Source organism: Salmo salar, chromosome 01 (genome assembly GCF_965601325.2).
Source record: "Salmo salar chromosome 01, fSalSal1, whole genome shotgun sequence".
In the NCBI taxonomy this organism is placed as follows: domain Eukaryota; kingdom Metazoa; phylum Chordata; class Actinopteri; order Salmoniformes; family Salmonidae; genus Salmo; species Salmo salar.
The window spans coordinates 62947615-63019703 of record NC_138291.1 but is presented as its reverse complement, the minus strand read 5'-3'; the positions used below and the strand labels follow the sequence as shown (position 1 = coordinate 63019703).

The window sequence follows — 72089 nt, the reverse complement described above, 5'->3', positions numbered from 1 at the left end:
GTGAAAGAGAGACCGCTGTTGTTACCACTCAACAAGGAGAAAACTGTCTGATGGATTTGTCATGGTTCAGGTGGGACAAACATGTTATGGCTTCTGAGCTTGCTACTTCTCTACAATCAAGCCAAGAGATCTTGTATCTTTGATATAATTTTGTAGTGTTGGCTGTGTAGTAGCCACGTGCCCTTGCATTGATTCTTGGACAGTCAGCTGTTTATGTAGACAGCATCAGCGAATTTGTGGTTAAGTTAATCACATGCCACGTTGTCAGAAGAACAAACCATTTTGTTAACAGATCTCATGGTAATGTGTTTCTTTTGAAGATGATCTGATGGCCTATTTTATCTACTTCTGTTGCTATTTTATTTTAGGTGAGAGACTTCAGAACGAGAATACTGCTTCCACCAGATCATCAACTTAACCTATCTGAGTACAAGTCTCCTTCATTCTATTTTGTGTGTGTCAGAGAGAGACAGACACAACAAGGAATGGTCTGTCAGTGTCAGTCCCTCCTGTCTGTCTGTCTTTGTTTGTCTGTCTCTGTCTCTATCTCTGACAGACTGGCGCAGAGGAATGGTGGTGTCAAACTTAATGATACATGTTGCTTGTCTTCGTTGGTACCCTGAATGAATTATATTGTACTCTAGTCCCCTGGATCAAATGGAATCAATGATTTATTACATATCATTCTGCATTGTAGGCTTCAATGCTGCTGGCAGCTGAAATAGGTATTGCGTGGATATGTGCACATAGTAAAATAGGTAAGACAAACAGGGCAATCTACACTAACACTTTAACTAGTTGACTGTACATTGCTGTGTTTGACTTGCTTGTTTAAAAAAGTAGTTTCCACTGCTTAATTAACATTGCCTTAGAAATGTCCCTATTTGTTATGTGGTCCCCTCTTGGTTGTTGGGATTAGATTGATATTTCACCCTGGGCTGTAAAGTTCATTATGTTCACAGGCTTTAAGCTATTATTAATTATTAAACCTAGTGACAGGCTCCATTAATCAAAACCTTGGCCTTGATTTAAACGGCTCCTTCAAGTTGGTTTGAAAGAAGACACTACAGTATCACTTAATTTTCTAGCTATTTAGGGATGTCTCTTTTCTCATTGTTTTTGTCTTTTCACAGAGATGACATCACTAAGCCTCATTTTGACTTGTTTTAAGGACATTACATCAAAGTTGGATCAGCCTATAGTGTGGTTTTCCACTTTCATTTTGAGTGTGACTCCAAATCCAGACCTCCATGGGTTGATAAATTGGATTTCCATTGATTATTTTTGTGTGATTTTGTTGTCAGCACATTCAACTATGTAAAGATAAAAGTATTTAATAAGATTATTTAATTCATTCAGATCTAGGATGTGTTATTTTAGTGTTCCCTTTATTTTTTTGAGCAGCGTACATACAGTACTGAAATGCTGGTGATTGAATGTAAACAGGAAGTGTTCTATTTTCCAGGAAGTGGCCCTGAAGAGCAGGCTGGAGTGTCACTCCATACCCCCTCCACAGTACTACTCTCAGCTCATCACTGAGATGGAGGACCTAGGGTTGGGATAAGTATGTACTGGAGCAAGTAGGACTAGGGACAGGAGTTTTTCTTTACTACGTGACCTGACCAGGAACAACTCTGGTCGCTAGTCACAGAGTCTACAACTATGACCTGGAGTATTTCCTAGTGAGGTCTATTAGACCAGCCAGTGACAAATTATTACCTTACAGCTACCCTACCCTACCCTACCCTACCCTACCATCAGAATAAAGAAAGGCTTTGGACAATATTGTACTGTATTAAAAACTGACTCAGGGTTTGCATAAGGTGCTTTTGAGGTGCTTAAAGTACTTGAATTTGGCACTCTAAAATTCAAGTACTGGAATACCTTGAAAATCAGACATTTTCTCAAGTTGGTCCTTGAAAAGAGGAGAACAGAAAATGATCAAATATGTTAAAATTAAAAATGTATGTCTTACAAATACATTTCCATACTTATCCCATTTCCAGGCAGACTACCGAGGTTTCATTTCCTCACGTGTTTTGCGCTCTGGTTGCCAGGTGAGCTCGCTCATTCCACCCACACTGCCACTCAGCCAGGCAGGTACAGAACTGACTGATTAGGCACCGCCAAACATCACATCGATAGCTAAAATGCCGGGCAAATGTAGATTCAATCCTTGATGGTTATGAAGGGGTTTTGCCAGACCCATCCTGGGATGTAGTGGAGGGTAAACACACTGAAACGCAATTTACGCACCTTTTTATTTGTGAAATAGTATTTACTCACCTTTTTATTTTGTTAATGATCTTTTACCTACTTATTATTGCGTACCCAGCATTGATCAAAGCTTAGAAGACTTATTTATCTGACTTCTAATTGTGCCTACCTCTGAACGAGTGGAATCATGAATGATTAATTTATAATCGTTATGTTCGCCTGCTCCCCTGGATTTGCCATGTTAGTCGTGCATTCATTCACCACTATGCCCAACAGGAAACTCTGCCGACGAGCTCCCACCCTCATCAGACCGTGAGGCTGTCTGAGACTCTGTCCCATTCATCATCCATGGCCGGACCTCCTCAGCCATTGCACCAGCTGCCATCATCTGCAGTTCTATCTATAAGAAACATCTTGGTTCCCATGGTAAAAACCCTGTGCTATCCTGGAGCATGAGTACAAGACACCACAAGGCTGCTTCCGACCATTCTACATCAGCTACTGGAAACTGACACTGTCGAAGACCATGTGAGATCAAACGACATCAGGGGGGCTAGCTCGGAACTTCTGAAAATTAATTTAAAGAACTGATTCTAGCACTGAAAGATTCCAAAAAGTGGGCAATTATCTAAGGTCCGGTACCATCATTGGGCCGAAGGTGTGAAAGGAACAGCAGGCCACTGGCATTATACAGCTGGCTAAAATATTACTTTAGCTCTGTTGGAATCACTTGTATAGATAACTTCGACACCTTCTGGAAACCGAACATGCTCCACAGGAATGACAGAGTCCATCCAAATCATTTTGGCTCCTGGACTCCTGTTCATGCATTTCAAGGCTGCTTTGAGACATTGACTTATCAATGACCCAAGACCAGCTCAGTTAATCCCTACCATTGTGTCACTGAGTTGTCATAATGCTGAGCAAATGTATATTATCCCAAGGACGTTGGCAGACACAATTTAAGTAACTTAATGTATTTCCCCCTAACTGCCCTGAATGCCTCTGTTGATCCTACAGCCATTGTATGCAGTAAACGTGTGCCTATGAACCAGAGTTATACTGCTAGCACTGAGGCGGTGTTCTCTGTGTGTAGCTCACCCTACTCTATCAGCTCAAATATAAATAACATGAGCATGTCTACTTCTGATAAGCTTCCCAGTAAAGCAATAAAAATAATCAAGCATCCCAGAAAAGTGATAAAAATAGCCCACATTAACATATGTAGCCTAAGAAACAAGGTTCGTGAAATCAATAACTTACTAGTTACAGATGACATTCATATTCTGACTATCTCTGAAACTCACTTAGATAATACATTTGATGATACAGTTGTAGCAATACATGGTTATAAGATCTACAGAAAATGCAGAAATGTCAATGGGGGCAATGTGGCAGTCTATATTCAGAACCACATTCCTGTAATGCTTAAAGAGAATCTCATGTTAAATACTGTTGAAGTAATATGGCTACAGGTTCATCTGCCCCACCTAAAGCCCATTCTTTTGGGAAGCTGCTATAGACCACCAAGTGCTAACAGTCAGTATCTGGATAACAATGCTTGATAATGTATGTGATCTCAAGAGATATATATTTTCTGGGTGACCTAAATATTGACTGGCTTTCATCAAGCTGCCCACTCAAGAAAAAGCTTCAAACGGTAACCAGTGTCTGCAACCTGGTTCAGGTTGTCAGTCAACCTACCAGGGCAATTACAAACAGCATAGGTATTGATCACATCTTTAATAATGCTTCAGAATTTTGCTTTAAAGAAGTATCCATATCCATCGGATGTGGTGATCACAATATAGTAGCCATATCTAGGAAAACCAAAGATCCAAAGGCTGGGCCTAATATAAGAGGTCATACAATATGTTTGTAGAGATTCTTATGTTTATGATTTATGAAATTGCTTATTGCAGCTACTAATAAGCATGCACCCATTAAGAACATGACTGTACAAATGGTTAAATCCCCTTTGGATTGATGAGACATTTTTAAATTGCATGGTTGAGAGGGCAAACGTACTGCAAATTGAGAAATCATGTGACTAAACTGAATAAAATAAATAAGAAACTATACTGTGAAATAAAGATAAATTATATAAAGAATGATGGTAAAAAGCATTGGAGCACCTTAAATGAGATTTTGGGAAAAATAGCTATCTCAGCTCCATCATTCATTGATTCAGATGGCTCATTCATCTCAAAACCCACTGATATTACCAACTACTTTAATTATTTTTTCATTGGCAAGATTATCAAACTTAGGCAGGACAGTACACATCCAAGTTTAACTGACAAAATTATGCAAATTTGAATTCCATAAAGTGAGTGTGGAAAAGGTGAAAAATGATTGTTGTCTATCAACAATGACAAGCCACTGGTGTTTGACAACTTTGATGGAAAATCACTGAGGATAATAGCGGACGATATTGCCACTCTTATTTGCCATATCTTCAGTCTAAGCCTACTAGAAAGTGTGTGACCTCAGGTCTGGAGGGAAGCAAAAGTTGTTCCGCTACCAAAAAATACTAAAGCACCCTTTGCTGGCTCAAACAGTCGACCAATCAACCTATTACCAAACCTTACTAAACGTATGGAAAAACATTTTTTGGGGACCAGATACAATACTATTTTACAGTAAACAAATTGACAACAGACTTTCAGCACACTTATAGGGAATGACATTCAACAAGCACAGCGCTTACACAAATGAATGATGAATAGCTGAGGGAAATTGATGATAAAAAAGATTGTGGGGGCTGTTTCGTTAGACTTCAGACTGCTGGAAAAATGTATGTGTTCTGGCTTTACACCCCCTGCTATTTTGTGGATAAAGATTTACCTGTCTAACAGAACACAGAGGGTGTTTTTTAACCTCTTGACGGTCGCCTAGGATAGGGGGCGCCACAGCGCATTTTGAAAAAAATTGGTACCCATTTTAAACGGCCTCCTACTCAAACTCAGAAGCTAGGATATGCATATAATTAATACTTGTGGATAGCAAACACCCTAACGTTTCTAAAGCTGTTTGAATGGTGTCTGTGAGTATAACAGAACTGATATGGCAGTCAAAACCCCGAGACAGATCGAAACAGGAAGTGGAATTCTGAATTGCGAACTCAAATTCATCACGTTGCCTATTAATCACACTGTGAGCTATGGTTCATGGAGCACTTCCTATTGCTTCCACTAGATGTCCCCAGTCTTTACAAAGTGGTTTGAGTCTCCTACTGTTAAAACTGAATGAATGAGACGCTGTGGAACGTGGTCACACGGAGAGGGCCATCACCATTATGACGCCGGCGCCCCTGGTTACCCTCCCCTTTCGAAACATTTTGAAACACAATGCAATCGTCCCCCTCGAATCTTATTGGCTCTCTTGTTGAAAAACGCCCTGAAGATTTATGTTATACAACGTTTGACATGTTTGAACGAACCTAAATGGGAAAAAAAAGCATTTTCTCGAAATGGCTGTCCCGCGGCCGACGGAGCATTTTGATCAGCCTTCAGACGCGCTAACAAGAACAAGCTCTTGGAACATAAAGGAGTAATTTTTTCGAACTAAAATACATTTTTTGTGGACCTGGGATTCCTGGAAGTGCTTTCTTATGAAGACAACCAAAGGTAAGGGATTATTGACAATAGTATACAAGACTAGATGTGATATGCGATTGTTCCAAGATGGCGCTGACCTGTAACGTTAGCCTATTTTTCAGAGTATCGCATCCCCTTTCATCGCAAAGTATGATTACCCAGTAAAGTTAATTTTAAATCTGGCATTACAGGTGCTTTCAAGAGATATTCATCTATAAATCTTAGAATGACAATATTACATTTTAAAATGTTTTTGAATAGTAATTTAGTAAATTGTAGCTCTGTTTCATCGGATGCATTTGAGGGAAAATAGTTAGTCAACGTTACGCACCGATGTAAAATGCTGTTTTTATATATAAATATGAACTTTATCGAACAAAAGAATGTATGTATTGTGTAACATGATGTCCTAGGTGTGTCATCTGATGAAGATTGTCAAAGGTTAGTGCTGCATTTAGCTGTTTTTTGGTTATTTGTGATGCATGTGGTTGGTCGGAAAATGGCTATGTGGCTACTTTTACGATATACTCCTCTAACATAATCTAATGTTTTGCTTTTGCTGTAAAGCCTTTTTGAAATCGGACAACGTGGTTCGGTTCAGGAGAGGTGTATCTATAAAACGATATAATTAAAAAAATATATATATAAAAAAAAAATATTACATTTTGTTATGCTAATGGCGATATGATTTTTCGCTGGATGTCCGTCCCGCATATGGGACGGAGGCCGCACAGGGGTTAATGGAATCCTCTCCAACATAATCCAGGTATAATCAGGAATTCCGCAGGGCAGCTGTCTAGGCCCCTTATGTTTTTCAAATTTTACTAACGACATGCCACTGGCTTTGAGTAAAGCTAATGTGTCTATGTATGCCGATGACTCAACACTATACATGTCAGCTACTACATCGACTGAAAGGACTACAACACTTAACATTGAGCTGCGGTTAGTTTCAGAATGAGTGGCAAGGAATAAGGTAGTCCTAAATATTTCAAAAACTAAAAGCATTTAATTTGGGACAAATTATTCACTAAACCTTAAACCTCAACTAAATGTTGCAATGAATAATATGGAAATTGAGCAAGTTGAGGTGACTAAACTGCTTGGAGTAACCCTGGTTTGTAAACTGTAATGGTCAAAACATGTTGATACAACAGTAGCTAAGAAAAGGAAAAGCCTGTCTATAATAAAGCGTTGCTCTGCCTTCTTAACAACACTAGCAATAAGGAAGGTCTTACTAGCTTTGTCACACCTGTACTATTGTTCAGTCGTGTGGGCAGATGCCGCAAAGAGGGACTTAGGATAATTATAATTGTTTCAGAACAGGGTAGCATGGCTGGACCTTAAATGTGCATGGAGAACTAACATTAATAATGCAATTAATAATGTATTATCAATATCTTATGGTTCAAAGTGGAGGAGAGATTGACTTCAGCACTACTTGTTTTTGTAAGAAAGACCTATGTGGACCAACAATTTTGAGAAACACAGTATAAAGACAATTTAAAAATTAAAGCAATATAATATTATGTACAGTAAAGACAAAATATAAATGCAACATGCAACAATTTCAAAGATTTTACCTAGTTACAGTTCATATAAGGAAATCAGTCAACATCATCAGTCCTAACTTATGTATGTAGTAAATAAGTAGTGAAACACACATTATTGAGTAGAACTTTTAAGGTTGTGATGAATAGTAAGTTCGATTTTTTATGAGGTTGTGGCGGTGTACTGCCATCTGTTGACGAGTAAAAACAATTGCATAATAGGAACTATTACAAATTGATGGTCCTTGGAAATAAATATTAGAGCTTTAAAAAGTAAGTCCTTCAATTTGACTTGCAACTGTCTATACGAACCCTGCTGACTGTAATAATGTCCTTATTTTTAGTTATTGAGTAATAGTTAACCTGTTAGGGCTAGGGGGCAGCATTTGCACGTCTGGATAAAAAAATGTACCCGATTTAATCTGGTTACTAATCCTACCCAGTAACTAGAATATGCATATACTTATTATATATGGATAGAAAACACTCTAAAGTTTCTAAAACTGTTTGAATGGTGTCTGTGAGTATAACAGAACTCATTTGGCAGGCAAAACCCTGAGACATTTTCTGACAGGAAGTGGATACCTGATGTGTTGTATTGACTTTAAACCTATCCCATTGAAAAACACAGGGGCTGAGGAATATTTTGGCACTTCCTATTGCTTCCACTAGATGTCACCAGCCTTTACAAAGTGTTTTGAGTCTTCTGGAGGGAGATCTGACCGAACAAGAGCCATGGAACGATGATGTCCCATTAGACACCTGGCGCGCGAGTTCATGTTGGGTACCCTCGTTCCAATACGTTATAAAAGAGTATGCATTCGTCCACCTTGAATATTATTCATGTTCTGGTTAAAAAAGGCCCTAATGATTTATGCTATACAACGTTTGACATGTTTGAACGAACGTAAATATATTTTTTCCCCTCGTTCATGACGAGAAGTCCGGCTGGCTTAGATCATGTGCTAACAAGACGGAGATTTTTGGACATAAATGATGAGCTTTTTTGAACAAAACTACATTCGTTATGGACCTGTGATACCTGGAAGTGACATCTGATGAAGAGAATCAAAGGTAATGGATTATTTACATAGTATTTTCGATTTTAGATCTCCCCAACATGACGTCTAGTCTGTATCGCAACGCGTATTTTTCTGGGCGCAGTGCTCAGATTATTGCAAAGTGTGATTTCCCAGTAAGGTTATTTTTAAATCTGGCAAGTTGATTGCGTTCAAGAGATGTAAATCTATAATTCTTTAAATGACAATATAATATTTTACCAATGTTTTCTAATTTTAATTATTTAATTTGTGACGCTGACTTGACTGCCGGTTATTGGAGGGAAACGATTTCCTCAACATCAATGCCATAGTAAAACGCTGTTTTTGGATATAAATATGAACTTGATAGAACTAAAAATGCATGCATTGTCTAACATAATGTCCTAGGAGTGTCATCTGATGGAGATTGTAAAAGGTTAGTGCATCATTTTAGCTGGTTTTATGGTTTTGGTGACCCTGTCTTTGACTTGACAAAACATTACACACAACTCTTGTAAATGTACTGTCCTAACATACTCTAAATTTATGCTTTCGCCGTAAAACCTTTTTGAAATCGTAAAACGTGGTTAGATTAAGGAGATGTTTATCTTTCAAATGGTGTAAAATAGTTGTATTTTTGAAAAATTTGAATTTTGACATTTATTTGGATTCAAATTTGCCGCTCTTGAAATGCACCTGCTGTTGATGGAGTGCACCACGGGTGGCACGCTAGCGTCCCACCTAGCCCATAGAGGTTAAAGCCAGATCCCATTTAATAACTCTGCCTTACTGAGTGACAGACAGAGCTAATACCATCTTCCCTTTGTCACTGATGATGTATCTCCAGCTACTCATTTTCCACTTTTCCTATTAACCTCTTGGGGCTAGGTGGGACGCTAGCGTGCCACCTGTGGTGCACTCCATCAACAGCAGGTGCATTTCAAGAGCGGCAAATTTGAATCCAAATAAATGTCAAAATTCAAATTTTTCAAAAATACAACTATGTTACACCATTTGAAAGATAAACATCTCCTTAATCTAACCACGTTTTACGATTTCAAAAAGGTTTTACGGCGAAAGCATAAATTTAGAGTATGTTAGGACAGTACATTTACAAGAGTTGTGTGTAATGTTTTGTCAAGTCAAAGACAGGGTCACCAAAACCATAAAACCAGCTAAAATGATACACTAACCTTTTACAATCTCCATCAGATGACACTCCTAGGACATTATGTTAGACAATGCATGCATTTTTAGTTCTATCAAGTTCATATTTATATACAAAAACAGCGTTTTACTATGGCATTGATGTTGAGGAAATCGTTTCCCTCCAATAACCGGCAGTCAAGTCAGCGTCACAAATTAAATAATTAAAATTAGAAAACATTGGTAAAATATTATATTGTCATTTAAAGAATTATAGATTTACATCTTTTGAACGCAATCAACTTGCCAGATTTAAAAATAACCTTACTGGGAAATCACACTTTGCAATAATCTGAGCACTGTGCCCAGAAAAATACGCGTTGCGATACAGACTAGACGTCATGTTGGGGAGATCTAAAATCGAAAATACTATGTAAATAATCCATTACCTTTGATTCTCTTCATCAGATGTCACTTCCAGGTATCACAGGTCCATAACGAATGTAGTTTTGTTCAAAAAAGCTCATCATTTATGTCCAAAAATCTCCGTCTCGTTAGCACATGATGTAAGCCAGCCGGACTTCTCGTCATGAACGAGGGGAAAAAATATATTTCCGTTCGTTCAAACATGTCAAACGTTGTATAGCATAAATCATTAGGGCCTTTTTTAACCAGAACATGAATAATATTCAAGGTGGACGAATGCATAGCCTTTTATAACGTATTGGAACGAGGGTACCCAACATGAAGTAGCGCGCCAGGTGTCTAATGGGACATCACCGTTCCATGGCTCTTGTTCGGTCAGATCTCCCTCCAGAAGACTCAAAACACTTTGTAAAGGCTGGTGACATCTAGTGGAAGCAATAGGAAGTGCCAAAATATTCCTAAACCCCTGTGTTTTTCAATGGGATAGGTTTAAAGTCAATACAACACATCAGGTATCCACTTCCTGTCAGAAAATGTCTCAGGGTTTTGCCTGCCAAATGAGTTCTGTTATACTCACAGACACCATTCAAACAGTTTTGGAAACTTTAGAGTGTTTTCTATCCATATATAATAAGTATATGCATATTCTAGTTACTGGGTAGGATTAGTAACCAGATTAAATCGGGTACATTTTTTTTATCCAGACGTGCAAATGCTGCCCCCTAGACCCAACAGGTTAATGACCATAGCTACAATTATAATATTAGCAAATGCAAATTGGTTAGATTGAAGACCTTTCTCTTAGGATTAATCGGGGGAAGGGAGGGGGGTGAAGTTATGTGTAAACGAGGTTAACGTAATTTCAATGTTGTATTACCGTTAGAAGCAATGGGCAATAGAAGCAGCGAACGTATCTCTAAGCACTTGAGATTTGTTTAGTGTCTTAACTGGCAGCAGCGTTAATAGCCCAGAGTTTTCACTAGCTCTGTCCGCTGATTGGTGCAGGTAAGAGAGGCTTTCTATGTGCCTGGTTATTTGAATGGGCTTGAGGTTTTTGTTTTGTCTTGAGAACCTGGGCTCGAAGACAGGGACCCTTGCACACATCAACAACTGACACCCCACGAAGCATTGTTACCCATCGCGCCACAAAAGCCACGGCCCTTGCAACGCAAGGGGAAACCCTACTTCAAGTCTCAGAGCGAGTGACGTCACTGATTGAAACGCTATTAGCGCGCACCACTGCGAACTAACTAGCCATTTCACATCGGTTACATGAGCAACCGGGCAAGAAGGACCTTGGTCAAGGAGATGACAAAGAACCCAGTGACCACTCTGACAGAACTACAAAGTTCCTCGGCTGAGATGGGAGAATCTGCCAGAAGGACAACAGTCTCTACAGCAACTCACCAATCTGGTCTTTATGGGAGACGAAAGCCACTCCTGAGAAAAGGCACATGACAGCACGTCTGGAGTAATAGTTCTTGTGGTCTGATGAGACAAAAATGTAACACTTTGGCCTGAATGCAAAGCGATATGTCTGGAAAAAAACAAGCACAGCTCATCACCTGTCTAACACCATCCCTACCTTGAAGCATGGTGGTGGCAGGATCATGCTATGAGGATGATTTTCAGCATCAGTGACTGGGAGATGGTAAGGATAGAGGGAGCCAAATACTGTCAAATCCTTGATGAGAACCTGCTTCAGAGTGCAAAAGACCATAGACTGGGGGCAAAGATTTACACTCCAACAGCACAATAACCCCAAGCATACAGCCAAAGCAACACTGGAATGATTTCAGAACAAGAATATGAATGTCCTTGAGTGGCCCAGCCAAAGCCCAGACTTGAATCCCATTGAAAATCTGTGGAAAGACTAGTTTGATATTTTCCACCACTCACCATCTAGTGCTTGAGAAAATCTGCAAGGAATAATTGGCGAAAATCCCCAAATCCAGATGTTAAAAGCTGATACAGACATACCCAAGACAACTCAAAGCTGTAATTGCCGCCAAAGATGCTTCTACAAAGTATTGAATCAGGGGCGTGAATACTTATGTGAATGAGATATTTCTGTATTTCATTTTCCAAAAAATGTGCTACATTTTTTTTTACATGTTTTCACTTTGTCGTTATGGGGTATTGTGTGTACATATGGGTCAGAATTTTTTTTAATCCATTTTGAATTCAGGTTGTAACACAACTAAATGTGGAATAAGTCAAGGGGTATGAAAACTACTATGAAGTCTTTCAGAGCTTTCCACAACTGGATTGTGCAACATTTACCCATTATTTCGGTCTTGCCATATATTTTCAAATAGATTTAAGTGAAAACTGTAACTCGGCCCCCAGGAACATTCCTTGTTTTCTTGGTAAGCCACTCCAGTGTAGATTTGGCCTTGTGTTTTAGGTTATTGTCCTGCTGAAAGGTGAATTCATCTGCCAGTGTCTGGTGGAAAGCAGACTGAACCAGGTTTTCCTCTAGGATTTTGCCTGTGCTTAGCTCCATTCCATTTCTTTTTTTATCCTGAAAAAATCCTCAGTTCTTAACAATTACAAGTGTACCCATAATATAATGCAGCTACCACTTTGCTTGAAAATATGGAGAGTGGTACTCAGTAATATGTTGTATTGGATTTGCCCCAAACATAACACTTTGTTTTCAGGACAAAAGTTAATTGCTTTTCCACAATTGCAGTATTAGTTTGGTGCCTTGTTGCAAACAGGATGCATGTTTTGGAATATTCTGTATAGGCTTCCTTCTTTTCAGTCTGTCAATTCGGTTAATATTGTGGAGTAAATATAATTTTGTTGATCCATCCTCAGTTTTCGCCTATCACAGCCATTTAAATCTCTAACTATTTTAAAGTCACCATTGGCCTCATGATAAAATCTCTGAGTAGTTTACTTCCTCTCCAGCAACTGAGGTTAGGAAGGACACCTGTAATTGTAATGACTGGGTGTATTGATACACCGTCCATAGTGTAATAACTTCACCATGCTCAAAGGGATATTCAGTGTCAGATTTTTTTTTTTAACCCATCTACCAATAGGTGTCATTCTTTGCGAGGCATTGGAAAACCTCCCTGGTCTTATTGACTCAAGACATTTCAGCTTTTCATTTTAAATTAATTTTAAAATGTAAGAATTTAGAAAAACATAATTCCTCTTTGACAATATGTGGTATTATGTGTAGGCCAGTGACAAAGCATCTCAATTTACTCCATTTTAAATTCCGGCTGTAACACAACAACATGTGGAGAAAGTAAGGGGGTGTGATGAATACTTTCTGAATGCACTGTACCTCCCGGTTGAATACCCCTGCCCTAAACACAGCTTTTATAACTGTTGGGCATCATTAAATAGACATAACTTGATTCCATATTCACCAGTTTTCATGGCAAATAAATGTTTCTTGTGTGTGTCATTGTTGAAATAAGAGATGTGTGTTTGTGTGCACCTTTGTGCATTGCTCTTCAATCTGTCTTTATGTTTCCCTAAAACCGTATACATTGCCTTTACCCCAAATGGTCATACATCATTGTTCTTCAATCTGTCTTTAGGTTTCCCTAAAACCGTACAGAATGCCTTTACCCCAAATGGTCATACATCTATTTGGCTTTTATGGTAATTGGTATAGGTTGTCACACCTTCCTAAGGTATGAGGAGTTTTTTATGGCTTCACTTAATCTCAAGCCTCCCTCCAGGATAAGTACAACAGAGACATGTTCTATACATTTGATAGTTTATCCAAACATGAAGTACTTGCTGGTGAAATAGTATGTGAATGAACTCACATGTGAGTAGAATTGACTGTCTATGGCTTTCTACATAGATGTCAAATACTTTTGAATTGCAGCTGGAGCACCTCAGTTCTCATCATTACTGTAACAAATGGCAATTTCACCACTGTTTAAAGCTAGCTCCATCCATATACTGCTCACTTAGATACACGTGTCATCTGTTCCTGTTTTTGAAGCAGCTCTGCTCCTGTTGTTTTTGATTGATGTGATTTAAGTGTCATATTTTACATATGCTCGCCTCTCATCAGTCTTCACAGAGGGGCATCGCACTGTCACGTGATGTCCATCACGCCAAGTGCCAGCCAGCCCCTGCTAATGTGGGGCGGGAGGCCCCATGTGAATGCAGAGTAGAGATGGGACTGTGATGCAACAATGGAGCTGTGATATTGATATGCAGATTTTTTTTTATATAGATTACCACTAATAAAATAGAAGGAGGAAAGGGGAGATGAATTGATTGAGAGGGACATGAAGAGTGAGTTAATAAATTCTGTGCGTATATTACTAGGTTAAAGGAGAGTGAAGTGCTGTGTTGGATCGCGGTGTGTGTGTCTGTATGTTGCCACTGATTTCTATATTTGAGTACAGTACGTGTCAGTGTACGTGTATGTGGCAGTTTTTAAGCATCATAGTTGCGTCAGTCAGAAACAGTGCCATTACTGCACTGTAAATATAAAACAAACTAGTCCCCAGAGTCTAGACACTGGTCATAGGTCAGTTTGACGTTACCTCCGCTAATGGTTAAGGTTAGAATTAGGGAAAGGTAAGCTGGTCCTAGATCTGTACCTACAGGGGATTTCTACATGGTGCACTAAATCAGGGGAGATCTGAGGCAGAACAGGGACAGCGCTAATGTAGATGTTCCACTCCCTCTCTCGGGGAGTGATTAATAGGCTATGATGGGAGCAATGTGCATTCCCTCTACTAAACTAAACCCCTCTGACTCGGCCTGTGTGTGAGAATGCGTCACCTCTGTATGCAGTATGTGTCTGACCAACTGAGTGACGGATATCTGTGTGTTCCCACGCTGGTGTTCATTGACACTGAGACTTAGGGCTGAGAACTCCACAGGATGACAGCATGTCGTCACCGTCAAATTGAAGCCCAAGGTAAGAGAACACACGTACATTGTGTACAAAACACTAGGAACACCTGCCCTTTCCATGGCATAGACTGACCAGGTGAATCAATCAATCAGATTCCAAACTCTCCACCATGGCCAAGACCAAAGAGCTCTCCAAGGACATCAGGGACAAGATTGTAGACCTACACAAGGCTGGAATGGGCTACAAGACCATCGCCAAGCAGCTTGGTGAGAAGGTGACAACACTTGGTGCGATTATTCGCAAATGGAAGAAACACAAAAGAACTGTCAATCTCCCTCAGCCTGGGGCTCCATGCAAGATCTCACCTCGTGGAGTTGCAATGATCATGAGAACGGTGAGGAATCAGCCCAGAACTACACGGGAGGATCTTGTCAATGATCTCAAGGCAGCTGGGACCATAGTCACCAAGAAAACAATTGGTAACACACTACGCCGTGAATGACTGAAATCCTGCAGCGCCCGCAAGGTCCCCCTGCTCAAGAAAGCACATATACATGCCCATCTGAAGTTTGCCAATGAACATCTGAATGATTCAGAGGACAACTGGGTGAAAGTGTTGTGGTCAGATGAGACCAAAATGGAGCTCTTTGGCATCAACTCAACTCGCCGTGTTTGGAGGAGGATGAATGCTGCCTATGACCCCAAGAACACCATCCCCACCGTCAAGCATAGAGGTGGAAACATTATGCTTTGGGGGTGTTTTTCTGCTAAGGGGACAGGACAACTTCACCACATCAAAGGGACAATGGACGGGGCCATGTACCGTCAATTCTTGGGTGAGAACCTCCTTCCCTCCGCCAGGGCATTGAAAATGTGTATTCCAGCATGACAATGGCCCAAAACACACGGCCAAGGCAACAAAGGAGTGGCTCAAGAAGAGGCACATTAAAGTCCTGGAGTGGCCTAGCCAGTCTTCAGACCTTAGTCCCATAGAAAATCTGTGGAGGGAGCTGAAGGTTCGAGTTGCCAAACGTCAGCCTCGATACCTTAATGACTTGGAGAAGATCTGCAAAGAGGAGTGGGACAAAATCCCTCCTGAGATGTGTTTAAACCTGGTGGCCAACTACAAGTAATGTCTTACCTCTGTGATTGCCAACAAGGGTTTTGCCACCAAGTACTAAGTCATGTTTTGGGGTCAAATACTTATTTCCCTCATTAAAATGCAAATAATTGTATAACATTTTTGACATGCGTTTTTCTGGATTTTTTTGTTGTTATTCTGTCTCTCACTGTTCAAATAAACCTACCATTAAAATTATAGACTCATCATTTCTTTGTCAGTGGGCAAATGTACAAAATCAGCAGGGGATCAAATACTTTTTTCCTTCACTGTAGAGAAATGCCTGTGTTCCTAGCTCCAACAGTGAAGTAGTATCTAACAAATTCACAACGCACACAAATTTCAAAGTTGCACCCCCTTTGAACAGGGCCTTTGAACGTGGTATGGTAGTAGCTGCCAGGCGCACCGATTTGAGTGTGTCAAGAACTGCAACGCTGCTAGGTTTTTCACGCTCACAAGTTTCCCGTGTGTATCGAGAATTTTCCACCCCCCCAAGGGCATCCAGCCAACTTGACACAACTGTGATAAGCATTGGATTCAACATGGGCCAGCATCCCTGTGTAACGCTTTTGACACCTTGAAGAGTCCTTGTCCCAACAAATTGAGGCTGTTCTGAGGGCAAAAAGGGAGGGTGCAACTCAATATTAGGAAGTTGTTCCTATTGTTTTGTACACTCATTGTATGCTATGATAGTCTATTCTCACACACATGTACACTTACAGTTAAACTAACTAAAGCCTGAATTGAGAAAACACACACAGTTAACAGTTAATAAGTTAACAGTCAATATAAAAAAACAAGACATACTCTTACACATTACAGTCAAATATCCATGTATTAAAATAAAGTACTTGTGTTAAAAGACATATCTAGGGCAAACATACTTTGGGGAAGTCTGTGTGAGAGGTGCCAACACGCTGTGAGATGGGAGTGTAGAGATATCCACTTTAGACACTCAGTGGTATGATACAACCCTCCAAAACCAGAGGAGAGGAGTGAGATAAGACCATGTGGGCATATCTAGTAGAAATACATCTCTGTGGTCCTCTTAAAATGATTAAGAAGGGCATGGAGGAGGTACAACATCTAGATCACTTTGAGCACATCTTGGTTGGCGATAGCGGCTATATGCTTGGTATAGCAGGCTGGGTTAGAGAGTGCTGAGACAGATGGCATCATCGCAGCTTGGTGGTAGCTGGCCCTGATGATATCCAGAGGAGGTGGTTGGTTTCACCCTGTGCCCAAATACCCGCGTGCCCACCAGCCAGCCCCCATCTCTGAGTAAAAATTCCCCCTGTGGCCCAGCTTCCTCGCCCGCCTCTCTCCCCTATCCAAGTCACCCTACACAGGGCCACAGTCAGAGGATAGAAGGTAGGGGTTGGCATGCAGAGATGTGGGTGGGGTGGGGTCGGGGGGTGGGGGGGCAGGCAGGCTGGCTGGGAAAGGATGATATGGAGAGAAATTAAGAAAGAGATGTTTAACCTCTTGGGGCTAGGTGGGACGCTAGCGTGCCACCCGTGGTGCACTCCATCAACAGCAGGTGCATTTCAAGAGCGGCAAATTTGAATCCAAATAAATGTCAAAATTCAAATTTTTCAAAAATACAACTATGTTACACCATTTGAAAGATAAACATCTCCTTAATCTAACCACGTTTTACGATTTCAAAAAGGTTTTACGGCGAAAGCATAAATTTAGAGTATGTTAGGACAGTACATTTACAAGAGTTGTGTGTAATGTTTTGTCAAGTCAAAGACAGGGTCACCAAAACCATAAAACCAGCTAAAATGATGCACTAACCTTTTACAATCTCCATCAGATGACACTCCTAGGACATTATGTTAGACAATGCATGCATTTTTAGTTCTATCAAGTTCATATTTATATACAAAAACAGCGTTTTACTGTGGCATTGATGTTGAGGAAATCGTTTCCCTCCAATAACCGGCAGTCAAGTCAGCGTCAGAAATTAAATAATTAAAATTAGAAAACATTGGTAAAATATTATATTGTCATTTAAAGAATTATAGATTTACATCTCTTGAACGCAATCAACTTGCCAGATTTAAAAATAACCTTACTGGGAAATCACACTTTGCAATAATCTGAGCACTGCGCCCAGAAAAATACGCGTTGCGATACAGACTAGACGTCATGTTGGGGAGATCTAAAATCGAAAATACTATGTAAATAATCCATTACCTTTGATTCTCTTCATCAGATGTCACTTCCAGGTATCACAGGTCCATAACGAATGTAGTTTTGTTCAAAAAAGCTCATCATTTATGTCCAAAAATCTCCGTCTCGTTAGCACATGATGTAAGCCAGCCGGACTTCTCGTCATGAACTAGGGGAAAAAATATATTTCCGTTCGTTCAAACATGTCAAACGTTGTATAGCATAAATCATTAGGGCCTTTTTTAACCAGAACATGAATAATATTCAAGGTGGACGAATGCATACTCTTTTATAACGTATTGGAACGAGGGTACCCAACATGAACTAGCGCGCCAGGTGTCTAATGGGACATCACCGTTCCATGGCTCTTGTTCGGTCAGATCTCCCTCCAGATGACTCAAAACACTTTGTAAAGGCTGGTGACATCTAGTGGAAGCAATAGGAAGTGCCAAAATATTCCTAAACCCCTGTGTTTTTCAATGGGATAGGTTTAAAGTCAATACAACACATCAGGTATCCACTTCCTGTCAGAAAATGTCTCAGGGTTTTGCCTGCCAAATGAGTTCTGTTATACTCACAGACACCATTCAAACAGTTTTGGAAACTTTAGAGTGTTTTCTATCCATATATAATAAGTATATGCATATTCTAGTTACTGGGTAGGATTAGTAACCAGATTAAATCGGGTACATTTTTTTTATCCAGACGTGCAAATGCTGCCCCCTAGACCCAACAGGTTAAGGACAGGGCATGGTTTAACTTCTGACAAATGGTCATGAGAAAGCAACAGGAAAAATAGCAAAAAAGAACTATACCAGTAGGCTATATTTAGAGTGTACTGTACAGTATTGCTAACAGGTACCCAGGGAGGGGTGTTAAGGCATGTTTCCCTCCAATTCACAGCACTATGTAGAGGCCCCAGAGTGCTTCGCAGAGCTAACTGTTCCACCGGCAATGACCTGGACACCACAGGTACAACACACACACACATTCTCAGTCAGACAGTACTATTGAGCCTTAGACACTGACAGCTGTTCTTGTTCTCTGTGCTGTATGTGAGCCTCTACACGTGTGTGTGGGTGTGTGTATTTTATTGATGTGTGTATGATACATGGCAAGCCATACAGAGACGACCAGCTCAGTACAGCTCTGCCGTATGGAGCCTGTCTGCCTGCTGGGCAGCTGATGGATCACTCCTGTGCTGCGAAAAGAGTATCTGGTGTGTGTGTGTTGTGGGGGAAGGGCTTGTCTGTCTTCTGTCCTGACATGTTCATTTAAATGAGTAATTATTGCCTGCTCTGTTGCAGGGCCAAGATGTGCCACACTGCGTGTTTGTGCGAAAGAATGAGGGACAGAAAGACTCTGTAGTTTGTGTGCACATTATAGAGAGAACAAGAGACAGACAATGCATGTGAATACGTACATACTACATACCTGTTTTGTGTCTTTTCAAAACAGTGTGTGGTGATTGTTGTCTGTATCAGACTACGGGTGGGCAGGACCATCGATGGGCACCAGACCCACCACTGCAGGTGTGGCACAGCATGAACAACCTTTGCCAGCAGTCTGTGTGTGTGAGTCCGTGCGTGTACACACGGACCTACCAGTCATAAAGGATTAGAGTACAGGGTTAGAATCATACCTGTCGTCAGCCAGGAGAAGAAAACCCAGGCACATACGTCACTGTTCCCTCAATGTCTACACAAGCCATCATTATAAAGGCTTTAGGTATCCATTCGTACTGAATTACTCCATTTAAAACCTGCTAGATGATTGCTTTTATTAGCGGTGTTTTAGTAGGTACAGTTATACTCCCGTTTCCTCAGTAGTTTAGCATGTAGTGAGGATAGATCTGTCTTTACTCAGTGCTAGATGAAGAGGCTTAATTAAGGCACTCAAGGAGCACTGAGCGAATCTAAGCTTTCCACAGACACTCTTACATCCTGCCACTCAAATCCAGCAGGAATTCAGTTACCTAGCCCCCTTTTACTGGGTCCACTGTATTTCTATGGAGCCATAACCATAATCACGCCAGTGGCATTAATTGGCCAGTAATTGCGGAGTCTCTGCACCTGTGCGATGCTAAATTGTGTGCACTGTGCTGGCACAATGACCCATAATTTTGGTTAATTTCTCTCTTTCTTTTTTCTCTCTCCTTCTCACTTCTGTCGGGTTTCCCTCTTTAGTGTGTCGTGGTGGTGGGGGAGAGAGCGAGTCTAATCAAATAATTTGTTCAAGGGAATTAGATTTGTTGAGCCTCTGCCTCCATTAAAAACTTAATAAAGAGTAGAATCATTTTCTAAATCATGTTTGTCTATGTGATACTATCTCATGGTAGTCTATATTCTGATATGTCATCTTCACCTTACAAATTTAGGCAAAAAGATTTTCCCAACCGTGAGATACAACTTACATGGTTGAGACAGCTAGTTGTTTGTAGTTATAATTGTGGTAAATTTAATACAGAGAAAATGATTAGTCAACATGTACAGTAATTATCTCCAAGACCAGACCTTTCTATAGATGCAAACCTTTCTGCAAATCATGACTATCTAATTTGTACGCGCATAATTATATTCATTAATTATTATTATTCTCAATTAGGACAATTCATTTCTTTATTGAGAAGTATCCACCCACACATTTGAAATCTGGTTTAGGTTGTCATACCCGTTGTGTTCTGTTCCTCACACAGAGTTCTCTGGGCAACGTTCACACTCAGTCCCTGCTGCTTCTAGAGTCTCTGGATGAGTTTTGGGCGGTTATAGATGAGCTTTGGGCGGTTATAGATGAGATTTATACCTGGGTTCTAGTGTAGGCTCGTCCAGGAATGCAGGGAATGGACAATTCCCAAGAACTAGTCAGCCCTTCCCCCTCTGAGGGGCCAAAATGTATCTCTCTGTTACAGTGTCCAGAGGACTGACTATTGAATGAGTGATATAATAATGATATAGTATCCATGTTTGGTATCTATCTGAAACATGTTCACATAGGATAAATCTGATGCTACCTACATGGATGTATTATCTCTGTGGTAACTTGTACAGTGTAAACTCTGAATTACTCCATTATGCAAAGGATTTTTATTGTCCTCTCAGGAATTCTATCACATTTACATTGGTCTCATCTCCCACACAAACCTTTAAATGCTGTGACACCCTGTGGAGATTGGGCCTTGGTGGTCAGGTTACACTGTAAACTTGGTATGATTGGTCAAAGGTGGTTGGTTTTATGGTTGAAAGGTTACACATTTAATGGAATTAAATGCCTTTGTTTTCTCTCTTATCCTGTATCAAGTCCACGGAGGAAGGTTGTATGATCAATTCCAATTGCCTAGGCTTCTAGGCTTCTGGCCTAGTAAGCATCTCTTTGTCCATGCTTTGCCTTGTAAGTTAACCTCAGAATCTATATGACTAGAATAATGCTTTGTTAATGTCAGTATTGCCTTGTAATGGATGGATTAACAACATTGCATTCACTCCACATCACCAGCCAGTATAACAAAGTGAAAAGGAGGTAGCCTGATCTTTGTGGCCTAAATAAAAAATAAAATATGTAAGATTTGGGCAAAATCCAATACAACACAGTATAGAGTGAAACCCTCTGTTTTGTCAAGTATTGTGGTGTCAATATCATGTTCTGGGTATGCTTGTCACCGGCAGGGACTGGAGAGTTTGTCAGGATCAAAACAAATATGAAAGGAGTCTCCTGAATACCTAACATTGGGATAGAGTTGTATTTTTTACCGGGACAAATACACACATTTTAAAGCCAAAGATAGACCAGAATGGCTTTTAAAGAGGTGTTGAGTGGCCCAGTCCTGACTTAAAACTGGCTGAAAATCAGAGACAAGGTTTAAATATTTCTGTCCATCAATGATTGCCAACCAAATTTACTGAGCTTGAGAAATGTTGACAAAAACAATGAACCGAATATTGAGTTGAACCCCCTTTAGCCTTCAAAACATCCTAAATTCATCGGGGCATGACCTCTACAAGCTGTCAAAAGCGTTTCACAGGGATTCTGTCCCATGTTGACTCCAATGCTCCCCAGAGATGTGTCAAATTGGCTGGTAGTGAATCTCTACTCCAAATAGCTCGTTCCATCTTATCCCACAGATGCTCAATTGGATTGAGATCTGGTCACTCGGCAGGCCACGCAGTAAGCTGAATTCACTTTCATGTTCGTGGACCCATTCTTGGGAAATCCAAGCCTTGTGGCATTATCCTGCTGAAAACCTCAATTCGCAGACGGAAACACTGCTGCCATGAAGGGATTCACATGATTGGCAATGATGTTCAGATCACAGGAGGCTGCTGAGGAGAGAACGGCTCATAATAATGGCCAGAACAGAGCAAATGGAATGGCATAAAACACCTGGAAACCATGTGTTTGATGTATTAGTTACCCTTCCACTAATTCTGCTCCAGTCATTACCACAAGCCTGTTCTCGCCAAAACTCCTATGGTTCAGATATCCTGTGGCATTCAAATGCTGCTCTACTTTTATCAAGGGGCACAATGTCCAAGTACTCATGTGTTTTTCTCCATACCCTAGTCCTCCCATCAGTCTGAAACAGCCATCAGACCAGGCAGTTTTTCCAATTCTCCGGTGTTTTCGTTCCTTAGCCCACTGCAACCAAAGTTTCTTGTTTTCTACTGAAAGAAGTGGAACTCTAAGGTCGTTGGCTGCCATACCCCATTCGTGTTAAAGTACGACAAGTTGTGCATTTTTTTATTGGTCTTTGGGCACCGATGTTGTACTGGACTGTCAGTTGAATAACTGTAACCCGTCTGTTGCTCAGTCTATCAACTGATCTGACTCAATTTGATAAGCAAACACAGAGTATTGAGGAAACTTGGCTTCCACCTACCATATTCTGTCATGTCTGTGATCACAGACAAAGGAAATATGTACAGTGCCTTCAGAAAGTATTCACACACCTTGACCTTTTCCACATTTTGTTGTGTTACAGCCTGAATTTAAAATGTATGAAATGTAGATGATTTTGGCACTGGTCTACACACTATACCCAATTAACATCAGACTGAAATTATGTTTTTTAATTATAATTTTTTTTTCATTTGGTAAATCCGACCACAACTCTATCCTCCTGATTCCTGCTTACAAGCAAAAATTAAAGCAGGAGGCACCAGTGACTCGGTCTATAAAAAAGTGGTCAGATGAAGCAGATGTTAAATTACAGGACTGTTTTGCTATCACAGACTGGAATATGTTCCGGGATTCTTCCGATGGCATTGAGGAGTACACCACATCAGTCAGTGGCTTTATCAATAAGCGCATCGAGGACGTCGTCCCCACAGTGACTGTACGTACATACCCCAACCAGAAGCCATGGATTACAGGCAACATTCACACTGAGCTAAAGGGTAGAGCTGCCGCTTACAAGAAATCCTGCTATGCTCTGCGACGAACCATCAAACAGGCAAAGCATCAGTACAGGGCTAAGATTAAATCATACTACACCGACTCCAACGCTCGTCTTATGTGGCAGGGCTTGCAAACTATTACAGACTACAATGGGAAGCACAGCTGTGAGCTGCCCAGTGACACGAGCCTACCAGGTGAGCTAAATCGCTTCTATGCTCGCTTTGAGGCAAGCAACACTGAGGCATGCATGAGAGCATCAGCTGTTCTGGACGACTGTGTGATCACACTCTCCGTAGCCAATGTGAGAAAGACCTTTAAACAGGTCAACATACACAAGGCTGCGGGGAAAACGGATTACCAGGACATGTGCTCCGGACATGTGCTGACCAACTGACAGGTGTCTTCACTGACATATTCAACATGTCCCTGATTGAGTCTGTAATACCAACATGTTTCCAGCAGACCACCATAGTCCCTGTGCCCAAGAACACAAAGGCAACCTGCCTAATGACTACAGACCCATAGCACTCACGTCCGTAGCCATGAAGTGCTTTGGAAGGTTGGTAATGGCTCACATCAACACCATTATCCCAGAAACCCTAGACCCACTCCAATTTGCATACCCAAACAGATCCACAGATGATGCAATCTCCATTGCACTCCACACTGCCCTTTCCCACCTGGACAAAAGGAACACTTATGTGAGAATGTTATTCATTGACTACAACTCAGCGTTCAACACCATACTACCCTCGAAGCTCATCACTAAGCTAAGGAACCTGGGACTAAACACCTCCCTCTGCAACTGGATCCTGGACTTCCTGATGTGCCGCCCCCAAGTGGTGAGGGTAGGTAGGAACACATTTGTCACGCTGATCCTCAACACTGGGGCCCCCCAGGGGTGCATGCTCAGTCCCCTCCTGTACTCCCTGTTCACCCACAACTGCATGGACAGGCACGACTCCAACACCATCATTAAGTTTGCAGACGACAGTGGTAGGCCTGATCACTGACATCGACGAGACAGCCTATAGGGAGGAGGTCATAGAGACCTGGCCGGGTGGTGCCAGAGTAACAACCTATCCCTCAACGGAACCAAGACTAAGGAGATGATTGTGGACTACAGGAAAATAAGGACCGAGCACACCCATTCTCATCAACAGGGCTGTAGTGGAGCAGGTTGATAGCTTCAAGTTCCTTGGTGTCCATATCACCAACAAACTAGAATGGTCCAAACACACCAAGACGGTCGTGAAGAGGGAACGACAAAGCCTATTCCCCCTTAGGAAACTATGGGTCCTGAGATCCTCAAAAGGTTCTACAGCTGCAACATCAACAGCATCCTGACTGGTTGCATCACTGCCTGGTACGGCAATTCCTCGGCCTCCGACCGCAAAGCACTACAGAGGGTAGTATGTACGGCCCAGTACATCACTGGGGCTAAGCTGCCAGCCATCCAGGACCTCTACACCAGGCGGGGTCAGAGGAAGGACCTAAAAATTGCCAAAGACCCCTGCCACCCCAGTCATAGACTGTTCTCTCTAGTATCGCATGGCAAGCGGTACCGGAGTGCCAAGTCTAGGACAAAAAGGCTTCTCAACAGTTTTTACCCCCAAGCCATAAGACTCCTGAACAGGTAATCAAATGGCTACCCGGACTATTTGCATTGTGTGTCCCCCCCCCAACCCCTCTTTTACGCTGCTGCTACTCTCTGTTTATCATATATGCATAGTCACTTTAACTATACATTCATGTACATACTACTTCAATTGGCCTGACCAATTGGCTCCCGCACATTGGCTAACTGGGCTATCTGCATTGTGTCCCGCCACCCGCCACCCACCACCCACCAACCCCTCTACTGCTACTCTCTGTCCATCATATATGCATAGTCACTTTAACCATATCTACATGTACATACCACCTCAATCAGCCTGACTAACCGGTGTCTGTATGTAGCCTCGCTACATTTTTGCCTCGCTACTGTATATAGCCTCGTTACTGTTATTTTTCACTGTCTTTTCACTGTTGTTTTTATTTCTTTACTTACCTATTGTTCACCTACTACCCTTTTTGCACTATTGGTTAGAGCCTGTAAGTAAGCATTTCACTGTAAGGTCTACATTTGTTGTATTCGGCGCACGTGACAAATAAACATTGATTTGATTTGAAGGTCCCTCAGTCGATAACTGAATTTCAAACACAGATTCAACAAGACCAGGGAGGTTGGAATGGCACCTATAGGTAGATGGGGGGAAAAAGCAGACATTGAATATCCATTTGAGAATAGTGAAGTTAATAATTAACTTGTTATGGATAGGGGGCAGTATTTTCACGGCCGGATAAAAAACGTACCCGATTTAATCTGGTTATTACTCCTGCCCAGAAACTAGAATATGCATATAATTAGTAGCTTTGGATAGAAAACACTCCAAAGTTTCTAAAACTGTTTGAATGGTGTCTGTGAGTATAACAGAACTCAAATGGCAGGCCAAAACCTGAGAAGATTCTGTACAGGAAGTACCCTGTCTGACCATTTCTTGGCCTTCTTGGTCATCTCTATCCAAAACAAAGGATCTCTGCTATAATGTGACACTTTCTAAGGCTCCCATAGGCTCTCAGAAGGCGCCAGAACGTTGAATGATGACTCTGCAGTGACTGGCTGAAAAACAGTAGCGCATTTGGTAAGTGGTCTATCTGAGAACAATGAGACGGGCACGCACGTACACGTGAAGAGTCCATTTTACTTTTTCAGTCTTTGAAGGAAAACAACGACTCCTGGTCAGATTATTATCACTATTTTATGAGAAAAATCGCAATAAAATTGATTTTAAACAGCGTTTGACATGCTTCGAAGTACGGTAATGGAATATTTTGAATTTTTTTGTCACGATATGCGTCCGCGCGTCACCCTTCGTTACCCTTCGGATAGTGTCTTGGACGCACGAACAAAACGCCGCTATTTGGATATAACTATGCATTATTTGGAACCAAACCAACATTTGTTGTTGAAGTAGAAGTCCTGGGAGTGCATTCTGACGAAGAACAGCAAAGGTAATCCAATTTTTCTTATAGTAAATCTGAGTTTGGTGAGTACCAAACAAATTTTGTGTCAAATTAGCTAGCCCGTGATGGCGGGCTATCTACTCAGAATATTGCAAAATGTGCTTTCACCGAAAAGCTATTTTAAAATCGGACACCTCGATTGCATAAAGGAGTTCTGTATCTATAATTCTTAAAATAATTGTTATGTTTTTTGTGAACGTTTATCGTGAGTAATTTAGTAAATTCACCGGAAGTGTTCGGTGGTAATGCTAGTTCTGAACGTCACATGCTAATGTAAAAAGCTGTTTTTTTTATATAAATATGTACTTGATTGAACAAAACATGCATGTATTGTATAACATAATGTCCTAGGAGTGTCATCTGATGAAGATCATCAAAGGTTAGTGCTGCATTTAGCTGTGGTTTTGGTTTTTGTGACATTATATGCTAGCTTGAAAAATGGGTGTCTGATTATTTCTGTCTGGGTACTCTGCTGACATAATCTAATATTTTGCTTTCGTTGTAAAGCCTTTTTGAAATCGGACAGTGTGGTTAGATAAAGGAGAGTCTTGTCTTCCAATGGTGTAAAATAGTCATATGTTTGAAAAATTGAAGTTTTCGGATTTTCGAGGAGTTTGTATTTCGCGCCACGCCCTATCATTGGATATTGGAGTGGTGTTCCGCTAGCGGAACGTCTAGATGTAGGTGTATCAATACACCTATTCACTACTAAAGATATTGGCGTCCTTCCTAACTCCTTTGCCGGAGAAAAGGGAACCACTCAGGGATTTCACCATGAGCCAAATGGTGACTTTAAAACAGTTACAGAGGAGGGAGAAAATGGATGAGAAGAAGGATGGATCAACAACATTGTAGTTACTCCACAATAGTAACTTAATACTGTCTGTACAGAATACAACTATTCCAAAACATGCATTCTGTTTGCAATAAGGAACTAAAATAAAACTGCAAAAAATGTGTCAAGAAAATAACTTTGTCCTGAATAAAAAGTGTTATGTTTGGGGCAAATCCAACACAACATCACCGAGTACCACTCTTCATATTTAAGCATGGTGGCAGCTGCGTCATGTTATGGGTATGCTTGTCATGGGCAAAGACTAGGGAGTTTATGATAAAAATAAACTGAACAGAGCTAAGCACATGCAAAATCCCAGAGCAAAACCTTGTTGTCTGCTTTCCAACACACACTGGGAGACATTCACCTTTCAACATTACAATAATCTAAAACACAAGGCCAAATATACATTAGAGTTGTTTACCAAGACGACATAGATTTTCTTGAGTGGCCTAGTTACAGATCTTACTTAAATCGGCTTGAAAATCTATGGAAATGGGTGTCTAGCAATGATCAACAGCCAACTTGACCGAGCTTGAAGAATTTAAAAAAGAATAATGTGCAAATATTGTACAATCCAGGTGTGCAATGCTCTTAGAGACTTACACAGAATATTAGTGTTTTCTTTGTCCTTTTTTTTTATCTGTTTTTTTATTTTGGAATTTTTCTTCCTCTTTGACATGAGTATTTTCTGTAGACTTGAAAATTAAAAATTAAAAAAATATATTTGGGGGAGACGAAAGGAAAGATGGATTATTTTGGGGGGCACATTATTTGTCCTGTTGAATGTAGACTACTCAAAATAAACATTTTATAACATAATGATTTGGTAAGACTTTGCGAGGACCAAACAAGGTCGAGTTTGTTTTAAGTCCCAACAATTGTTGCCAATTGTTTCTTTAAATCCAAGGTCATGCTTGGCCAAATGGTACCACACAGAACTCATTGTTGGTTGCCTAGCAATGCTACTAAAATATATTAAAACACACACATTCCTGTTGCCAAGACTGAAGCAGGCAGTGACCCTCAAATTGAAGGGGTTACGCAGAAATATTGCTTTTTGCATTTAAGAATAATAAACAGAATGCAATGAAGGCTGTACACAAAGACGAGGCTGATGGGGTGGAACAGACAAGAGCAGAGCGTTTGTCGAAGTTATTCGAATATTTCCTCTTTGCCTGACTCTCTGTGGTCAAATATGAATAGCTGTTTGTAAGTGTCACAACTTTCGCCGAAGTTGGTGCCTCTCCTTGTTTGGGCGGCTTTCGGCGGTCGACGTCACCAGCTTTCTAGCTGCCACCGATCTACTTTTCTTTGTCCATTTGTTTTATCTTGATTGATCACACCTGGTTTCCATTACATTATAATTGATTCCCTATTCAAACCTCTGGCTCCCACATGGTTTTGTGCATGTTTGTTCATTGTTAACCTGTTGGGTCTAGGGGGCAGCATTTGCACGTCTGGATAAAAAAAATGTACCCGATTTAATCTGGTTACTAATCCTACCCAGTAACTAGAATATGCATATACTTATTATATATGGATAGAAAACACTCTAAAGTTTCTAAAACTGTTTGAATGGTGTCTGTGAGTATAACAGAACTCATTTGGCAGGCAAAACCCTGAGACATTTTCTGACAGGAAGTGGATACCTGATGTGTTGTATTGACTTTAAACCTATCCCATTGAAAAACACAGGGGTTTAGGAATATTTTGGCACTTCCTATTGCTTCCACTAGATGTCACCAGCCTTTACAAAGTGTTTTGAGTCTTCTGGAGGGAGATCTGACCGAACAAGAGCCATGGAACGGTGATGTCCCATTAGACACCTGGCGCGCTAGTTCATGTTGGGTACCCTCGTTCCAATACGTTATAAAAGAGTATGCATTCGTCCACCTTGAATATTATTCATGTTCTGGTTAAAAAAGGCCCTAATGATTTATGCTATACAACGTTTGACATGTTTGAACGAACGGAAATATATTTTTTCCCCTCGTTCATGACGAGAAGTCCGGCTGGCTTACATCATGTGCTAACGAGACGGAGATTTTTGGACATAAATGATGAGCTTTTTTGAACAAAACTACATTCGTTATGGACCTGTGATACCTGGAAGTGACATCTGATGAAGAGAATCAAAGGTAATGGATTATTTACATAGTATTTTCGATTTTAGATCTCCCCAACATGACGTCTAGTCTGTATCGCAACGCGTATTTTTCTGGGCGCAGTGCTCAGATTATTGCAAAGTGTGATTTCCCAGTAAGGTTATTTTTAAATCTGGCAAGTTGATTGCGTTCAAGAGATGTAAATCTATAATTCTTTAAATGACAATATAATATTTTACCAATGTTTTCTAATTTTAATTATTTAATTTCTGACGCTGACTTGACTGCCGGTTATTGGAGGGAAACGATTTCCTCAACATCAATGCCATAGTAAAACGCTGTTTTTGTATATAAATATGAACTTGATAGAACTAAAAATGCATGCATTGTCTAACATAATGTCCTAGGAGTGTCATCTGATGGAGATTGTAAAAGGTTAGTGCATCATTTTAGCTGGTTTTATGGTTTTGGTGACCCTGTCTTTGACTTGACAAAACATTACACACAACTCTTGTAAATGTACTGTCCTAACATACTCTAAATTTATGCTTTCGCCGTAAAACCTTTTTGAAATCGTAAAACGTGGTTAGATTAAGGAGATGTTTATCTTTCAAATGGTGTAACATAGTTGTATTTTTGAAAAATTTGAATTTTGACATTTATTTGGATTCAAATTTGCCGCTCTTGAAATGCACCTGCTGTTGATGGAGTGCACCACGGGTGGCACGCTAGCGTCCCACCTAGCCCCAAGAGGTTAAGCGGTCGCTCTTTTGTGTAGAGCTGGATTGTATTCCCTGTACGGAATTAGTTTGTGTTTTATTTCGAGTAAAGTACGTTTTTACTCAGTTCTGTGTTCTGCGCCTGACTCCGTCCTACCCGCTGCACACAAACACATGACAGAAACACGCACCTAAGATATGGAATCAGCAGGTACACCCAGTCATCCGTTACCAGTGGAGGAGCATGTCCAGCAGCACGCGACGATGTTCCAAAATCTGGGGACAGCCATGGATCGCGTGCTGCACACCATGGAACGATGGGAGAGAGGGGTTTTTCCCACACCTCCATCCACTTCAACCCAACCCACACCGCTGTCCACTCCTCCGTCACCTGAACCCAGTGGGATTCGGCTCTTGCTCCTGAGGGCATATGATGGGATGGCTGCCGGTGCCAGGGGTTCCTGCTCCAGTTGGAGCTCTACCTGGCGACCGTCCACCCGGCTCCCTCAGGACACGAGAGCGTGTCTGCCCTCATCTCCTGTTTGTTGGGGAGAGCACTTGAGTGGGCCAACGCCTCGCAGCGTTGGTCCACTACGAGGATTTCACCCGCCGCTTCCGGGCGGTATTCGATCATCCACCTGAGGGGAGAGTGGCGGAGGAACGGTTGTTCCATCTTTGACAGGGGATGCGGAGCGCAGAGGACTTTGCACTGGACTTCAGGACCCTGGTAGCCAGTGTGGGATGGAATGAAGGGGCCCTGATCGACCATTACCGGTGCAGTCTACGTGAGGACATTCGTCGGGAGCTGGCATGCAGAGACACCCCCCTTACCCTCGACCAGCTGGTGGATTAATCCATCCGGCTGGAAAACCTATTGGCCACCCGCGGACGTCCGGATCCGGGCCCGTCCATTCCATCACGCAACACCTCCGACCCTACACCTATGGAGCTCGGAGGTGCTGCTCTGAGGGTGACCGGAGGGGGGGGCGTTTCCTGCACCACATGTGGCTGCAGAGGGCACACTGCTGGTCGATGCTGGGGAGGTTCCCCAGGGAGTCGAGGCAGCAGGCAGGGCACTGGTGGATCATCCCAGATGAGTAGGCACCCGACTCACCCAGAGCTCCCTGTTGCGCACGTGTGTGTGTATAGAATTTCCTGAGTTTTCCCCGCATTCCCAGCACAAGGCTAGTAGATTCAGGCGCAGCTGGGAACTTTATTGACCGTCGATTTGCATTTAGATTAGGGATCCCTACTGTTCCTGTTGATGTGCCCTTCCCTGTACATGCCTTAGATAGTCGTCCTTTAGGGTCAGGGCTGATTAGGGAGGTCAAAGCTCCACTATGTATGATAACGCAGGAGGGTCATGAGGAGAAAATTAGTGTCTTCCTGATCGATTCTCCTGCATTTCCTGTGGTGTTGGGACTTCCCTGGTTTACCTATCATGACCCCACTGTTTCGTGGCAACAGAGGGCTCTCAAGGGATGGTCACGTCAGTGCTCAGGGAGGTGTGTAGGTGTTTCCATAGGTGCAACTACGGTGGTGAGTCCAAACCAGGTCTCCACCATGCACCCCCCCCCCCCCCCCCGAATATGCCGATTTGGCTCTCGACTCAACTACCACCCCATCGACGGGGGGATTGTGCGATAAATCTCCTGGTAGACGCTGCACTACCCAGGAGTCACATGTATCCTCTGTCATAGGAGGATACGGCAGCTATGGAAACATATGTCTCCGAATCTCTGGGACAGGGATACATTCGGCCTTCCACCTTACCTGCCTCCTCAAGTTTATTTTTTGTGAAGAAGAAGGATGGAGGTTTACGGCCGTGTATTGACTATTGAGGTATAAATCCGATCATGGTGAAGTACAGTTACCCGCTGCCTCTCATAGCCAGTGTGACAGAGTCATTGCACGGGGCACGCTTCTTCACAAAATTGGATCTCAGGAGCGCTTACAACCTGGTGCATATCCGGGACGGGGATGAGTGGAAGACGGCATTTAGTACCACCTCTGAGGACTATGAGTACCTTGTCATGCCATACGGGTTGATGAATGCTCCATCAGTCTTCCAATCCTTTGTAGACAAGATTTTCAGGGACCTGCACGGGCTGGGTGTAGTGGTGTATATAGATGACATTCTAATATACTCCACTACACGCGCCGAGCATGTGTCCCTGTTGCGCAGGGTGCTTGGTCGACTGCTGGAGCATGACCTGTACGTCAAGGCTGAGAAATGTCTGTTTTTCCAACAGTCTGTCTCCTTCCTAGGGTACCGCCTTTCCGCGTCAGGGGTGGAGATGGAAAATGACCGCATTGCAGCCGTGCGTAATTGGCCAACTCCAACCATGGTAAAGGAGGTGCAGCGGTTCTTAGGGTTTGCCAACTACTACTGGAGGTTTATCCGGGGCTTTGGTCAGGTAGCGGCTCCCATTACATCCTTGCTGAAGGGAGGACCGGTGCGACTGCAGTGGTCAGCTGGGGCGGACAGGGCTTTTGGTCACCTGAAGGCTCTGTTTACCTCGGCTCCCGTGCTGGCTCATCCTGATCCCTCCTTGGCATTTATAGTAGAGTTGGACGCGTCTGAGGCTGGGATAGGAGCTGTGCTGTCTCAGCGCTCGGGTACGCCACCAAAGCTCCGTCCCTGTGCTTTCTTTTCGAAGAAGCTCAGTCCGGCGGAGCGAAACTATGATGTTTGGCTTGAGGGGGCTAAACACCCTTTCCTCATTTGGACTGACCACCGCAATCTGGAGTACATCCGGGCGGCGAGGAGACTGAACCCTCGCCAGGCAAGGTGGGCCATGTTTTTCACCCGTTTTGTTTTCACCCTATCCTACAGACCAGGTTCCCAGAACGCTAAGGCAGACGCACTTTCCCGGATGTATGACACAGAGGAGCGGTCCACGGATCCCACTCCCATACTTCCGGCTTCTTGCCTGGTGGTGCCGGTGGTATGGGAGGTAGATGCGGACATCGAGCGGGCCTTACGTACAGAGCCCACTCCCACCCAGTGTCCAGTTGGGCGTCTGTACGTTCCATCTGATGTCCACGATCGTTTGATCTGTTGGGCCCACACGTCACCCTCCTCTGGTCATCCTGGCATCAGTCGGACAGTGCGCTGTCTTAGTGGGAAGTACTGGCGGCCCACTTTAGCTAAGGACGTGAGGGTTTATGTTTCCTCCTGCTTGGTGTGCGCCCAGTGCAAGGCACCTAGACACCTGCCCAGAGGGAAATTACAACCCCTACCCGTTCCACAACGGCCGTGGATCTTCCTCCGTCACAAGGAAACACCACGATCTTGGTCGTTGTGGATCGGTTTTCTAAGTCCTGCCGTCTCCTTCCTTTGCCCGGTCTCCCTACGGCCCTACAGACTGTGGAGGCCCTGCTTACATATGTCTTCCGGCACTACATCCCCTGGGCAGAGATAGCCCAAAACTCCCTCCGCCACTCCTCCGCTAATCTGTCTCCTTTTCAGTGTGTACCAGGTTATCAGCCGGTCCTGGCACCATGGCATCAGAGCCAGATCAAGGCACCTGCGGTGGATGAATGGTTTCGGCGCTCGGAGGAAACATAGGACGCTGCCCATGTGTGCCTGCAACGGGCCATCAGGCGACAGAAGGCGAGCGCCGACCATTTAAAGTCCTGAGGAGACTGAACGAAGTTTGTTATAGGTTACAGCTCCCTCCTGATTACCGTATTAACCCCTCATTCCATGCGTCTCTCCTCAGGCCGGTGGTGGCTGGTCCGCTCCAGCAGCCTGAGGTGCGGGAGGTTCCTCCGCCCCCTCTGGACATCGAGGGGGCACCGGCGTATACTGTGTGAGCCATCATGGACTCAAGGCGTTGGGCGAGGGGCCTTCAGTACCTCATAGAGTGGGAGGGGTACGGTCCAGAGGAGAGATGCTGGGTGCTGGTGGAGGACATCCTGGACCCTTTCTTACTGCAGGAATTTCACCATCTCCACCCGGATCGTCCTGCGTCTTGTCCTCCGGGTCGTCTCCGAGGCCGGTGTAGGCACGCTGCTGGAGCCGCGCGTCAAGGGGGGGGTACTGTCACAACTTCCGCCGAAGTTGGTGCCTCTCCTTGTTCGGGCGGTGTTCGGCTTTCGGCTTTCGGTCGACGTCACCGGCTTTCTAGCTGCCACCGATCTACTTTCTTTGTCCATTTGTTTTGTCTTGATTGATCACACCAGGTTTCCATTACATTATAATTTATTCCTTATTTAACCCTCTGGTTCCCACATGGTTTTGTGCGTGTTTGTTCTTTGTTAAGTGGTCGCTCTTTTGTGTAGCGCTGGATTGTATTCCCTGTATGGAATTAGTTTGTGTTTTATTTAGAGTAAAGTACGTTTTTACTCAGTTCTGTGTCTTGCGCCTGACTCCGTCCTACCTGCTGCACACAGACACATGACAGTAAGAGCCTGTGTGCTGCATCCAGGAAACCCCTTGACAGCACTAGAAACAAATTAGATTTAGGGTGATGTTTTCTAAAATGCACAAAAAAATGGCTGTATTACACAATACTAGCAGAGGGATTTATCTCTAAACCATCGAGAGGGATTTATCTCTCTATGTTCATTTGTAATTCACCAATTCATTGTGTGAATTATTTTCCCTTGCAGTGGTAACACCTTTGAGGAACAAGCGCAATGCCAACATGCATTTATGTTAAGTTAGGTAATCAAACATTTATTTATTGGTATTATCTTATGTTATATGTCCCATACGATGGTATTTCCTGATTTATAGTGTTGGAAACATTCCACATGAACGAAGTACCCTATTCCATATAATGGCCTTGGTCTTCAACATTCAACAATTGTAAACTCCTCTTCCCCCTGTCTCTCCCTCATTTGCATGGCTTTAATTAGTGTGTGAAGGAGCTGTTTCTCGTGTATTTCAGGAGCCCGGACTGCAGCGCCTTGCAGAACGTCTGTGATGTTTTGGAGATAGAATTCCCGTCACCTGCCTCCCTCGAAAAATCTGAACTAAGAACAAAGTCTGAACATGAACCAAGTCTCCTATGCCATATAATCGTGATAGCCTCAGTCTTCAACATTTCCGAGCAGGGAGAGAAATACAGGACATATTGGTCATAATTGTAAACTCCTCTTCCCCCTGTCTCTCCCTCATTTGCATGTCTTTAATTATTGTGTGAAGGAGCTGTTTCTCGTGTCTTTCAGGAGCCCGGACTGCAGCGGCTTGCAGAACCTCAGTGATGTTTTGTAGATAGAATTCCTGTCACCTGCCACCCACGAAAAATCTGTACGTTGTATTTCCCTGTTTCAAACACCAAGCCCTCACAATTACCTCTACCGAGCAATCATGTGTGTGGTGGACAGATATATATTTTTCTGTCTGTTATTCTTTTTTATGTTTGCTGGAGGTTGGTGTGCATCCCCTTTAATTGGGTTGTTTGCAGAAAAAAATCATTTGAATAACAAAGATGGCAGAATCCTTGCCACTATCAAGATTGCTTTAATCACACATTTATCCATTTATCTTTTTCTTTTTTTACTTCCCGGCGGATGGGTTGAAAGGGCGCCGTGTTTATCCGCTGTCGCCGCAGTGATTAATGCCTCAGCATCATTAACATTCGGAAGAGTGAAAAGTTTACTTGACCAGATGTTGACATTTTACCTGCCATCTTCTTTTTAATGGATCACTTGGAGTGAAAAAAGGGGTTTCTCATTACACAAAAAGCAGTATGCAAAAAGAGAGAGAGTGTAGGGGAGGTGGATAGACTGGTAGAAAAGAGAAAGTGTTGTGTAGTGGGATAGAGGAAGTGAAGAGGGGTGATAGAGAGAGAGAGAAAAGGAAAGACAGGAGGAGAGAGTGGGGGATATCTGTGAATTCTGTGACTTGATCAGTGACTCTGTGGTGTGTCTTGTAGAGTTTCAATGTAGAGTGTTGGATCTGTTACTCTTACCGTCTAGAGTCGGCCATTCCTGATCAGGTGTGTGCAATGACCATCACTGCAGCCAATCTACTTTGTGCATGACACAAGTAATTTTTCCAACAATTGTTTACAGACAGATTATTTCACTTATAATTCACTGCATCACAATTTCAGTGGGTCAGAAGTTTACATACACTAAGTTGACTGTGCCGTTAAACAGCTTGAAAAATTCCAGAAAATGATGCCATGGCTTTAGAAGCTTCTGATAGGCTAATTGACATAATTTGAGTCAATTAGAGGTGTACCTGTGCATGTATTTCAAGGACTACCTTCAAATTAGTATTAACACCGTGGTACCAAACAGCCGTCATATCACTCAGGAAGGAGACGCGTTCTCTCTCCTAGAGATGCACGTACTTTGGTGCGAAGTGCAAATCAATCCCAGAACAACAGCAAAGGACCTTGTGAAGGTGCTGGAGGAAACAGGTACAAAGTATCAATGTCCACAGTAATACAAGTCCTATATCGACATAATCTGAAAGGCTGCTCAGCAAGGAAAAAGCCACTGCTCCAAAACCGCCATAAAAAAGACTCTTAAAGGGAGTGCTCCTAATCTCAGCTTGTTACCTGTATAAAAGACACCTGTCCACAGAAGCAATCAATCAATCAGATTACAAACTCTCCACCATGGCCAAGACCAAAGAGCTCTCCAAGGACATCAGGGACAAGATTGCAGACCTACACAAGGCTGGAATGGGCTACAAGACCATCGCCAAGCAGCTTGGTGAGGTGACAACAGTTGGTGCGATTATTCGCAAATGGAAGAAACACAAAAGAACTGTCAATCTACCTCGGCCTGGGGCTCCATGCAAAATCTCACCTTGTGGAGTTGCAATGATCATGAGAATGGTGAGGAATCAGCCAAGAACTACACGGGAGGATCTTGTCAATGATCTCAAGGCAGCTGGGACCATAGTCACCAAGAAAACAATTGGTAACAAACTACGCCGTGAAGGACTGAATTCCTGCAGCGTCCGCAAGGTCCCCCTTCTCAAGAAAGCACATATACATGCCCATCTGAAGTTTGCCAATGAACATCTAAATGATTCAGAGGACAACTGGGTGAAAGTGTTGTGGTCAGTTGAGACCAAAATGGAGCTCTTTGGCATCAACTCAACTCGCCGTGTTTGGAGGAGGATGAATGCTGCCTATGACCCCAAAACACCATCCCCACTGTCAAACATGGAGGTGGAAACATTATGCTTTGGGGGTGTTTTTCTGTTAAGGGGACAGGACAACTTCACCGCATCAAAGGGATGATGGACAGGGCCATGTACCGTCAGTTCTTGGGTGAGAACCTCCTTCCCTCAGCAACAAAGGAGTGGCTCAAGAAGAAGCACATTAACCTGTTAGGGCTAGGGGGCAGCATTTGCACGTCTGGATAAAAAAAATGTACCCTATTTAATCTGGTTACTAATCCTACCCAGTAACTAGAATATGCATATACTTATTATATATGGATAGAAAACACTCTAAAGTTTCTAAAACTGTTTGAATGGTGTCTGTGAGTATAACAGAACTCATTTGGCAGGCAAAACCCTGAGACATTTTCTGACAGGAAGTGGATACCTGATGTGTTGTATTACCTTTAAACCTATCCCATTGAAAAACACAGGGGCTGAGGAATATTTTGGCACTTCCTATTGCTTCCACTAGATGTCACCAGCCTTTACAAAGTGTTTTGAGTCTTCTGGAGGGAGATCTGACCGAACAAGAGCCATGGAACGATGATGTCCCATTAGACACCTGGCGCGCGAGTTCATGTTGGGTACCCTCGTTCCAATACGTTATAAAAGAGTATGCATTCGTCCACCTTGAATATTATTCATGTTCTGGTTAAAAAAGGCCCTAATGATTTATGCTATACAACGTTTGACATGTTTGAACGAACGGAAATATATTTTTTCCCCTCGTTCATGACGAGAAGTCCGGCTGGCTTAGATCATGTGCTAACAAGACGGAGATTAAAGGACATAAATGATGAGCTTTTTTGAACAAAACTACATTCGTTATGGACCTGTGATACCTGGAAGTGACATCTGATGAAGAGAATCAAAGGTAATGGATTATTTACATAGTATTTTCGATTTTAGATCTCCCCAACATGACGTCTAGTCTGTATCGCAACGCGTATTTTTCTGGGCGCAGTGCTCAGATTATTGCAAAGTGTGATTTCCCAGTAAGGTTATTTTTAAATCTGGCAAGTTGATTGCGTTCAAGAGATGTAAATCTATAATTCTTTAAATGACAATATAATATTTTACCAATGTTTTCTAATTTTAATTATTTAATTTGTGACGCTGACTTGACTGCCGGTTATTGGAGGGAAACGATTTCCTCAACATCGATGCCATAGTAAAACGCTGTTTTTGGATATAAATATGAACTTGATAGAACTAAAAATGCATGCATTGTCTAACATAATGTCCTAGGAGTGTCATCTGATGGAGATTGTAAAAGGTTAGTGCATCATTTTAGCTGGTTTTATGGTTTTGGTGACCCTGTCTTTGACTTGACAAAACATTACACACAACTCTTGTAAATGTACTGTCCTAACATACTCTAAATTTATGCTTTCGCCGTAAAACCTTTTTGAAATCGTAAAACGTGGTTAGATTAAGGAGATGTTTATCTTTCAAAGGGTGTAAAATAGTTGTATGTTTGAAAAATTTGAATTTTGACATTTATTTGGATTCAAATTTGCCGCTCTTGAAATGCACCTGCTGTTGATGGAGTGCACCACGGGTGGCACGCTAGCGTCCCACCTAGCCCATAGAGGTTAAGGTCCTGGAGGGGCCTAGCCAGTCTCCAGACCTTAATCCCATAGAAAATCTGTGGAGGGAGCTGAAGGTTCGAGTTGCCAAACGTCAGCCTCGAAACCTTAATGACTTGGAGAAGATCTGCAAAGAGGCGTGGGACAAAATCCCTCCTGAGATGTGTGCAAACCTGGTGGCCAACTACAAGAAATGTCTGACCTCTGTGATTGCCAACAAGGGTTTTGCCACCAAGTACTAAGTCATGTTTTGCAGAGGGGTGAAATACTTATTTCCCTCATTAAAATGCAAATCAATTTATAACATTTTTTACATGCATTTTTCTGGATTTGTTTGTTGTTATTCTGTCTCTCACTGTTCAAATAAACCTACCATTAAAATTATAGACTGATCATTTCTTTGTTGGTGGACAAATGTACAAAATCAGCAGGGGATCAAATACTTTTTTCCCTCACTGTAGGAGTTCGGTCAAGTGAATTCCTTTGTTCACTCTGTTGTCTCTCTCTCTGCATGACCAGGGGAAGAGAGTCTCCGCCAGGAATTTATGGCCTGAGATAACAGAACCTGGGTGTAGGAGAGAGTGAGAGGGAGGGGGAGCCACGATCTACACCCAGAAAGGGTCAAGTAATGACAGTCCTCCCCGATGGTTTGGATCTTGTGATTATCCTGCAAATCAACATAAAAATAATGACCACGTGATTTCCTGTTTGTGGATCATCGTTGCGGTCCCCCCTCTGGTGGTTGACCATGGTAGGCTCTCTGAAAGGTGAGCAGTCCACCTCAAGGATGGGAGTGGATGTCCGGTTGGTGATCGCTGTTGCGGTCCCACTCTAGTGGTTTACCTTGATAGGTTTCCTGGAAGCTTCAAAGTACCACAAGAATGGCCAGGGGATGTCCTGGTTGGTGATCGCCATTGTGGTCCCCCCCTCTGGTGGTTTACCCGGGTAGGCTCTCCGACAATGGGGCAGTCCACCACAAGGATGGGCAGTGGATGTCCGGATTGGGATCACCGTTCCGGACCCGTCGTCTGGTCGTCCAGACTAGAAGATCTGGGCAGTAACATAGGCAGATGTTAACAACGCACACACACTCATGAAATATATAATTACATTAATTCCCCAATGAGCTGCGTTGTGGCACTAAGTGATGGTTGTATGGGGATTTTGTAAATGGCTCTATCAGTGTTAAAGGAACTGAACCGATAAGGAATGAAAACATTAACAAAAGATATACCAAATAGAGTTATCACACAAAAAAATTATCTAATCGGACTGTATTCTATATACACCCAAGTTTCTGGCAAAATGACCCTATCATGGCATTGTCTAATGTCATATCTAGGGCATTCCTAATTTGCGGTGTATTGCTTAGGGCACTATCCTAAGTTGATAACTACATGATAAGTCAACAGCTGCAAGGCACCAGTTTCGGACAGTCTACAGGGATGACCTATGTACCTCTGTGGAGAAACTGGTGAGTGCTGTAGCTGTAGAGTCAAAGGTCTCAGAGTAAATATTCAACTTTACTAAGGCTGGTATTTTGCTTGAACACTTAAGTGATCCTTGCACAAATCCTAATTAGATATTCCATTGAACACAAGTGTGCATGTCAAAGGAAGAAAACCAAGTATCCTGGCAGACTACAACTTGTTCAGAATGAGTCTGACGTAATCAGGTAATTTTCTGGTCAATATCTGGAGGTCAGTCAGAATTGGTGTCGAGGGAGTCTGTAGTGGTTTTACTACGAGCCACTGTCTTCCACTATTGTATTGTTGATTGGTATGAAGAAGTCTATTTCATAGCTATGTTATTCACGGAGGAGCTAACCTCACGACGGAAGTACTCTTTAAGTGCTGGACCAGTCGTACGTGGTGTGATCAATGTTCATGAATTCTAATAACTTTCCTCCTGCATGGAGGGTTCTATTTATTAGTGGCATGTGTGTTAACCATTGGAAGAGTGCTCTGGAGATTCCCTTCCCCATGTTGCACTCTGAGTGACTCCTAACTACTCTGTCGCTGTTGTCAAGGGCAAATTGATTTGTTAGGTCTCTAACCTTCTTACTGGTTGTAGCTGGACTGACTGTTGCTGTAATTGGTACTGGTACTCAAGGAGACCAGTTATCCTACCAATTTACTCTGAAGAATTATCCTACCAGAATACATGATAGAGCATTTTACTAGTTGTATTGTAGTTGAACCTACACACTGCAAGGCATGACTATTTTTGCCATTTGTTTGAAGTGGAAGTCCACTGGACTTCTTCTACGACCAGTGTGGTACACCTTAGTAATATCTTAGATGTGTTCTAAGATTATCCCCGTCTAGGGGCCTGTCTGCTCCTCACTGTTCTCATAGGGGATGCGTCATCTCTCAATACTCCAATACCTGATAATGCACCCTCTAACTGGAGTGAGTGCTCCTGGTCAAACTTCAAAACCGAGTGGTCGGGGCTCTTAGCGTTGTGAGCTTTTGATACCTCAAAAGCTGTGCTTGCAAGCTCTCTGAGTTGTAAGATAGGCAAGCCAACGTGGGCTGTAGGGCCCAAGTAGGTAATGAAGGTGGGATACATGTTCGACAGAAACATTTGCTGGAATGATAACAGCTCTTCCATTCCTGTTTCAATGAGTAGACCAAAGTAAGATGAACGAAGCCTATGATAATAAGCTTGTGGGTGTTCATTCCAAGCTTGTTTGACAGTGTTAGCCAGTGAGCTATTGTGTTTGCGAGTCGCAGAACCACTGAATTCTAATTTCAAAGCATGGGACGTTTAGCGTAGTCATTTAACATGTGTTTCTGTTGTAGACGAATTAACCTTGTCACGTGTCTATTCGACGTTCGCGTCAACAGGTAAACCCTGTCAGAACCCGTAGTGTTCGGGTAGCCATCCAATGCGTCCTCTATGTCAGCTAGGGACATCTCAGTATCGTTTGGCTGACCTGGAATGGGGTCGAAGGTGGGGAAATTCTTGATGAGTGTGTGAAGGTATTCCGCGCCAAGCGAGCGGAGAGGGTTGGCTTCATCCTGTGGGGAAATTGGGGCCGAAAGGCCAAGAGGAGAAGCCAAGCTTTGGCTTTGTTGGCGAAGAGGCACCATATTACTCAGTGCCGAATGGCCAAGAGGAGAAGACTGAGGGACACAAAGTCTGAAACCTATCGTCTTCACTCCTTTGAGTGTCGGGCTCCGGTTGCTTGGTTGGGTAGTCATGCTGTAGCACGTGATCGTTCTGGAATTCCACCAGACTGTACCTAAGGGTGATATTCTGCTGCATAGCAGAGTCCACTTAAGCACTTAGAGTACTGATGTTGGACACGGGAGAGTCACACTTGCTCCTTTCGGTCTCTAACTTATCTGTCATGGTTTGCAGATACAGTTCTCTCATCATTCATTTGGTCAGTGACTTCAATGAGTTCTGCTGACCTGTCATCCAACTTAGTCATTGTGTTCAGTAACTGATCGTCTTTGGTCTGCAGCATGTTGAGTAGAACATTGTTACTTTGAGTAAAGTTCAACAAAACTGCATGCATGTTATCAAGTTGAGCGCACCCGTTTGTTAACCCTTTCATGCATGAGTTCCAAATATCTCTAACGGTCGCCTAGCGTGAGTTTTTTTATGCACGTGATGTTAGAACATTCTTTCCATTCCAGAATGTGATTCTTATGCAACAGGACATTTAATCCGAGTTGCCCTCAAACCAAGGCACACAGCCTGTTTTTATTTATAGACTGTTTTCATCTTGTCAATTTCAAATTATTTTCTAACAATTTTTTTTTTCTAAGAACAGTTTGAATTGAGGTGTGTTCCGCCTCATTCATTCACATAAAAGTAGTCATTTTTACTTTTGCGGACCAATACGTTTTTCAGACATTTCTGACCCGGACAAAATTCCCCAAACACTTCCCAATTGCTTGTTCAGTTCAAGTCTGCAGACATTTGCTCATCTCCCATCCTGCACACACGTGTTCACATTTTCCGTCTGTTGCCTGCATCGCAGTCACAGTTGTTTTCGTTACCGATAATAACTTTGGAATTTATGGCCTGAGATAACAGAACATGGGTGTAGGAGAGAGTGAGAGAGAGGGGGAAGCCACGATCTACACCCAGAAAGGGTCATGTCATGACACTGGCCCAACGCTCTAACCACTAGGCTACCTGACGCCCCACTAGGCCACCTGCCGTGGTCTTCCCAATGGTCATTATGTGTTTCACCCAGTTTGCTTTTTGTAGGGGTTCTACTTTCTCTCGGGTAGGACGGTCTATGGTTGATTTGTGGTCTTGTTGAGGTCACAGCTACGCCATTGACAACAACCATTTTCCTCACGCGCCGTTTGGTTTGTGTTGATGTTTTCTGTTAGGGGATAATTCAATCATTTGCTCCAGTTTCTGCCATTGCCCTGAACTCCTGTAGCAGGGATTGAACGTTGTGATTATTATACATTTTCTTTATATGGCAATACAAATATATTCTTGTGATTTTTCTTTGGAGTTTGACTTTTCTTTGAACTTAAACCTTTCTTTGATACAACTCCAGTATTCAATACCACTTGGGAGTCACAGTAAATGTTCTGGTCATTTTGTCCATTCTTGTAAAACCAGTTTGTAACAGCATTATAGTCAAATGTAGTGAATCCTGTCAATATTACAGTACAAGCAGCCTTGGCCTCATCACCTGTCCTGGCTGTGGCTTGGATATGGGTGGACCTCTGATGTATTGAGACAGCACAGGTCTGGGTCTCTCCTCCTTATCCTCCACATATACAGACTTTGGTTTGGACAAGCCTCTTGCTCGCCCCGCTTTCTTTAGGAAAACGTAAGAGAGAGTGAGGGACTTAGTAAGAGGCTAGCATGCTACTATTTCTATTTCCGTGAATACTTGCTACATTGAAACTTGCTCTTATACTCAATTAAACATGCTTTTAGACCAGGAGTAGGCTGAATCTGGATTGAAGAAAGCCACCTACTGTGTTGAAGACTAGCAATGTTCACTGAATTATTCATTTCAGTCTTTGAATGATGAAGAGAAATTATGATACCGAGGAGTAGGATACACTGAAGGCAGCCTTTCCATGAACACTATTACTTCGACTGAAATTTACGCTCTCTTTTTCCAAGCCTCCAGAAATGTACTCTTTTGTTTGACTACGGATCAAACTGCCCAGCAGTTCAGCATGGAGAGGAGAGGGAAAGAGAGAGGGGGAAAAGGAGTATAATTGTGGCTGCTGATCCTCTGCCCCTGTGAAGTGTGTGTCATCAATCGCCTCAAATTGGACGTCTGTGGGTCAAGTTAGCCGCCATTGTGATTCCGGTAAATTCCAGAGAATCACAACCCTCTCCACTCCAGTCCCTCTTGAGGGGGACAAGGTGTCCCACCGTTGGGGTCAGAGGCAAGTTGACCTCCTTTACTGTGATCAGGATTCCCCACCAGGTATTTGGAGAACAAAATGTGATTTTCCTCTCTACACCGCTATGCAAAGAGCTAGAGCAAGAGAGATTTGACAGATTTGGTATAGTTAGATGTCCAATTGAAATGCACCTATTTCATTTGAAATAATTTCTGCAGTGCGTGTACGTGTGTATGCGTGCATGTTGTAAATATAGACCTGTAATTGGATGGGGTCTGAGGCTGTCATCAGTGTGTAAATCTCCCACACTGCACTGGGGCTCATGACAGACTCACACACAGACAACTCACTCCTCTCCCAGACAGATATAAATCACTGTATACACAATCAACACATCCCATGAAGTTAGTCAGGCCATCTGGTCTCCATTACACTCCCCTGACCTACCCTCTCCAGATATATTAGATACACGTAATCAGATATACAGTATACAGTGTATATATATATATATATATATTCAGTTGAAGTCAGAGGTTTACATTCACCTTAGCCAAATACATTTAAACTCAGTTTTTCACAATTCCTGACATTTAATCAGAGTAAAAAGTCCCTGTCTTAGGTCAGTTAGGATCACCACTTTCTTTTAAGAATGTGTCATGTCAGAATAATAGTAGAGAGAATGATTTATTTCAGCTTTTATTTCTTTCATCACATTCCCAGTGGGTCAGAAGTTTACATACACTCAGTTAGTATTTGGTAGCATTGCCTTTAAATTGTTTAACTTGGGTCAAATGTTTCGGGTAGCCTTCCACAAGCTTCCCACAATAAGTTGGGTTAATTTTGGCCCATTCCTCCTGACAAGAGCTGCTGTAACTGAGTCAGGTTTGTAGGCCTACTTGCTCGCACACGCTTTTTCAGTTCTGCACACACATTTTCTATGGGATTGAGGTCAGGGCTTTGTGATGGCCACTCCAATACCAGGACTTTGTTGTCCTTAAGCCATTTTTCCACAACTTTGGAAGAATTCTTGGGGTAATTGTCCATTTGGAAGACCCATTTGCGACCAAGCTTTAACTTCCTGACTGATGTCTTGAGATTTTGCTTCAATATATCCACATAATATTCTTTCCTCATGATGCCATCTATTTTGTGAAGTGCACCAGTCCCTCCTGCAGCAAAGCACCCCCACAACATGATGCTGCCACCCCCGTGCTTCACGGTTGGGATGGTGTTCTTTGGCTTGCAAGACTCCCCCTTTTTCCTCCAAACATAATGACGGTCATTATGGCCAGACAGTTCTATTTTTGTTTCAACAGACCGGAGGACATTTCTCCAAAAAGTATGATCTTTGTCCACATGTGCAGTTGCAAACCGTAATCTGGATTTTTTGATGGTGGTTTTGGAGCAGTGGCTTCTTCCTTGCTGAGCAGCCTTTCAGGTGATGTCAATATAGGACTCATTTTACTGTGGATATAGATACTTTTGTACCTGTTTCCTCCAGCATCTTCACAAGGTCCTTTGCTGTTGTTCTGGGATTGATTTGCACTTTGCACCAAAGTACGTTCATCTCTATGAGACAGAACGTGTCTCCTTCCTGAGCCGTATGACGGCTGCGTGGTCCCATGGTGTTTATACCTGCGTACTGTTGTTTGTACAGATGGACGTGGTACCTTCAGGCGTTTGGAAATTTCTCCCATGGATGAACCAGACTTGTGGAGGTCTACAATTGTTTTTACGAGGTCTTGGCTGATTTCTTTTAATTTTCCCATGATGTCAAGCAAAGACGCACTGAGTTTGAAGGTAGGGCTTGAAATACATCCACAGGTACACCTCCAATTGACTTCAACTGTATATATATAGTCCAGTCTGACTACTGGACTCTGACTCTGGACACATACTGACTGACGGGTACGTACGTATGTATATATATATATATATATATTACTTCATACGGGTATGTTTGCGACCTGATTTTCAAACTTTAAGCCATAGACCACTTACATTTGGGGGTAGATCTGGATATGCATGTGAATGATTGATTGATTAGGTCTACATAAACAACTTCAATGCAAGTGTTTAGGTAATCTCTCAGGTTCTCTCACCTTGCCCGTGGCTGGGCCATCAGACCCTCTGGTGGAGAAACCCCGTGACACCGATCCTCGTGGCCCAGACCGGTCCAGCCTTCTCTGGCCTCTGCTCGCTCTCTGTCCCCCCTCGGACAGCAGCTTTCTCAGCTTCTGGTAATCCGGACGTTCCTTATACCCCATAACTTTGACATGGAGCAAGAACCTGGTCAACTCATCTGAGAGGGATTACCTAAAAAATTAACAATATGTTTCACTGTCCCACTCAGTGTCTCTTATCATAGATTTTTGATAAACACTGGCTATAACTACCAAACACACAGACACACCCCAGGTGATGTGTGTTTCAGTACACATAAACAATCTGATGACTTTCACCCCTTACTGTAACACGTCCTGCTACCTAAAGTGTACACACACAGTGGTGAGTGTGTATCACACCATATAATAGGGTTGATGCATGTCCTGAGCCTTATCTGTGGCGGCCAGCTGGGCCCTGCCTCTGGAGGAGTTGCAGAGAATCAGCTCAGTCAGACAGTTACCACCATATCACATCACACAGAGACATCACTTCATTGAGACGTGACCTCTCTTTACAGGACCAGAGATAACAGACAACAGAACACCCGAGTCTCAAAGAACTCTCTCTGGGATGGATCCTGGAGTTGTAGGAATGGATTTCTAGGATGAGGTTTTGAAAAACTGATCAAGAGTGGGAAACTGTGGTGTGACTGGTGTCTGACTCACCCAGAGGTGTCTGACTACTGGACTCCGACTCTGGACACATACTGACTGACTGGTACGTACAGTGCTTTGCAAAAGTATTCATCTCCCTTGGTGTTTTTCCTATTTTGTTATACACAAAATAGTCCAAATTGGTGAAGTGAAATGAGAAAAAATAAATATTCAAAAATATTCAAAAAGATATCAACTGAAAAGTGGTGCATGCATATGTATTCACCCCCTTTGCTTTGGAGCCCTTAAATAAGATCTGGTGCAACCAATTACCTTCAGAAGTCACATAATTAGTTAAATAAAGTCTACATGTGTGCAATCTAAGTGTCACATGATCTGTCACATGATCCAAGTATATATCCACCTGTTCTGAAAGGCCCCAGAATCTGCAACACCATTAAGCAAGGGGCACCACCAAGCAAGCGGCACCATGAAGACCAAGGAGCTCTCCAAACAGGTCAGGGACAAAGTTGTGGAGAAGTACCGATCAGGGTTGGGTTACAAAAATTATCCAAAACTTTGAACATCCCACGGAGCACCATTAAATCCATTATTAAAAAAATTGAAAGAATATGGCACCACAACAAACCTGCCAAGAGAGGGCCACCAAAACTCACAGACCAGGCAAGGAGGGCAATAATCAAAGAGGAAACAAAGTACCAAAGATAACCCTGAAGGAGCTCCAAAGCTCCACAGCAGAGATTGGAATATGACAGATAGGACCACTTTAAGCCGTACACTCCACAGAGCTGGGCTTTATGGAAGAGTGGCCAGAAAACAATAAGTAAACACGTCTGATGTTCGCCAAAGGGCATGTGGGAGACTCCCCAAACACATGTAAGAAGGTACTCTGGTCAAATGAGACTGAAATGTAGCTTTTTGGCCATCAAGGATAATGCTATGTCTGGTGCAAACCCAACACCTCTCATCACCCCGAGAATACCATCCCCGCAGTGAAGCATGGTGGTGGCAGCATCATGCTGTGGGGATGTTTTTCATCGGCAGGGACTGGGAAACTGGTCAGAATTGAAGGAATGATGGATGGCGCTAAATACAGGGAAATTATTGAGGTAAACCTGTTTCAATCTTCCAGAGATTTGAGACTGGGATGGAGGTTCACCTTCCAGCAGGACAATAACCCTAAGCATACTGTTAAAGCAACACTCAAGTGGTTTATGGAGAAACATTTAAATGTCTTGGAATGGCCCAGACCTCAATCCAATTGAGATTCTGTGGTATGACTTAAAGATTGCTGTACACCAGCGGAACCCATCACACTTGAAGGAGCTAAAGCAGTTTTGCCTTGAAGAATGGGCAAAAATCCCAGTGGCAAGATGTGCCAAGCTTATAGAGACATACCCCCAAGAGACTTGCAGCTGTAATTGCTGCAAAATGTGTCTCTACAAAGTTTTGACCATGGGGGGGTTGAATAGTTATGCACACTCAAGTTTTCAGTTTTTTAGTCTTATTTCTTGTTTGTTCCACAATAAAAAATATTTTGCATATTCAAAGTGGTAGGCATGTTGTGTAAATCAAATAATACAGACCCACAAAAAATGTATATTTTAATTCCAGGTGTAAGGCAACAAAATAGGAAAAATGCCAAGGTGGGTGAATACTTTCGCAAGCCACTGTAGGCCTTCTCACTCACCTGTGGAAGCTCCACCCACAGACAGCTGCTGCACCGAGCCAGGTAGATTACCCATGAGTCTGGAAAGAGAGAGAAAAACAGGCATGAAATACAGAGGGAGAGAGGGGAAACAATGGTTTAATAGGGAGATGGAGGAGAAGGAACCAGAGAGAGGGGAGAGTGTTTGCTTAGTACCTGGTCTTGGCCTCCCAACACAGCCAGTGGAGCAAACAGAAGCCCAACACCTCCAGGTTCCCAGGTCTAGATGGAGTTACTGAGAGGGGGAGAGAGAGAGACAAAAAGAGAGGGGAGAGAGGTAGTAGAAGTTCAGAACCTGGTCTAGGAGGATATAAACAGCTTTGATTGACGGGATGTGTTCAAAGGAAAAAACACAATATGAAAAAGAGAGGGTATGATGATGACAGAGGTTTGTTTATTTTCACAGCTGGTGTTAGTCTTTACATTTTCCTTGATCTATGTCCTGCTCTGAAGACATAGAAAGTGAAATTGGTGTGCTCAGCTCAAATATTTGTAGCAACAAAAAGTATTTGGGTGCGGGGTTCAAAAGCCATATACTTAAAGAAAGACAAAACCTGCACTCACTGGAATATTCTTTACATTTTAATGTATTTTCTTAGACGCAGAGGTCAGAACATACGGACACGTTTCGGCGGAAGCCTTCGGCAGCATGCTCCGCAGACAAACAGGGCTTTGAGGGGAGGAGGGCTGACTTTTTTGGTCAGTTTACTCCCATTCTGGCCCATTCCAGGAAACTGGATCCTTGTGGCCTCTGACATGATCCAGATGCCCGCTGCATTGCCTAAAAATAGACTCACACACTCGATCCCTCTCTCAGGCATTAAAACACATACACCGAGATGTCTGAGCCAAAATCACTACCACATGTTACAGAAGTCGACAGGGTGCTCTGCACTGGGGAGTCATCTAAATTCTGATGGCTAGACTAGACATTAATCTCTGGACTTCATTGTAAACAATGCCTTCCATCTAGTTTGAATGAAGAAGTGGACAAACCCTGCACTGAGCCAGTGTCTTTATGAAAAACTGTGTTGAGTTCATCAATATGTCTGAAATGAGTCCATGTGAGGGGTCGAGCCCGAGGAGTTTTAACAACTCAATACTGTAACGGCCTCGCATCTCTGGAGAAATTACCTATCGACTGGCTTCATCAGAGGGAGAAATCTTGAGCCAGATCCATGGATAGCATTGATCCCAACCAGTGCTACAAGAGTGTCCGCCAGGCAGCAGCACCCAGCAGGCCAGCACTATTGGCTAGCATTGAGACGGACATTGCAGGTGTTGGTTGTTAGTTGGTTGGTGTTGTTGGTTGTAGTTAGATGTTGGTTGTTTGTTGCCACTGCTGCTGCCTCTGTTGCCTTCATTTCTGTGATTAAACCGATTGTTTAAATAATTTATTGAATACATTATCTTAAGAGTGCAAGATGTTAAGTACTTAAGTGCATAGGTCAACATTACAGTATATTTGTTGCTGCCACATCTAATCAAGCCATTGTTGTAAACAATTATATAAAGCCTCATTGATACTGAGAGCCAGTGACACCAGCACTCAAACTCCAACAACCACATAATAGATTAACAATTATAACTATTTTAAGCCTGCCTGTGTGTGTTCTTTGCACATATTGTCCCTGTTCACAATGCCATTCACTTTGCTGTTTGGTAGTGTATTTATGCATCTTTCCCTAACGAGAGAGGGGGCAGGATACACACAGCTCTCTCATACGCACACACAATAGATGCACAGACCATGGTTTTTCAGTTAGGGAAATGTGGCGCCCGGACAATGTGGCCAGGAAGATTTTAATTTACTGGTCATTTCAGAAATTTACCGGACAAAAATTCATTGGGTGCATAAGCGTCCACCCACCATGCTCAGAATGACAGAAATCACATTAAGATTATGGTAATGCATTTTAACAGAACACGCAACTCATGTAATGAAGCAGCCAATAAAACATAAATTTCAAACATTTGCCAAAATGCAATTTGCAAGAAAACACCATTCTACACACCTCACGTGGGAAAACGGCATTCTAAACACTACACGTGGGAAAACACCATTCTAAACACTACACGTGGGAAAACGCCATTCTAAACACTACATGTGGGAAAACGCCATTCTAAACACTACACGTGGGAAAACGCCATTCTAAACACTACACGTGGGAAAACGCCATTCTAAACACTACACGTGGGACAACGCCATTCGAAACACTACACGTGGGAAAACGCCATTCTAAACACTACACGTGGGAAAACACCATTCTAAACACTACACGTGGGAAAACACCATTCTAAACACTACACGTGGGAAAACACCATTCTAAACACTACACGTGGGAAAACGCCATTCTAAATAGCGCACCTGATAGCGGTTCCTTATGTGACAGACATGAAAATCTCTGTCAGAAATTTAGAAAGAGGGTGAATCTAAGGACGCAACAACTAGGATGGGTTGCTAATATGACTAGCATTGTGCCTTTGGTTTCTGGACAACAAAATAAAGTTGATATGAAAACCAACAGAACAGGAAAGAAATAGCATAGCAGTGGGTCAAATAGGGAAGTAAATGAAAATACATTTGCCATAATTATATAATTACTCCTGTCTACACAGAAATAAATAAAATCATTTAAAATACTTCAGCAGAAAGCATAACTTAGCCACTGAGGAATCGAGGATCATTAGCTTCTTTAAAAAAAAAATGGATGCTTTTCAAATCAGAAGCTCATGCCTATTTGGGAAGCCTTCAATTTGGGCAGCGCACATGTGTAACAGTATAGCTTCTGTCCCTCTCCTCGCCCCTATCTGGGCTCGAACCAGGGACCCTCTGCACACATTGACAACAGCCACCCTTGAAGCATTGTTACCCATCGCTCCACAAAAGCCACAGCCCTTGCAGAGCAAGGGGAACAACTACTTCAAGGTCTCAGAGCGAGTGACGTCACCGATTGAAATGCTATTAGCACGCACCCCGCTAACTAGCTAGCCATTTCACATCGGTTACACATGGCAATAGACCTAGTTGATTTCTGATTTGCAGCTGTTGGTGAAAAGCATCTAAAATGTGTGTGAAGATAATGTGTCTTGAGTATCATTTTAAATGTTGAGACAAGAAGGGAAGGAGTGTGGCGAAGATATAGTCAAATCTCTCCAGAATGGCTCAGCTGTCTCCTGCCAATTCTTGCGTATTTAATTGTGTGAATTGTTTGCCCTTTGATTATTATTTTTATGATTCCCCATTACATACTTCACCAGAGTAAATATACCGTTAAATTAATGTAACCAAATGACAGGGATTATGTAAAACATGTATTAATTAGTAATTTACCGTTCTCATTATCGGAGTGGAAACTTTGTGTGCAAAGTTCACAACCTGCTACACTTGTGAGAAACAAGTTTTGATTTATTTCATAACCATCATTTACGATATTTGCCAATGTTTTCATTGTATTTTGTTGGGAGTGCTCCACGTGAGCAATGAGCATGTGTCTGGTTTCTCTGTCCTGATAATGTCGAGGGAGCATTTGAAAAATCTTTCCAACAGTCTCCCCCTCAATAATCACAAATCCTCAGTGTGAAAGAGCATTGGAAGTTTTAGGCCTACTGCTGCATTGGCCTATAGGCTATGAGTTCCATGCGTTCATTTCCTTAGCCACCAATGTATCACGGTGTATCAATGTGTCCATATGGCAGAGGCTGGGGTTCTCGCATTAGTTGCCTTTTAACATTTAGATTGTTATCATTGTTATTCACATTTTTATGATTAACCACATGACAATGATTTTGAGAAATGAAAATGTTATTATTGAAATGAAACTGTTCAGTGAACGGTAAAAATAGTAGGATTGGTAGAAATGGTAGGATAAATGATAAATTGTAAACTTCCTCAAACTTGAAGTCTTTATGAAAAAATTGCCTCCACGTTTCCATGGTCGGATTTTGTCAATAGGCTACTTTGAAGCAAGGTAAGACATGTCTCCTAATATGAAATAAAACATTCAGGTTTCAAACAATTAAGTATGTTTTCAAAATGCATACTGCCTCCAGCTCTGATTATGAAGTGATGGGTGACGAGATGATAGCCTGTTGCCTGCACTTGGATGGTGAATGGGAGGCTCGCTTCAATTACCAGTTGAAAAATACAAATAGTAGGTATTTTTCATTGTGCACCAAAACTGTTGTTAACATTTGATGGCATTTAGAATTCTTGCAACGAATGGGCTTATAAAAGCATGTTTTATTCCAGCAGCAACCAGCTGAGGAGCTGCAGGAGAAGTCCCGCAAAAAAAGGCTCTGTATGCTGTGCGCGTGTGATAGTTGTGTTGGATAAATAAGATACATGATGACTAATGAAAATACACACAGGCCAGTTTAATTCCACTAAATTATGCAAATGACAGTCAAATGCATTTACATCAACTGACATTTCCATCAATGAATAAAAGGCATTATTTTGCAATGGATATTTTTTTCTCCCGGTCATTTTGGTTGGCAAGTTTTATTTAATCGGCTTTTAATACATTTTTGGGGGGCCAAAGGCCGGTAAGAGCCTGCTAACGGAAACCCTGGCATAGACACAATAAATGCACGCATGCATGCGAACGCGCAAACACACACACACAGTTTAGAAGGTGAACCTCAGGGCCCTTCACACACCAGGCTTGTCATAGAGGAGTTAGGTGACAATGTAGTGGGTTGTCATCTCCTACTGTTATTCAGATTTCCTAAAGCATGGTGTCACACTCTTAACCCTCTCCGTTAGAATTTCGGTGTTCCGAAGCATCCCGCTCCAATAGGTGATAATTAGCTCAGAGTTCAGTGGTGCATCACTCTGTGTTCAATCTCCACCCTCGTCATGGCAACCTATCAACATCTACCTGGTGAGGTTGATGAGAGGTGAGAAGGGAGGACAGGATGTTGAGCAAAAATTAGTCTTGCTCCTCGTCAAAATCTGCATGCATCTCAATTGCCATTTGACCCAAAGAAACTCAGAAACTGCCTTACAACATGGAGGTCAAGTACGAGCAGCTATCATATACAATTTATCCGCCTGGATTAACATTGTTTTCGGTTTGTTTATCAACTGTAGTTAAAAATGGGAAACTTTACCAAATGGCCTCTTGATTGACCAATTCCAATAGTGATGTACTGTAGACCTAAAGACAGCGTTAGATATATAAAAATAGTGGTTAGAAGAAGATCAATGCATAAGCACATATTTTCATCTTATACTCTCTACCTACTTTGGTTTGTAGAAGATTCATGACCCCTGGGCCATAGAAGCAAAGGAATAATTCACCTGTACAACAGCTTTTACTGTTTAGGCTAGACTGAAGGGTTGGAATGAGGACCATGTGCAACTGCCTGTATGTGACATGAGAACAAATTGTGCTAGGTGTGAGTAAGTGTACTTCAATGTAAAAGAACAGACCTGTGTTTGAACCAGTCCTGTGATTTAAGCGTCATTCCTATCTAAACTCTTATTACATCAAATAGACAATGAGAACAGCCATAGACGAACAACTGAGAATATGTTGAAGTAAGTTCTGCCTGCAAGATATGGGCTTGTTTGGAACTGTGAAGTTCAATCAGTGTTTTTTTCAGCAGTGGTGACGGTGGCCATGGTTTTAGAGAGACAAAATGTTGCCACATTAAAACTAATTTCCTGCAATTCTACACATTTTGCCATGGGGCCAAGAAAACATTTTCAGTTTAAAGGCAAATTTCCTTAAATTATGCACATTTTGTCATAGCTTATGCCATTTTCTTATGCTATCCAGTATATTTTCTACATAATTTATACAGTATATGGTTTTAGCCATTTAAGTTTACACTGAAAATGTTTTCCCATCCCCAAAATGTTTTCTTCCAAAAAAAGAGAAATACATTTTTTAATTTTGAATTTTCTGAGTATTATTTTATTTTGTGGCTGTGTTCCTCTGCAAAATGTATATAGGGGAAACAATGATTACAATACATGGGCCCAACATGCACCTTTTCATTCAGAGAACATCCAACAGAAAAACACAAGTTCAGCATACCCCCCACCCTCCTCTCTCTCTCTCTCTCTCTCTCTCTCTCTAAAGCATATTAAAAAGGACGTTTGCCTTTATCAATATCGCTGCATGAACATCTTGTCTGTTTTGGTCCATATCGACAACATCGATAGAAACAGTGGCACGGCGATTAGGGAGTCTAGCCACACTCGTTCAGTGTATCGAACCTTAACGCCTTCCTCTGCTCTGAGCAAGCAGAGAGGTTATCAGTGGCCAGTCCCTCTCTAACCAAACATCAAAGCCTTAATTAATGGGGGATGAATACACAATGCAGGTTATGACTTTAGCTAATTAGGGAATTGTTAAATGGAGTCCGCGTCGGGGGAATGTGGGCCAGGGAGAATCAATGTCCAATAAAAAGGACCATGTATGCAATTTTCCAGCTAATGTGTTTCCGATAACTACTGAGGGAGGTTTTAAAGCAAGGGACAAAGGGGGGTTCACTTTACATTATGCATTGATAAACAAGTACTCTGCCAACTGAAAGACACAGTAATGCAGTTAGTAAACAGCAAGATACATCCGTGAAAGATCCTTGGCCATACAGTCAATACAAGAGAACTCTACTGCCCACAAATCCATGTATGTTTACCCAGAAACCTTTCATAACACAATAGCTTTTTTTGGCACCTGAAACTATGAATGTTCATAACAATGAAATTATACTTTACCGACTCCATTTTGAGCATCTATGCTGGTGTACTCTACGGTTCCGTTGTTTCTTTGTTCTCCTTGTGCTCTCCGTCTGGGCTGTACCTGTTAGACAGGCCAGGTACACAGGTACAACAGATAATAAACAGACAGTATGTGTAGATAACTTACAAGTAGAAGCTTAACGCAATGCTCCATATTAAAATAACTTGAAACGGTTGTCTATGTATGTTTTGTACACAGTACAAGAAAAGCCTTCAATACACATGCCTACTGTACTTAGACAGCGCTAGGGCTAACCTTGTCTGGGTCTGTGTGACCAATCATTAGGTTGGCCTTCTTTACGTCTGCATGGACATACTCGTTGTCATGCTGCAGGAGGACAAGGAGTAGGTGAAATCCTTGTGATATGCAGCAATGAATGATGGAGAGGATAGAAGAGTACGAGTCTCACCAGGACACGTCCTAGCTGTAGCACTGTGTGTTTCTTTAGCTTGTCACCATTTCTCTCACACACTTTCTGAAGGTCAGTGCCCAGGCGGTCCATCGCCATGAACCTGTACCTGAACAGGGCAAAGGTCAAGGAGAAGGGGTAAAATAATCTCGAACACACTTCCAACCCCAATGTGAGGGATTATTAACCAAGTACCATCATCATCATCATCATCATCATCATCATCATCATCAGGACCATGGTCAGTAGTACCTGGTTCTGTTGTGTTCTGCTAGTCCTGATCCCCAGTTTACAGGGATCCCCAGGAAGTCCAGCTTCTTGCTCCTCTTCCACATCAGCACTGAAACAACAGCAGGACAGAATTACGAGGGACAAAAATCAAACATGTATTGGGTCTTACATATACATAAAATATTTACAACATATTTAATGTATTTTCACCAGTGCAAAGTGAGCACCTATTTTTTTCTAGAGGAATACCGGACACAAAAAAAAGTTCAAAAACAGAACACTGTACATATTTGCTCTTTGCCTTATTGTTTTATTCATTACTTGTTGCATTCATTATTTACCTTTGTTATTTTGTTTTATGATGCTAGTGCTGAGCAAATACGGCCAAGTGCCCAAAATACAATCCTAGGGGGCTTGAGCCTTTGATCTTAAAAGTTATACAACAAATTGGGAAGTGATGTGAATTTAATTCCTGTGGATTCAGGTTGACTCTGTCCGAACTGTTTGCAAAACACATATGACCAGACAGAGGAAATATGGAAAGGTATGTCTAAGCCAGACACACAAGCATGCACTTCTAATCATAGCCAAAAACCCACACTGACATACAGAGAGAGAAACAGACAGACAGGCAGGCACACACACACACAGTGAACATGAGGCCTGTCTTAGAGTGGTGGCTGGCCTGACTGGCTCTCCACCAGACTGGCAGGTGGTCAGGGGCCCAGTGGAGGAGCAGGCATCATTATGTGTGATTGGGTCCCTCTCTATGAATTAGAACTCAAACAAGCAGGGACGGGGCTAACTGCCACTGAGGTGCATGTTTGCTTTGGCTTATTAATTACACCAGGCAGCAGTCTTCATGTCTATGGCCTCTTCATCAGCCAAGTACACTCTTGCTGCACTGGGCCTGGCTGCTCATATAAGAGGTAGCCTTAAACAGGTTTTGTTGTAACCAATCAGTATGTAGTCTATGTGGGATAAAGGCTATGAATTCTTGACCATATGTCTACTGCATCATTATGTTGAATGATTGAAGTTGTTGATACTCACTGTTCTCAGGTTTAGTTTCCCTCAGATAGAACTTGAGCTCAGAAAACAGAGGCCTATTCACATGGTAATCCTGCAGACACAATGAAATAAGAGGGTCAAATAAGAGGAAATATGGAAATAGCCTAGGCAGGCAATATTTCAAAAATAGAGATGCTGAAAGCTGTTGTATGTGTTGTTTTAAAAGCATATAAAGCCAGCAGTTCCTCATTGTCACTTTCCATATCCAAGAAAACCCAGTGAGGAGAGCAAGCAAGAGAGAAATACAAAGTGAGAGAGCAACAGAGCCTAACATTAAATGATTGTGGTTAAGTCAAACTGTCATCACCTCTCGATTATCTCTGATCAAATGACAATGCCTACACATAGGTGTTAATGCCTTGACTCACACAACACCATCAGCCATTCCTGTATTCAACACTTTAATCACAAAATTAGAGTCCTCCCCAACAGGTGTGTCCACTTCCTGTGAAGCTGAAGGGAGAGAGGGAAGAAGGGAGAGAGAGAAAATGTAAGAGATGGAGAAAAGGAGGGAGAGAGATAGGGTGTAAGAGAGAAAGTGGAGAGCAAAATAGAGGGGAGAGAGAGACGAAGAAAAACAGAGGGACACAGTGATAAATAAACCGTGATAAACATGACAGTAATTTCGAAGCAATCAGATGTACCCCAGTTTTGTGGTCTGTTGGTGATGTGTTTACACCCAAAACACAAATCTGTGATTGCTGGTCATGCATTTTGCTCCATAAATTGGGGTCACCACTCTTGTCACTCAAAGAGGGAGGTGTGTGTGTGTGTGTGTGTGTGTGTGTGTGTGTGTGTGTGTGTGTGTGTGTGTGTGTGTGTGTGTGTGTGTGTGTGCGTGCGTGTATGTGTGTGTGTCTGTGTTGGGGAGGGAGGGGGGGGGGGGGTTGAGAATCAGTGATAACTTGATGGATTGACATACTAGTCTGGTTACCTACCTAGGTAGAACAATCCAAAGCCTCCTTGACCAATTATTCTGCCCAGTCTCCATCGCTTCTTCTCTGTGTAAAACTGCTTGGTAGGGGTGCAGGCAATACTCACTTCCTGGGAGGGTCCATGGAGATAGCTAGCAAAAGCAATCTATTTTGCAGTTAACATTACAGAGAGTCAAGTTAGTTGGCCACTAATAGTGGCAATAGTATGGTTACAGAGTATTGACATGTGGTCAATGGATGCAGCTATAGCTTCCTAACTAGCCTGCAAAGTTTGAGCTGAGATGAGAGGCCATAGACCTGAAACAAAACTGGAAGCCAGCAAAATATGGAAATTGGCCAGTTTATTAGCCGAGCTACTACAAGCTAACACACCATCTCGACTAGTTGAGGCAGAAAGCAAGCTTTTTTTCTCGACCATATATTTAGCTAGGTTTAGAGCTACCGGTACTAGATATGATCAATAAACAAATGTTGTGTCCAAAGTTAGCAAGCTAGCTAGGTTGCTCTCCCCCAAGAAAAATCTATTCCATCTGGTTCTTCGACAGCTGCTATCAAAACTGTTCGATTTCCTTAAACTTTGTTCCTCCCGCTGTGTGATAGGCAAAAAAATCAACCAATGAAATCTAGGAAGCAATGGCTCTGGATATTCACCCACCAATGACTGCAACAGCAAGATCCATATCACAGGTTTATATTACTTTCAGTCATCCTCAAACATCTGGCCTGGGGTGCTTTCAGTGGATTCAACCATATGGGTGCAACATTACAGAACGTTCTGGCAAAACTGTGTAGAACAGAAACGCTCTGTCATTTAGATTAGGCCAGGGAATTGTATCAATTTGAGTGATTTGTAAGAAAGAGACCTCCCAGTCAACACGGGCCTATTACGTTTGAGACTTCGGGGACTAGGTATTGACTTGGACTCAGGGGGACTTCATGAGGGCCGAGCTCTTCCCAAGTCCGGAGAATCATATTACTTTGGGTTCCAGCTAATGGTACTCGGGCCCAGTCCACTTCAGCATATCTGGCCTGAAACTTTTTTCAGAAGTAGGGTTACATGAGGTTTTTATTCGGTATGGGGGGGACCATCCTCTTCAGTGTATTTCATAAAAACAAAATAGTTAAACACTTATAATTTGAAATAACTATACGTTATAATTTTTAGATAAAACTAACCTAAACACATTCAAATAATTTATTAAAATACAATGTTTTGCAATGAAGGTCTACAGAAGCCTCAACAGCACTCTGTAGGCAGTGGAGATTTTAGCATGCACAGTGAAATCGGGAAGTATTCAGACGCCTTGACTTTTTCAAAATGTTGTTACTTTACAGCCTTATTCTAAAATTGACTAAATCGTTTTTTTCCCTCATCTACACACAATACCCCGTAATGACAAAGAAAAGCAGGTTTTTAGACATTTTTGCAAATGTAATATATATATATATATATATATATATATATATATATATATATATATATATATATATATATATATATATATACAGTGAGGGAAAAAAGTATTTGATCCACTGCTGATTTTGTACGTTTGCCCTTTGACAAAGAAATGATCAGTCTATAATTTTAATGTTAGGTTTATTTGAACAGTGAGAGACAGAATAACAACAAAAAAATCCTGAAAAACACATGTCAAAAATGTTATAAATTGATTTGCACTATTACATTTCTCTAAAACAGGCTATAGGCTACATCTGCACCACCAAGTCAAAACAGTAGGCTAAGGATTCAGAGCTATCTATGTAATAGAACACAGAGAGTTTTCTTTAACCTCTCTTGGGTAAGGGGCAGTATTTTCACGTCCGTATGAAAAGCATGCCCAAAGTAAAATGCCTGTTACTCAGGCCCAGCAGCTAGGATATGCATATAATGGTAGATTTGGATAGAAAACACGCTAAAGTTTCTAAAACTGTTAAAATACTGTCTGTGAGTATAACAGAAGTGATATGGCAGGCGAAACCCCGAGGACAAACCATCCAAAAAATAAATAATTCAGCCTACCACTATTTTCAATGGCTGTCACTTTTATTATAAGGCGAAGTCCTCCCAGATTGTAGTTCCTAGGGCTTCCACTAGTTGTCAACAGTCTTTAGAAAGAGTTTCATGCTGGTTTTTGGAAAAAAATTGCCAGAAATTGTAGTTTTTATAGGTGGCTCCCATTTTGGCTGTAGTGTTTCCAAGCGCGTGAATGAGAGCGCGTTCTTTGGTATTTTTCTCCGGGAAAGACAATAACAATTCTCCGTCTTAAATTGTATCGTTTATTTACGTATTAGGGTACCTAAGGTTTGATTATAAACGTTGTTTTACTTGTTTGGAAAAGTTTATTAGTAATGTTTGGGATTCATTTTGTATGCATTTTGATGGAGGGAAACTGGGTGGATTATTGACTGAAGCACACCAACTAAACTGAGTTTTTATGAATATAAAGTAGGACATTATCGAACAAAAGGACAATTTGTGATGTAACTGGGACCTTTTGGAGTGCCAACAGAAGAAGATCAAAGGTAATGCATTTTTTATATCACTATTTCTGACTTTTGTGTCGCACCTGCCTGGTTGAAATATGTTTTTCATGGTTTTGTATGCGGGGCGCTGTCCTCAGATAATCGCATGGTGTCCTTTTGCCGTAAAGCCTTTTTGAAATCTGAAACAGCGGCTGGATTAACAAGAAGTTAAGCTTTATTTTGATGTATTACACTTGTGATTTTATGAAAGTTAAATATTGATAATTCTGTAGTTTGAATTTTGCACTCTGCAATTTCACTGGATGTTTGCCAGGTGGGACGCTACCGCCCATAAGAAGTTAATGGAAGCTTCTCTAATGTCAAACATGTAAAGTGTGGTGTACCGCAGGGCTGCTCTCTACTATTTTCTATTTTTAGCAATGACCTGCCACTGGCATTAAACAAACTATGTGTGTCCATGTATGCTGATGAATCAACCATATATGCATCAGCAACCACAGCTAATGAAGTCACTGAAACCCTTAACAAAGAGTTGCAGTCTGTTTTGGAATGGGTGGCCAGTAATAAACTGGTCCTGAACATCTCTAAAACTAAGAGCATTATATTTGGTACAAATCATTCCTTAACTTCTAGACCTCAGCTGAATCTGGTAATGAATGGTGTGGCTGTTGAACAAGTTGAGGAGACTAAATAACTTGGTGTTACCTTAGATTGTAAACTGTCATGGTCAAAACATATAGATTCAATGGTTGTAAAGATGGGGAGAGGTCTGGCCGTAATAAAGGGATGCTCTGCTTTTTTGACACCACATTCCTTAAAGCAAGTTCTGCAGGCTCTACATTTGTCTAATCGTGATTATTGTCTAGTCGTGTGGTCCAGTGCTGCAAGGAAAGACCTAGTTAAGATGCAGCTGGCCCAGAACAGAGCGGCACGTTTTGCTCATAATTGTAATCAGAGGGCTGATATAAATACTATGCATGCCAGTCTCTCTTGGCTAAGAGTTGAGGAGAGACAGACTGCATCACTTCTTTTTATAAGAAACATTAACATGTTGACAATCCCAAATTGTTTAAATAGTCAATTTACACACACACTTATCCCAGCAGACATGCCACCAGGGGTCTTTTTACAGTCCCCAAATCCAGAACAAATTCAAGAAAGCGTACAGTATTATATCCTGTTGGGGGTAGGGGGCAGTATTGACACGGCCGGATAAAAAACGTACCCGATTTAATCTGGTTACTACTCCTGCCCAGTAACTAGAATATGCATATAATTATTGGCTTTGGATAGAAAACACCCTAAAGTTTCTAAAACTGTTTGAATGGTGTCTGTGAGTATAACAGAACTCATATGGCAGGCAAAAACCTGAGAGGATTCTGAACAGGAAGTGGCCTGTCTGACAAGTTGTTGTTCATCTTGGCTCTTTTTATTGAAGACTGAGGATCTTTGCTGTAACGTGACACTTCCTACGGCTCCCATAGGCTCTCAGAGCCCGGGAAAAAGCTGAATGATATCGAGGCAGCCCCAGGCTGAAACACATTATCGCTTTTGGCAAGTGGCCGATCAGAGGACAATGGGCTTAGGCGCGTGCCCGAGTCGACCCCATGCTTTATTTTCTTTCGTCTGTTTACCAAAATGCAGATTCCTGGTCGGAATATTATCACTTTTTTACGAGAAAAATTGCATAAAAATTGATTTTAAACAGCGGTTGACATGCTTCAAAGTACGGTAATGGAATATTTAGAAATGTTTTGTCACGAAATGCGCCATGCTCGTCACCCTTATTTACCCTTTCGGATAGTGTCTTGAACGCACAAACAAAACGTCGCTATTTGGATATAACAATGGATTATTTGGGACCAAATCAACATTTGTTATTGAAGTAGAAGTCCTGGGAGTGCATTCTGACAAAGAACACCAAAGGTAATAACATTTTTCTTATAGTAAATCTGACTTTGGTGAGAGCTAAACTTGCTGGGTGTCTAAATAGCTAGCCCTGTGATGCCGGGCTATCTACTGAGAATATTGCAAAATGTGCTTTCACCGAAAATCTATTTTAAAATCGGACATATCGAGTGCATAGAGGAGTACTGTATCTATAATTCTTAAAATAATTGTTATGTTTTTTTGTGAACGTTTATCGTGAGTAATTTAGTAAATTCACCGGCAGTGTTCGGTGGGAATGCTAGTCACATGCTAATGTAAAAAGCTGGTTTTTGATATAAATATGAACTTGATTGAAAAAAACATGCATGTATTGTATAACATAATGTCCTAGGGTTGTCATCTGATGAAGATCATCAAAGGTTAGTGCCTGCATTTAGCTGTCTTCTGGGTTTATGTGACATTATATGCTAGCTTGAAAAATGGGTGTCTGATTATTTCTGGCTGGGTACTCTGCTGACATAATCTAATGTTTTGCTTTCATTGTAAAGCCTTTTTGAAATCGGACAGTGTGGTTAGATTAACGAGAGTCTTGTCTTTAAAATGGTGTAAAATAGTCATATGTTTGAGAAATTGAAGTAATAGCATTTCTAAGGTATTTGAATAACGCGCCACGGGATTCCACTGGCTGTTACGTAGGTGGGACGAAATCGTCCCACTGGCCCTAGAGAAGATATAGAGCCCTTATTGCATGGAACTTCCTTCCATCTCATATTGCTCAAATAAACAGCAAACCTGGTTTCAAAAAACAGATTAAGCAACACCTTGCAGTACAATGCCTCTCCCCTATTTGATCTACATAGTTTGTGTGTATGCATTGATATGTAGGCTACGTGTGCCTTTAAAAAAATGTAGTTCTTCCCTTGAGCTGTTCTTGTCTATTGATGTTCTGTATTATGTAATTCTGTATTATGTTTCATGTTTTGTGTGGACCCCAGGAAGAGTAGCTGCTGCTTTTGCAACAACTAATGGGGATCCTAATAAAATACCAAATACCAAGTTATGAGGGAGAAAGGGACCAAATTATTAAGGTGAGCAAATTCTTCTTGTGGGCAAAAGTTGTCATCAAACTTTGTCATCGAAGTCTGGCCTTCTCTGGATTTGTGGTGCTTTCAAGACAACTGGAAACTCTAGAAAGAGGCCCAAGTTCCTGACTTGGAATTCCAAGTTGGATGACGGATCAAAACATATTTTCCCGGTTGGAGTTCCCAGTTGTCTTGAAATCACCTAAGTCTGAGATTTCCCAGTTCCAAGTTCCAGTTGTTTTAAATACGGCAGAAGCCAAGCTGCATTGACACCATGGCCAACGGATTCAACCTTTTCTGGCCCATGGTGTGTTACGAGTGAATGTTTATCCTTTTAAGCTTGGAAAAGAGACCCTTAAACTCAGACTTCGACCACACACCATGTCCAGTGAATAGCAGACTAGAGAACATTATCTACCCCTACGCTCCGTATTTTCCACTGGCTGCCCCACCACCACAGAAAGCACTGAGCTATGCTGAAACACCTGCATTTTTGGAGCAAAACAATTTTGTATGCATTCTCTGCATACATTGACTTATAAAACCTAGGAGGCTCATGGTTATCACCCCCTTCCATAGACTTGCACAGTAATTACGACAACTTCCAGAGGACATCCTCCAACCTATCAGAACTCTTACAGCATGAACTGACATGTTGTCCACCCAATCAAAGGATCAGAGAATGAATCTAGTAATGAAAGCATAAGCTACAGCTTGCTAGCACTGTAGTGCATACAATGTGGGGAGTATTTGACTCAAAGAGAAAGAAATACAATAGTTGGACAGTTTTGAACAAATTGATTCAAAAATGGAGGTAGCAAGTGAGAGAGAGAGATAGAGGGGCGGAGAGAGAGAGAGAGCTAAGTAAAAAATATATACTTTCACTTACTTAGGTAGCAAATGTAGCTAGCTAGTTTAGCTTACTCAAACACCCGGCTCAAACAGAGAACTATGTTAGCTAGCTGGCTATGACAATCCAACACTGGAACTCTTCCAAGAAAAGATAAGCTTTTGGTTATACAAATGTATTGTCACCGGGGCCCGCCTGTGTAACTGCTAAACTGCTTATTGACTGTACTGCATGATTATAGCGGTTTAAATCAAATCAAATGTTATTTGTCACATGCGCCGAATACAACAGGTATAAACCTTACCATGAAATGCTTACTTTCAAGACAACCAACAAAGCAGTTTTAAGAAAATAGAGTTAAGAAAATATTTACAAAATAAACTTAGGTAAAAAATACAATAAAGTAACAATAATGAGGCTATATACAGGAAGTATCGGTACAGGTTAGTAGAGGAGTCAATGTGCAGGGGTACAGGTTAGTAGAGGTAATTTGTACATGTATGCAGGGGTGAAGTGACTATGCAAAGATAATAAACAGCGAGTAGCAGCAGTGTAAAAACAAAGGGGGTGGTCAATGCAAATAGTCTTGGTGGCCATTTTGATTAATTGTTCAGCAGTCTTATGGCTTGGGGGTAGAAGCTGTCAAGGTGCCTTTTGGACCTAGACTTGGCACTCCAGTACCACTTGCCGTGTGGTAGCAGAGAGAATAGTCTATGACTTGGGTGACTGGAGTATTTGACAATTGTTTGGGTCTTCCTCTGACACCGCCTGGTATATAGGTCCTGGATGGCAGGAAGCTTGGCTCCAGTGATGTACTGGGCCGTACGCCCTACCCTCTGTAGTGCCTTTACTTAACGCGTTAGTTCTATTAGCTATGTTGACTATGACATTACTTTAGCTAATATGGAGACGATGTAGGGTATGTGTAGCGGTTATGATATGAAGGATTGGCCTGGAATTTTTTTTGCCTGGTCACAGACAGCTGATGTGTTCACTGAAGTTCACAAGCGAAGGGAAAAGGTGAGAGGAGAGTGTGTAGATGCGAGAAGGAATACAATGAGCTGTTTGTATGTGGCTATGAAAGTGAACTGTTTGCGTGTAATGAGGGGTGTATTCATCCTGACGATTCAGTTGAAAAACGTTTCTTAAAAGGAAGCAAACAGAACGAAACGGGGATAAACGTACCTGAATTTGTCCAATAGAAACTCTAGTTTGCAACTGTTGGACTAATGATTACACCCTAAATCAGCTAGATGCAGGCAAGATTGTGCACGGTGGTATTTAATGTGTCATTTTCTCTAAACCTGTGCACCTACATTGTTAACTTTCATTCATAGGCTAGGTTGTAGCAACCTCATGATGGGTATATGTAAAATTAGAGTATCATGTAGTAGCCTAAACCTATTGATGTAACATGGAACTCAGCGAATGGAATTGGAATGACAGTAATCAAATATGCTGTAATAGAAATAAGGCCATGCTCACAAAAAATGTATAATTGTCCATCTGAAACGGCACTGACCGCCACTGTCATGGCACTGACCGCCAATAGGCTATAGCCTATTTTTCTATGGTAGGCCTATCTATAAATGCCTATACATCCTGACAAAATACACCATATGAGTGGCCTAATGGAACTTTCTGGAGCTTGTAAACTGTTGAGAATAAATCCATAACTAATCTAAATGATTTTATAATCAGGGCGTTATTTCGGCATGAAACCCCAAAGAACGTTTGAGCGGTAATTCAAATGAACCTACATCACTGCAGTTTACAGCCTAGACAATGTTTGTGTAGTAAAAATAATAAATTCCTCATTGCACTGTGTTGTTGTAGCCTAGAAGGTAGAATAATTGTATTTTATAAATACGTACGCCTAATGATATCAATAGTGGAGCGTGCTTGGCGACCGCAGAGCTACCTAGGCTGAAGGAGTGACGCAGGCTACCATGAATGTTGAATAATAGCAATAGCCTATTAAGCTATTACAAATGTAGTCTATAGCGTCTTAAAACACCAAAATAAATAATGATCATGACAGTCAATGGAAAGAAAATCACACGACACGTCATGATTGTGGGTTCGACTCCCAGCACACGAACGGAAAATGAATGCATGCATACTGTCGCTTTGGATAAAAGTGTGTGCTTAATGTCACATTTAATATTATTGCACACCTCATTTGTGAGACGTCGAACATTTTCCTTCATGGAAAGTTTGACAGTAGCTATGGGCTGCCTGCACATTCTGAGAAGACGGAAGAAAATAAAACAGCTATTTAAACCAGGTACGTTATGAATTGTATCACCAACTGTAACTTTGTCATAGTGTTTCTTTGTCATAACACAAGGTTGCATGCTAAATGTTTGCTGAATATTTGAGATCTCAGATCACCAAGTCAACAATAGGCTACTATTTCCTGTCTGTTTTACAAATCTGTGCTTGTAATTTTCAACATAGCAAATAGCAGCATACATGCATCGTCAATTGCCAACATCAATGCTTGCTGAAGTACTGTTAACCTTAATAGGGAGCTATCATTACCTCTAAAGGAACCAAAAACACAGCAGCGGTTGCCTCTGCTGCTCGAGAAGTCTGCATTGAAGCTCGAGCCGGCCGGCCTCGGCGCCTGACTTTGCAACGGGTCGTTATGACAGTCAATCAGTTGGTTAACAGTCGAGCCCAGCCGGATAAGATACCAAAAAGTTCAAAATAGGTAATTTTATTTACAGTAGTGTATTTCATTGCAGTCGCTAATTAGTTTGTGACATTGTAGCTAGCTTCATTTCTGGACTGATCATGGTTGTTGCTAAAGTTTCTCCAGTAACATCAGCTAACATCAATGTTAGCTAGCTATCTTAGCTAATTGTTAGAGACTGGGTAGTTAGCTAAGTCAATACGTTTAGGGTCTTGCCTATGTGATATTAGGTAGCTAATTGAGCTAGCAAGTTTTTGTTTGTTAAACATTGGTAGTCTATATAAGACAGGCAAGACAGCACACGGTTAACATAGCTAGCTAGCTAACAGTCACACTTAGCTACGCTATCTAGCTAACGTTAGGTAGCAAGCCTTGTCCAGTGAGTCAGAAATGACTCGCCTGACCACAAGCGCTCCAAGATTCAATAATGATTATGATAATGGTTTGTTTCATGTGTACAATGGCAACTAAAAGCTGAATTTCAGTAACACATACAATATTTATTTATATATGGTGCTTCTGTGTAACGTTAGCTACCTGAATTATTTGGATCTAGCTACTGTTAGTGGCCGACCATAAAACAATTCATAGTTTTGCGAAACTATTCATGGTTGACCCTATACAGTCAGTTGGTCAATCAGCTGCTGTCTTCTTTCATGGAAAAGCAAATCTATTAAAATATTTAATAAACTATAAGTATAATGTAATACAACATTCTCTAGATTGAATAATTAGTGTTTCCAGCTGATCCCATTCCTCACTTGAACCCCATGTAAAGTGATGTGCTCGATAATACATGTCTTCATGCCAGTGGACGGTCTCTCCACCCTCAGCCTCTCCGACGGACTGTCTCCACCTTCCACCACCATGCGCCAAATACTCGACTGTTCACAGCCAGAAACGTATGTGTGACACAACAGTTAACATTCATAATAATGTATTATTTGTTTAACAACTACAATCCATCCATTTTGGTTTACAATACATTTGAACTTCCCACTGATAATAACTATATGTATGAAGTAAAACAACATTGTATAGGTTGAATGATGAGTGTTTCCAGCTGACCCCATTCCTCACTTGAACCTCATGTAAAGGGATGTGCTCTACAATACATGTCTTCTTGTTTGTCTCCCTACCAGCAGACTCTGTCTCTCCACCCTTAAACTGTCTCCACCTTCCACCATCGTGTGCCAAATGCTCAAAATGTCAATCTGAAGGCTGGCAACCTGATCCGGAGATGGTGTGGTTGGACAGTAAATGAGTCAATCTCAAATATTTTAACTGTTCAATGTGTGTAGACTTTCACTAGGCACTGTATACCCATTGATTATTGAAGAAAATAAGTTATAAATGCTTGTTGAGCATAGTTGAACTGTTCTTCCCCATCAGAACCAAACATAGGCCTGTTTAACTGAAAACAAACATTTTATAGCCTCAAAACATGATTAAAACTGTAAATGGCCAGTCCTTGCATCCATAGCACCTACATGTGTATGGTCAGTGCTATCTGGAATCCTTGGTACTTCCTACCCTAAACCATAACCCTTAGCTTAACCTTACACATATCCAAATCCCTTACCTAGCCTTAAACATTTTAAATGTCAACTTCAATGGAGTAGGGACATCCAAAGGATTCTGAATAGCACAGATCATATGTTTATCATCTGAGAGCTGTATCCATGAATACTGGGCAGGGGACACAAGATAAGAGAGACTGGTGTGAGAGACAGACAGTGGCCTGGCCATTGAATTAGGAATTACAATACTATTATGACATGGCATGACAATAGATCAAAGACAATTTATATTTTCAGAGGGACATTGATTCAAGGCCTTTGCGGCCCGCAGGCTGCCAGTTGCCCATCCCTGACCTAGAGTCCTGATATTCTTTGCATATGCCCCTCTTCTCACAAGGAACAAATTTGCCTCAAGGACCCAGAAGGTCTGCCATGATGGATTTTCCGCCGATCTGTATGAAACTTGAAATTACATCTATTTTTTATTTAACCTTTATTTAACCAGGCAAGTCAGTTAAGAACAAATTCTTATTTACAATGACGGCCCACCGGGGAACAGTGCCTTGTTCAGAGGCAGAATGACAGATTTTTACCTTGTCAACTCGGGGATTTGATCCAACAACATTTCGGTTACTGGCCCAACACTAGGCCACCTGCCGCCCCAAATGGATCAAGGTCTTTCAACGCAATTTTTCATGTCAAAAACTGACCAATAAACATTCATGTGGGCTTGATCTGGCACATAAATGCATATAAATCAGACATGGATATTTGTATTGTAACCAAACTTGGTAGACATGTTCCAAACCCTGTCAAGATTCAACATATGCAAGCACATTCAGATTGACCATATGGTGGCGCTACAACAGGCATATATTGTCAGACACACCAAGACAGTCGTGAAGAGGGCACGACAACAACTTTTACCCCTCAGGAGAATGAAAAGATTTGTCATGGGTCCCCAGATCCTCAAAAAGTTATACAGCTGCCCCATCGAGAGCATCCTGACAGTTTGCATCACCGCCTGGTATGGTAACTGCTCGGCATCTGACTGTAAGGTTCTACAGAGGGTAGTGCGTACGGCCATCCAGGACCTATATACTAGGCGGTGTCAGAGAAAAGCCCCAAAAATTGTCAAAGACTCCAGTCACCCAACCAAGCAATGAGGAATCGGCCCAGAAGTGGCCGGAACTGATTGAATCGGCCAGGAATCGGGTGTTGGGCTCGGCCCAAAATCAAAATGAATGACTGCCATTTCCTTCTACCGGAATTCAGCCGGCATCTTACCAGAATCCACCCAGAAGCGTCTCGATGCAATTTTAAATAAATGTATACAAAATGACCCGATTTAGTAATTTTAAATATTACTATTATACATTTATACATACAAATTATACCCATCCACAATTTTTTTAAATAATTGTATTTATCTATTTTGACCCTATTTTCGTCATATCCAATTGTTGTGTCCCATCACTGCAACTCTTGTACGGCCTCGGGAGAGGTGAAGGTTGAGAGCAGCAACGTGTCAGAGGAAACATCGTACACCTGGTGATCATGTCAGCGAGCATGCGCCTGGCCCGCCTCAGGCTACAGCGTGATTCGACAAGGACATCCCAGCCGGCCACACCATCCCCTAACCTGGATGACGCTGGGCCAATTGTTCGTAGATTCATGGGTCTCCTTATCGCGGCCAGCACAGGTATCGAACCAGCATCTGTAGCAACGCAGTTTGCACTGCAATGTCTTAGACCGCTGCGCCATTCGGGTGGCCCAATCCACAAAGTTTTTTATAATTGCCTTGCACAAAGTATCAAAATACTAATATATTACTTAAACAGGACTCTTAAAGAATTTCATTTAAATGTTAATTACATTTTTTATCACAGAAACAATGAGAAAATATGGAAAAATGAATAAATAATGAAATGTTAATTATATAAAGCAGCCCGTGTAACCATCTGCCAGATAGTAGCCACAATCGGCCCGAGCCTCAAGTACCGTAAATTCCGGACTATAAGCAGCAACTTTTCTCCCAGCTTTGAACCTCGCGGCTTAAACAATGACGCGGCTAATATATGGATTTTCCCGCTTTACATTTTTTTTGGGCGGCATGCTCAGTTATTTGGCGGCATGAAGCTTTCATTAGACCAATGAGATTAAATCAAGCGCTCTCAAACTTCCCATCATTCTGATTACGGTAGTCATTTTGTCACCCTCATCATGGCAAAGACACGGAGAAATGCATATGATGCAGCATTCAAGTTGAAGGCGATTGATCTGGCTGTTGGAAAAGGAAATAGAGCTGCTGCACGGGAGCTTGGTCTTAATGAGTCTGATAAGACGTTGGAAACAGCAGCGTGAGGAATTGACTCAGTGCAAAAAGACAACTAAAGCTTACTGCTCATTTTTTATTTTTTGTTACAAGCCGTGTTTCGTTAAAGCCTATTTATTTTTGTTACAAGCCGTGTTTCGTTAAAGCCTGTGTAAAGTTAATTTGTTTCAATGTACCGGTAGGCACCTGCGGCTTATAGACATGTGCGACTTATTTATGTTCAAAATAATATATATATTTTTTAATTGAGTGGGTGCGTTTAGTCCGGAAATTACGGTAATACATTTGGGCCAGATAACTCACACCAGAATCGTAGCCTTGTGCATCGTAGCCTTGTGCATTTGATCGATGTCTACTTTAGTGGCCACTATAATAGATTTCTATTTCTACTTGAAGATGATTTTTCCCAAGTGCAATATTTAGATGTGTGTGGTCACACGCGTTCTATTAAAAAGGCTGTCATGGCTAACTGCAATTGTTTTTGCAAATTGCAAATGGTTTTTCTCAAGACTTGAGTGTCATTTGCAGTAAAGTCAAGGCAACAAATAACATTGGATTGCTTACTTAAATTTTTTTAGCTGTGAGTTGGATTCACATTAACCACTTTTTTTTATTTTACACAGAGAGACTGATCATGTAGATCATATTATTTGCTGTTTAATTAGGTAAAACCTTCATTTGCCCTAGAGCGCATTTTTTGCTTATTTTATTGCAAAAAAAAGTGTAACCTTTTTGGACCCTGAACAGTTGCATCCCTGAGGCTACATCAAGTAGACCTAGCCACAAACGCTTCCTGAATTTTGGGTGAGTACAACATAGTGACACATCTGGTGGCACAGACTGAGCAGGAGCAATACAAATATAACAATATCTCACGTTTTAGAAGTAGCCCTTTAGAATTAGATTTAAAAGTACAATGTGACTAAAACTATTGCCAAGACCTTTTCGACTCATGGGATGAGGCCTGTAGGACTACAGACAGAGACTGAATTCAAGCTAAACTTTTGGCACTTAATAATAGATGCACA

At 41.9% G+C, this 72089-nt stretch overlaps 1 pseudogene; it reads right to left on the bottom strand.

The window, feature by feature from the left end:
• Positions 1-42931: 42931 nt before the first annotated feature.
• Positions 42932-68393, bottom strand: LOC106605623 (serine/threonine-protein kinase VRK1-like; annotated as a pseudogene).
• Between the last annotated feature and the right edge of the window lie 3696 nt (positions 68394-72089).